Raw genomic sequence first — 72,089 nt, 5'->3', positions numbered from 1 at the left:
TACTTACACAATTAACTAATCAGTACAGCAGCTGTGGGAAGCGACCTCAAGGTGTTGCCTAGCAACTTGTGCGCTGTGGTCTGGCTTCACGCTTGATGTGTGCGACTTACTGCAGCAGTAAAACTGTCTTCCCAACATCTCTGATTTGTGCCTCTCCAGGCCTTATGAGTGTTTGAGGTCCATAACAGCACACAAACAGCAAACAGTTAGACAGCACACTCTTAAATCCAATAACAGTGCGCACACACATACACACGCACCCAACCTCTGCATTGTCACAATTTTCCGGATTCAGCTCTGACCTTTGCATTAATAATACGAAACAAAGAGACAGCTCGAGCCGAGATGATGTCCTCATATACCGGCGAATGATTTCAGTAAGCAGCACATAATTCTGTGCTATGGAGCATAAAAAATAAAGAGCTATTATTGCATTCCCCGCAAGCCGTAATCACATTTACTGGGCTTTGCTCGCAGTTGGACTTGCTTACAATGCGATACGCTCAAATTAATGAGCAACTGCAGAATCAAATGATCTGTAGATAGATGAGGTTTCAGCGCTTGGCTAAACGACTCGTAATAAATAACCCTAGCCCATAGGTTAACTGAGAATTAAAGGGCTATTTTATTGCATTTGGATGTTATAGCTGGCTCTGTCAATAGAAAATGCTTAAGTGATGCACTGTTGACCTTAACGCTTCTACCGAGATGTTGCCCATGTACGTTTGGATCCAGTAAGGTCACTTCCCCTAATTGAATTCCCTGGAAACCCTTCTGAGAACATTTGCGGTTGCCATTTCACTCAATTTACTGCAGAACGAGAACGAAAGCCCCTCAAGCGGTCCAGAAACCCAAGGAGATTCATTTTGAAGTTTGCATTAAGTAAGAGAGAGAGAAGAAGAACCATGCGGATCCATGCAGTTCAAACCCTCTGTTTCCTGTCTAGAAGCTTCTCCTTCGATGGGCGTCCCTGCTGTGACTGGCACTGTGCGCTGACTGACAAATGGGAGTCGTTCGAGAAATTCCTTCTGGCTTTATCCCCAGTCAGCCTCGGCTGTTTTATTTGGAGATTACAGCGCTTGTTGATGTGATACTCTGTTCCGACATCAAAGTTTGACTGATCTCGCAGGCAGTGTTGAAATCATCCTGTTAAAAACCTTTCTGAGCTCCGGCTGTAAGGTCCCAGGCGGTTTTGCGGCTTCTTTTTTTTTGAGGTGTTCCCACGTAATCAAACATCTTATCTTTGATGAGAACAATTACGAATGGACCGCAGAGCTCACAAACAACAACAAAATGATGAGTGAGAAGACAAGAATTTGAATAGTCTTATTCACACTCCCATGAGCCAGTGATGTTGTATAGTCAGGAATGCTGTAGATCCTCCCTCAATGCCAACGAACAGAAGAAGAATGCAATGCCAACAGCACCTCCTGTCAGCAGTGAATTCCACCAGTGACGTCCAAAACTGTCAAAATAGAAAGAGAGAAAATCACAAATTAAAAGTCTTGAATATCTCAGTTGGTTCTCCCAGACAGCAATTAGAGCAAATCGAGTTTTGTTTCCTCTAGAGTTTCAGAAGATATCTCAATAATGTCACACACTGTACTCAAATTCACCAACACACCAAAGTCTAAACGCATATAAAATTCTCTCCTCCAAAAATTCTCATCCTGTTTCTCCAAGAACAAATTATCTGAGCTATATACCATTATATTCTCAATATGTCGATAATTGTTACATTTGTGTCTATTTTTATTTCTCCTGTAAGAAATATCTTCAATTTCTTATGTGAAACACACAAAAAAACAATGCAATTACAATGGATGCCAAAACAACATTGGACCCAATTGACATTCATTGCATGGCCAAAACATTTATTTTCCCAATTTTTGGGAGAATTATCCCATTAAACGAAACATGACTAGAAATGAAAACATAACTCCTGAGCCATTAAAGAGCAACCTTTAAGCAATAGAATTAAAATATATTTAAAATTTGCTGACACTCATATGATTCTAATTGTGTCTTTAACCCAACATCCCTGTATTTATTGCCATTGAATTACAATACAGAGAAGATTACATGTTTGTTGATCCTCTTCAATACTGCTAATCCCAACAAACGTGCTGATACAATCACCTTGCTGTGATCACTACAGAAATCAAAGCTGACTTATCTTTCTGTGGCCTAATGCATGAAGGATCAGGGGTCTGTATTTAGAAATAATCAAATGAATTGTTGTGTAAAACATTCATTTGAAGCATACTGACGGTATGACGGATGAAACAAATCCCGTTACTGTCGCTCTGTCAGCGCAGTCGGTACATCTCCAGATTTGACATGTGTCATGCCGGTGCACTTTTCTCTTGTGTCCATAGCAACCAAGCACATCGTAGGATCTACTGCAGTGACAGCTGATTGGTGATAGCGCTCTGATGTTGCGTTGACTCCTCTCATGATTTGAACCTGAGAATTGATTATCATCAGTGAAGTGGAAGGAAAGCATCAGCTATCAGTTTTCACTGTACTGGAAAAATTGTGATTTCACATGTAAGTCCTCCTCACAGGTTATGGAAATATATTTACTTCATTCACTTGAACATGGCATGAGGTCAAGACTGTTTGCAGAATCATTTTAAACGCTACATTAAATGTTAATGTAATTAGTGGTGTTTGCTAAAGCTCATAATTTGAGTTAACAAACCATACTTATGAAATCTTGATGTTTAAATCCCAACCATCTAAAACCCTCCTAAGAACACCTTAGCAACCTCATACCAATTTGCTAAAAACCATTTAGAACACCTTTGCGACCACAAAGCAATTCCCTGCCAACTGCCCACAACACTAGCACTGCGGCAGTGAGATTTGTGCAGGCAAGCGCCACTCATATTTTGGGCAGAAAATATAAAAGTCTAGTTAATTATACAGAAATTCCAACGAGAGGCCAAATGCCAACCCTTCCCTCTGAGACATGACCTGTGTCTGCTGCAGACCACTATTTTTACATCATTTTCAATTATCATCTAAAACAGGCCAGAGCCCCTGAGGAAAGGAGCCCGATGATTTCCATGCCAAGTCCTTTTTATGGAGACACACTGCAGTTTTCCACTTTCCCCTTTTTTAGTGGCTGATGCAAGGGAACAGCATGGCATTCATGAATGTGAAAGGTAAGCAGAGTAATATTAAGTCTAGCATCACTATTATTATTACGCAGAACATTGCAAGGCAACGGCAAGGCCATGGGTTTGATTCCCATGGAATGCATGGACTGATAAATTGTATACCATGAAAGCAATGTAATCACTTTGGATAAAAACATCTTGCAAATGCACGAATGTTATTATTTAAAATTCATAATTTTACACCGTGTCTACACAAGATGTGAGTGGCGCGATATAAGCAAATAGAACCCATTATAATCAGTGATTCTGTCTACACTAGATGTGGTGCGGCGTGACATGACAAAATCCAGATAGTATATGAATGAGGTATTTATATAGTGTTATACTACTGTATGTACTACTGTACACCCAAAGCGATTTACAATCATATCTCCCCTCAACCACCACCGATGTGCGGCATCCACTTGGATGATCCGACGGCAGCCACAGAACAACGGCGCCAGTGCGCTCACCACATGCCAGCTATAGGTGGAGAGAGGAGAGAGCCAACTCAAGGGATGGGGATTATTATTGATTGATAAAGGCCAATGGAGGGAATTTGGCCAGGACACCAGGGTTACACCCCTACTCTTTACGAGAAGTGCTAGGGGAACAAATGGATTTGCAACGGTCCAGTGTACACAGCCTCAAGCTGTTGCGGCACGGTCCAACGCACGGTGTCCAACACAACATCTAGAGACTGTCTACACTGGACGTGACAATGCGACCATTGCAAATTAATTTGTCCTTCCTATGAGAAGTATCACTAGTGGTTGAAGTGCTTCATATTAAATTGAAGCCATCTGACTTATGGTTTAAAAATTATTTAAAACAATTCAAATGTAGCATGTAACTAGCCATATAAGGACCAGAATACCATATCATCTCTTTGACTTTGTTCAGTAAGCAACCACCTAAAAACACCCAGAATATCCTAGTAACCACATGTTAGTAATCACATAGCAAAGATCCTGCCAAGCGCCCACAACACATAAACCACTTTTTTTAGACAATGTAATAATTACTTCTGCATTTCTAGTACTCACATATTTGCCATATTTCTAACATCAATGAAAAGTGAATATGGAGGGGACGAGCCCTCAGATTCCTTCTGCTAAATGTTTTTGAATGCTTGAATGCATAAAGGCATGATAAAGTGCCATTGTCCAGGATAATTACTTTAGAAAAGTGCTCTTGTTATGCACTAAATGCTGCAAAGTTTAGTGTGACACTGCCTTAATGATTTGAGACTCAGGGGGTTCATCAAAGTGGCCTGGGCTCACGGAATGACTGACAGATAAATTAATGTTGTCAAGTATAGGAGATGAATGATACAATCCCCTTTGAGCCATTGCTGCAGGGCTGAAGGATGAGACAGCCCTCTTCTGAGGTTTTGGCCTTTCATCCCATCAACTCGACATCCGTGGAACTCACTCAAAGACAGCAACAATGCTTAAAAACAAACACAAGGGAAAAGGGACTTAAGAGGTTTTAGAAGGTTTTGCCGAAGTACCTCTGAAGTGGAGCAGCAGCTATTAAGACACGACGTACTGACTTTTGAAAAACCCCATCGATACATAAAAAAAGAGATTTGGGTAGTAGGCTCGAATAGGTCTATTGCACCTTTATTAAAATTCCACGGCTTTCTCAGTTGGAATACTAAGCAGTTACTCATGGGAAATCAGATTGTGAGAACTTCCTTTTAAGAGAATAGCTGTGAAGATAATCCCAGTAGCTTCTAACACGGCTGGAAAAGTTCACCAGCTACGTGCTACATGCTAGTTGTCCTAATCAAAGTGCTTGCTGAAACCTCTCTCTTCTTAGTTTTAGTGTTCATTTTTGCCACTGCACGGTGTAATAGCGCTTCTCGTTTATTTTGAATTCTATTTGGACTTCCTTCCTTAAAAATTTAATAAGGAGCTTGCTAGTAAGGCTGCATGGTGTGCATGTTATTCTAATCTTAAAGAAACAGTTACCCAAAAGTACAAATAATTTTTATCCACCCTCATGTAGTTATATTCTTTCTTCTGTGGCACACAATGGGACAAATTCAGAAGAATGCAATACAACAAACGGGAAGCAAAGCTTTTAAACTTCATAAAAAGACAAAGGTGGCCCAAATGACTCAGGCCTGATTTGTGAATGAATCATTCTTTTGTGACAGATCTTTTCAATGAATCATTTGATCCAGTTCACAAAACAATTCTGAATGATTAATTCATGAATCGAGGAAAAACAAAACAAACAAAAAACCTAGCATTAGCTCAACCGATGGTGTTAGGAATGAGACTTCCTGTTTGTTTTAACAATGGCAGAAGTGGGAAGTATTTTGGAAGACTGAAAATAATAATAATACACAGTACAGCTTTAAACAGCTGAATTCTATTGAGTTTAGGTTGCGCTGAGTGTTTCCATTCCTCCAAGTTGAGAGTTAGTATTCTCCAGCACCAAGGTGGATAAGCAACAGTGCATTACTAATGCAATCTTGTAAAGATTGAAAAATACACATTTCTCCAGACAATTTCCTCATGCCTGGTGCTTCCCTCCAAAAACAAACCATTCTCATCCACTGAAAAAACCCAAAGGGGACCATTTCAGACTTAGCACAAACCCTACGGTCAGTCCCCGAATGCTCCATTCGTCCCAGATGGCTGGAGACTTCCTTGGCGCTCCCTGTGAGCCATGTGTTATCTTTTTCTAATTGCTAGTTTATGTTTTAACACTTGAGTCGGTCACAGCTCATTCCAAACGGCTTCGCTTCTAATGACTTTACACCCCTCGATGACGACGGAGTTGCACTGCGTCGTAAATCACAGTAATTAAACTTACTCGTCATCACAGATGAGATGGAGATGGAGGTTGAGGAGATGGGGAAATGGCCATCATTTGTCGACATTTGGTTTCTGATTTACAGCGTGTCAAATGTAATATTGGGCGTTGATGATGCCGTGTCAAATCCAATTGAGTGTCCATTACCTCACCATAAACATAATAAAGGGGGCAACACAAGGAAATGGCTCTTGACACAGAAACATAACAATCAATCATGATAAAATGGGCTTGTACATTCATGTTCTCTATGTGTATTAAATTACGGAATATTTATCTGCCAGTATATAGTGAGATTTCATCAGGATTAGTGTTCGGGGGCTCTCAAAGGCAGTTCTGCTCTCTGCAGCTGTGCTGTAGCCCAATATTGAAGTCCCACTGGCTCTTGGCAGGCTGGAGAGAGAGCTTGTGGCTAAATCCCTCCCTGGGCGACCGCTGTGCCCTCACCCTGACCCAGGACGCCATGGTCATAATACCCCTTATATGTCTACTGCAAAGGGAAATCGTTCCTTCCATTCCCAAAAGAATGTCTAGTAAATTCACACTTGGTTGCTTGGTCCAATCTACTCCATCCCTACCGGTCTTGTTTCACATTGTACCTACTACAGTACATTCTTAAAAATAAAGTTTTCAAAGGGGATTTGGGAGCAATGCAATTGAAAGACAGTTTTTGCCTCCCCAAAGAGCCTTTCAGAGAGCAGGTCGAACCGTTATTTTCTTACTTTATAGAACATTTTATTCTAAAGAACCTTTTGTGCAATGTAAAGGTTACATGGAGGTTCTTTATTACACCATAGCTGATAGTAAAACAACTTTATTTTCAAAAGTGAAAAACAGACGTTATTGTGTGTGTTTGTCTAGTAAATGAACACTTGGTTGCCTGATCCAAACCAGTTCCAAACCAGACAATTCTATCTACTTCTCCCTACCGGCATTGTTTCATATTATACCTACATTCTTAAGAATAAAGCTTCCAAAAGGGATTTTGCAGTGAGAATAATAACCTATCAGTGAACAGTTCTTAAAAGAACCATTATTTTCCGATCTACAGAACCCTTTTTTCACTATAAAGAACCTTTTGTACAATGTAAAGGTTCCATGGATATTAAAGGTTCCTCATGGAAACATTAATGCTAATAAAAACCCTTTTCTTCCAAGAGGGACTTCATTGAGGTGTTTGACAACAAATTTACCATGACAACATGACATGCACGGAAGAGCACTTGTGTTTGTCTGCCGCAGATGCTCTGCGAGAGAAGCTAAGCTGATTATGCTATTCGCTAATTATAGTCATCAAAAGCTTCACCTTTTCAACTGGACTTGAGTTCAGAAAACTGCTTTCATTGAACCAAATACATTAAGCAAAATCTTTGTTCGCAGACTGTATAACGTTTTACAATCTCCAATGCATTTTTGACTTTAATACACAAAGTAGAACTCAAGATGTTGAATGTCAACTGAAGTAAATGTAAATTATTAGCACAATAATTACATGTGAGAAGAGTCTCACAGCTGCAGTAAAATCACATACTGGAGACGCAAGAATTAGAACTAGTTACTTTTGTCCAAATTAAATGAGCACAATGACGCCAGGGGCGATTTAATCAAAGCGAAATAAAAGACAACTCATTTCTTGCATTGCAAATTATCCTGCCCACCCACAATGCTAAACTTCATATCAGCGAGGCAAGCCAAGCCAAGCAGAACAGACAGCTGAGATGAAAGTGACATAAGATGAAATCGAGTTAATAGCCTTCCAGTTACCCAAGTTTCTGGATCTCATTACCTCCTCCTAGTCAGTGAGTGTAAAAGTTAGCTTGAGTCTTGTAAAGTTAACTGCTCTTATTGGTGTTTCTCAGTGGCTGCTGGGGATTAATGGCCAATTCCTGCTGCGGGATACTGACCCGTGTTTCACTTCCTCTGAGCAATGTCACTTCTATTGAGGGTAAAGTGAGGACGACTGTGCTAATAAGATTTTATCTGAGCTTCCCTCATCAAATACTAGATCACATCTTACAGTCTTCACCGAGGCAGAAGTACATGCAATGCACCTACAGTATATATAAAGTACAAAGGGAGAAAGGAAAAGAAAGATCAAGAAATGAGCATCATAAACTGAGAATTACGCTTTGAGATGTCCTTCCAATGTCCTCAGCGTTTCTGATGATGGAGCGCGCTTGTAAAATAAAAATAAACTACCAAAATAAAAAATTAAAAATCATAATTTGACATACCTACCATTTCATATAATTTGGTTATATTGGTACTTTTAATAAAAAGTGTTACAATAGTTACTTTCACGTCACTTTCTGACTATCACATTCTCTCTCCTTCAGAACAGCAGTGCAATGCTTTACTAGCAAAGTATTTTCATTTAAAGTGTTTTTTGACAAGTGTTTGTTCCTAAACAAAAATTGCATGTAATGACTTTACCTCTAAAGATGTCACGTCGCTTGCAGTACAGCTTAGTTACGTCTGTTGGAGGACCATCAGAAGTTAGCAGATATTAAGCAGAGAGTCTGCTAAGATTCTAATGAGAGTTGACATGCAGTTACTTATACTTAGTAGATTGGATTATCGAAAAAAAATGTTACCTCTGAATAAACTACCAATCTAAAACAGTTTATTTATACAAACACATTAGATAAAAGGTGCTTGGAGGAACTTATGGCCGTGACACACCAAACCGACATAAAAGAAATGAAGCCTACCGCAAGTTCTGCCAGGAAGACTCAATCGTTCACGTCACTTATTACCTTCTCATCTATCCAATCATATCCTAATAGCCAGCATAAAAGGGTGGTTCTTACACTTGTCTGAGTTTGCAGATGCTGTCGCTTCTGTCGCATAACTTATTCTCGTGCACTGACACATTGGCCAAGCTGAACAGCCAATCGGAGTCTCCTCTCTCACCGAGCTCAACATGCTAAATCGCCCAAAATACCCCAGATGATGTGCTAATGGTGCAGAACAAACTGCAAAAACTGGTTCGTTCGACACTCAACAATGGCCGACCGTCGGCTTGGTGTGTCATGGCCTTTAGAAGCTCTCTATTGAAACCAACATCTAGACAAGAGCTGATATCACAGCCAGCCTGTGTTTGACCTATTGAAGCATCATTATCATCATTCTGATTATGTTTCGGCCTCCCAAATGATCAGTCCTCGCATCTCCAGATGCTCTCGGTACACTGAACAAAAGAGCTTGACCAAGGGCAAACCAGCTTCCTCCACTTCAACTCACAGAGAAATCTATAGTACTGTAACTCTGTGTAAACCTTCAAAGATGATCACATTACTTTTGAAACCCTGATCTAACATCACTCACAGTCTTGTCAGGCGGTTGATTCGATGACAAAATCTAGCGCTGGCTTTTAATTGTCGCCATCTGCCTTTTCAGGCCTCATTAGAATGGCGTTCGATCGGACTGTGATACGCCGCATCCTGCCTCTCTCGCAGGAAAATTCACAAGCATTCAACTTTTGGCCTGCTTTCAGGGTTGTAGATATCATATCAAATTAAATTCCTTAATTAACATCCTTCGGGGGTGAACAATTAAACATCATTTCAGAATCGACCTCAGTTGACTTAGCAGGAAAAACTCGACGCCAAGAGCTCAAACGCGGCCTGCTGTGTTGTACCCATATATTTCAACATGCTAGGACTCAAACAGCGGTGGGGGGTGCGGTTTTGGCTGGCTGTGGAGGTTTGTCTGGTGTGACACGCTGCTCTATTATCCCAGAATAGAACACTTGAAGCTAATTATCGCTGTGTGAGCACAGTGGGCCCTAAGGGGGCCGGTTCCTCAACTTTAGATGTGTGAGTAATGTAGAGGAAGGCTTCAGCTAATCTCTAAAGAACTGACACTCCGATACAGAGCAGCAGTATTTTGTGATGCTCAGCACAGCCAAACTGGGCCACAGGCGGGCAGGGCACTGAAATGAGAGGAGTAAATATTTGTTCGCTCGTACTTACTGTAACCAATTATTCAAACCACAAGATAAAGCAGGTTATAAAAACAGAGAAATTAGTAATGCATAAACGTTATTGGAGCTCAACAAATGCAAAACAATGTAATGTAAAACTACAATTTAAATGTGCAAATTTATATATTCACCAGTTATATAGTGGTTTTGGTGAAAACATGGAATAAATTCCATGCGTTATTGTGCGGGTGTTGCCCATTTCACATACAATTGGGGATAGCCAATCATAAAAGAAGTAAACTACATATAAAAGTGTTAAGGCCTGAAACACTATTATGCCAGCTCAATTTTGTACTACACTGCATTATAAATGTGCCTGATTGCAATTCATAATTCAATGCATTCTCTGCATGGCCACAAGGGGTGCTAGTTTGTATGTTTCTGGCCTAAAGCTAAGTGGGACCAATCTGATATCTGCGGGAAATGCTCATGTAACTAACTTACAGCTGTTTTTGTGAACCAAACCATATATGCATGGACTTTAGGAGGAAAAACTGAAATATGAAAAGTGTCGATTACCATTAAACTTAAAGGGCCCTATCATACACCTGGCGCAATGCGAGTGTGTTTTGCTAGTTTCAGCCCAACGCAGTTATCATTTTTTTTACGTCCTGCCCCACGTTGTTTAAATAGCAAACGCATTTGCGCCTATTTGTGCGCCCATGGGCATGCTGGTCTGACTTACACTTACGCCCTGCACTTTAGACCATTCGCGTAATCGTTAAAATGGGGCCCTAAGTGTGTCATTTTGTCTGTCTTAAAATATTTTTGATTCCCCTGAAAAGTTTTAATATGAGGTGGGAACAACAATTGAAACAAACATACCTTTTTTAGTACAATTGCTCTAAAAAAAGACAAGTGAAAGAGAAAGTGTATTTGAACTCTCTTTCTCATCCAAGATACAGAAGACCTCTGACTGGTAAACATTTTCAAGAGCTCTTTGTCCAACACAGGCCTTCCTAACTGTCCACCTCGCTTCTATTAAAGAGCAGGGATGATATGCTTTTAAGCCTCATTACTCCAAGGGTGAAGAGCGTTCTTGGAGTAGTGCTGCGCTGACCCTCAACTCCACTCCCATTAGCATAATTGCATTTCAAACGATCGGGATGTCCAAGAGACAAAACTATCAAAATGCGCGTCGGAAAGCGTTCAGCTCATCTTCATAAAGATATCTGAACACGAGAAGGAGAAAAGAAGAGAGAATCCGGCAGACCGCAGATCACCTCTACGGCCCAAAATAACGGAGAATCCTCCATCTCTCCAGGGAGTGACGTCGCAGCCTTCCAGCCCTTCTGATGCTCTTCGGCTGCTAGTTTTCCTCTCCATCCATCTGTCCATCCGTGTTCCCTGTCCAAACTGTCTTTCCGATGGAGTGTATTCTCCCACCAACTGTCCAATTATCTCCCAGCCTCCCTCTGTGATGCACGCCTGCTGACCGGTCGCAGTTTTGTCCGTAGAGCACCATCTCTCTCTTTTTTTTTTGCCGGTGCCTCCATCTTTCTTTCTCTCGGAGAGTGATTATGATAAATGGATCCAGAGGCGTGTCTGTGGGTAGGGCGGCTTTTTCCCTAGAGCTCTCAGCCATCAATCAGGCTTGTCTCCCGAGTCCAGGTGTCCATAAACATGCGCATAAAATAAGATTTTTTTTTCACCAGGTGGTAGTCTGTCCTTGGAAGGAGAAGAAAGTCAAATTGGCATACAGTATATTAGAAACATGTCCCTCATGTCCCACAGGACGCACTGTTTACAGTTATCTGACAGTCGTTTAAAGACCAGCACAGTCCATCATTTTGTAAATTGCTTTGAAGGCAAACAGGAGGCCGTTCACATTATGGCCATTGTGCCTCGTTTTGTGCAGAAATGCATGCGTGATTTGTTGAAAATCTTGTCCAAAAGGAGCAAGTCATGAGTAAAAGCCCAACGACGTTGTTGCAATACAGTTGTGTACTGTTGACTTTGACATTTCTGTATCTCTGATCAAAACCGAATCCCTAAACCTTACGGCTTTGTTCCAGGGAAAGGGCAGCTGGTTTTGAAGCTGCTCATAAACAACATATGCTGTGAACAATCCCGGAAACCCTAGAGGCAAATCTAACCTTGAGGCTCTGGAGCAGATGTTGGAATGGAAAATACTGGAGAAAACCTGATCATAGCCGCTTCACGACATCTACTGTACCAGCAAACTTTTTTTTTTTTCTGTGATAAGAATAAAGCGTACGTACAGGTCCATATCCACCTTATTTTGCATAGCGGAAGTAAGCAATTTTATGTGAATGTGTGAAATATCTGATCCATTAGCCGATAGGTAAATAACTAGAAGTAAAACTATCAGTGCTACAAACTACATCTTTCTGAACTATGAAAATATATTAAAATGATATGCTAAGAAATACCAGTTTGCAATGTCAAGCATAATCAGTTGTTTTGTACAACTTTAAAAATCATTCTAATATGCTGATCTGGCTCTCAAAAACATATCTTATTATTATCAATCTTGAAACAGTGGTGCTTAATGTTGATGAATAGAAAGTTCAAAATAATAGAATTTTCTATTGAGGTCAGCAAGATTATATATAGAGAGAAATTCATATTTTTATTCAGCATTAAATTGATCAAAAGGTGATGGTAAATACATGTTAAAAAACTTTTGTTACAGTTTAAATTATTATTATTTTTTTCAATTTGAAATGTCTTTACCATCTCTTTTGATCAATTTAATGCTAAATAAAGGTATTTTTTATAAAAGTATCTCACTGACCCCAATAGAAAGTACTGGAGAAAACCGGATCATAGCCGCTTTGGAAATATGATGTACATGGAGCATGGCATCTACCAGCAAATATGATTCTTTGGTGGTAAGAGTGATGTGCACAGGTCTATACGTTGTGAATTTTTAATAAACCTTTTCCTGAGGGTTCTTTTTATTGTTGGATGTTAAAATTTCATGTCACGTTATTACGGCTTTCAACTGACAATTTCAGCTGAAAACAATGCATTTTTAATGGATATTCTCGAACTGAAAAGGCATTCAGGTGTAAACATAATCTTGTGCAAAGAGTAGAAATTATGATATATATGAGCCTTTAATTTCATGCACATTATGTTGGTCACATGAAACACTGAAAAAAAAAAAAGATGATTGAAGGTCGGCAGTAAGAGTAAATCTGTGGTTTATATCTCAGTTGGTGTGTGCAATATCAAACTAAAATAGACTCCATGAGTATATTCACTGTGAAGGTGAAACCTCCCCTCAATGCCAGATATGTGATAGATGGATAATGACAGATCCAATGAAAAAAAAATGAAAAAAACATTCAAAACAACAGCACAGCTGACTATTATAGAATGGCACTGGGCCAAGTGTCCATACTCACATTTCCATTCAGACCCCATCTCTATATTTCAGCATACCGGTATACTATGGGTGAAAAATAACCATAAAGTTCACTACCCACAGTTCCGTATGCATTTTCTATTCATATCCAATTTATCACTTTTTAAATAAATAGATAAATACACACATATAGTATCGGTCAAAATTTGCATTCGGTAATATTTTTTTATTTTTTTATACTTTTGCGCACCAAGGCTGCATTTACATATTGAAATATTAGTACCATTCCAAATAATTTGAATCTATTTTGAAATATAATTTATTCCTGTGATTTTCATCATTACTCCAGTCTTCAGTGTCACACGATCCTTCAGAGATCATTTTAACATGCTAATTTGCTGCTCCTGATTATCATCAATGTTGAAAATAGTTGTGCTGCTCAATGCTTTGTGGAAACGGCGATACATATTGTTTCAGGATTCTTTGATGTATTATACATTTAAAAAGAACATGTATTCATTTAGATTAATTTATTTGAAGAATTGAGTAACATTTTAAATGTCTTCACCATCACTATTGATATAAATACTTGATATAAATCTGTGACAATCAAATTATTCATGTATGTATCCTATATATTCCAATTAAAGTTTACATAGCAAAAATTATTATCTTTGTAATTTTACAATGCATAACCCTTTCCAGCTATTGAAAGTACATTAAGCCATTTACTGCTAAAATAACTTTTCTGATTGGCTGTGGTTTCCATTTTCACATATGACGTTGATAGAACAATGGCTTGTTGCTGCTTAGTACACGGTAAAACAGTTCCAAGGATGTCATTGTGTCTCATTCAGCACTAACACTCTCGAAATGGCACTTCGGTCATTTGTGTAATTAGGTTGCTTTCTCACACAGGCTCATAAAAGCCAGTGAATCTACCAGTGAATCATTAGACATCACCTAGCACCCCGTATGCAAATGTAATCTTGAAAAACAGTGTATTTATATTTCTCTGTAGAGTTTTTGTTCATCTCAGCAGGTGTTTGGAGGAGCTGTTTAGAAAGGTACAAAAACATCAAAAGATGTTTTGCGCACTATTATAGAGCCTCTAACTGGTTTTACTTTACATTTATCAAAAACTCTACTTTCAGTGTTCAAGTCCAAGTCTCTGTAATCTACCGTGTTCTGCCTTGTCATGATCAAAAACGGCTTGGTTTGTTGTGTGAGTAAACAGTGTTGCACTAACCGGTCGCAGAGTTGTTTGCTTCTCCTCAGACATGGTCATTTATCCATTGCATGATAGATGCGAGACAGCTCTGAACCCTGATTTGCCGCGTTGCAGAATCCACCCATGTAGCTGAGGAATAACATCCTCCATCTCGCGCTGTCGGCACGCCAGACTGTTTGGCCTGCGGGCGATGTATTAAATGGTATATTGATAATTGAAATCTTTTCGGCTGACTCTGTTTTGCTGACGGAGCTCTTTGGAAGCAGATGGCCTTCATTACTCAAGGGTGTAGGTTGCTGAGCGGGGACACGGATCCAGCCTGTTCCCCAGCTCCGATACTCACTCAAACATGGACCCTGATAGGAAAGAGGAACAAACAAGTAAAATGTCCAGTCAAGTGTAAAAGAAAAGAAAAGATACGCTCTCGTATCTTACGGTGCTGCGTTCTCTGCTTTACAACATCAGGAAAATCAGACCCTTCCTGTCCGAGTATGTGGCGCAACTTCTCGTCATTTCAAGACTGGATTACTGCAGTGCTCTACTGGCAGGCCTTCCAGCATGTGACACTAAGCCTCTGCAGATGGTCTAGAATGCGGCAGCACATCTGGGTCTTCAATCAGCTAAAGAGAAACCCATTTCACACCCCTCCTGATCTCACTCCACCGGCCCATTGCGGCCAGAATCAAATTTAAAATTGTGACGTTGGCTTTCAGAATTGCCACTGGAACTGTACCTTCCTACATCAATTCACTCCTACAAGTGTACGCTCCCTACCTCAAGCTGAGGTCACTGGATAAGCACCGCAATGAATTCATTCATAAAATGAATATATTTATGAAACATGACTCACAAAGGTGTATTCAGATTTTAAAAAATATGATTCACAAATGCAAAAAACAATTTATGGATTTTTCCCCCAACTTTTTTCCAATTATTTGTATAATTATTAACAATAACATTTAAAACAATTTGCATAGTGAATCACATTTTTTTATGTGAAATTGGTTACACATTTGTGAATATATTTTTAAATATATGCATTTTATTTTGTAAATGTTAATTCAATAACAAATCATGTTAAACAAAAAAATTATATATGAACAAAAACTGTGCTAAATTGCACATGCAAAACGTGATACTCACCATGTTGACAAACGTCTTGGGATCGGACATAAATGTAAAAGATGAAAAGAGACCAGCAATAAAGTTTGTGTTCAGACCAAAGAGCCTTAGATTCCCCTCAAACCCAGCTTCACCCAAAGTAAACTATTTAAAAGGCACTGCACTTTAAAATAACTGTTACTTGTCATTTTTATTTATTTACAGAGTCTCTCCTTTAGCATGGCACTGGATGCAGTAAAAACAGCGATAAAGAAAATGTCAAGCAAACTGCTTCTGAAGGACAAACATCAACAACCTATTTACCAACCTGAATGTCCTCAATTCACCTGCCATACACAATCCCAGTGGCCATTTCACCTCTGCCCTGAATCACAATGCTGAGTGAACAGATCACAAGAAAATAGGACAAGTGTGACTATCATAAGACTCAAATCTGGAAATGAACACAAGCCTGCAGCAACGTCTGGCCCCAATTACCTCCTCGAAACAAATTTGCTGTTCACATTGTTTGAAGCACTGGTATGATGAGCAGTAATAAAGCGTTCTTCTAGTTATATTGAGAACTCACTTACTCACCATCAAGTGACACTCATTCAAAGGCAGGAAATGAAGTCACAACGCAGCTTATCATTACAGCGCAGAACAGTACACTAATTGGTCAGCTTTCCCGCCTTGTATCTCAGCGACATCCACTTTAAAGTCTCTTCTCCAGGAAGATATAAACATGCCATATTTGGTGCTTCATAATTGCAGTGCCCACCAGGGTGAAGTAAACGCTCATTTCCAAGCCGCCTGAACAAAGATCAATGTTAACGTCCCGTCCTAGACCGCTGAAAATGGTAGACTGGAGATACGCATGCGATTAACATCTCTCAAGTGCACAGTCACTTTGAAATGCTAAAATGAGGCAAGTAGCAAACACTCATTGAAAATGCTAGGTCAGGTATGATGGAGTGGTAGGATTCGGTAATTATCTGTTTCCGTTGGAAAGGCTGGAATCGATGAGCCTTCGCTAAAGTCAAGTGACTTTGCTAGCGTGCATAATGAACAGCTCATCTCAAGGAACTTAAAGGGACACGCACAAATGAAAATGTAACTTTCTTTCTTCTGATTATCATTTGTCCACGCAAAGAAAGTCATTGGCGTCCAGTATTGTTTTGGACCCCATTAACCCCCATTCATTATGGGCAAAAACTTATTTTATATTCCATTGAATAAAAGAAATCATACAGGCCTGGAACAACAAGAGGCTGAGTAAATAATGGCATCATTTTCATTTTTATGGTGAACTATCCCAAAAAGATTGCTTGCTCACAAAGTGCAAACATTTTAATAATCATAGATTTGCAATTCCAGCCACCAAGGGCGTAGGAATGATCTGAAAAGTGTGTGGGAACATTATCACATTGGTCATGAATATTAATGTCATTCAATAGAACAGCTTCTTCTTGGTTTCTAAAGCTGTCTTTTTACATGCCTGGCTACAATTTCTTATTGCACCGTTATCAAGCAAAATGTTATGATTACCTACCGAAAGTAGGAGAAACATTCTGCCAGAATTTGGATTTGTACGTTCCGGGAGTCTGGAAAATAGCCTTTCCAACAGTCATTTAAAACAAAGTTGTCGGTTCGTAATTCACGCTGCAGTTATCATTTGTGGGATCACATCACTTTAACTTCTGAAAGCGTGAGTAAACATTGGGATAGCAATGTTATTAGCCCATTTATTTTAGCAAGGAGGCACAATTCCAATTCCCGTCATCTACCCTTGAGATATCATGGCGCCCGGTTGTTTATGAGCCCACCCAATCTCCAGCAAAGTGGCAATGTGAGAGATTCGTGCAGATGGCAATGAACTGTGTGCTTTGCCACGATGAGAAGAGAGAAGGATGCAATCTCTGGAATGATGGCTGACTACGCCGTTGCCCAATATGCTTCACTTCGGTTAAATTTACAGCCTCTGTGTCTTCCACGTACGGCTTGGGAAGAGAGGCTGTCCACAATTTCTCTCCTCACTGCTCAATTCTTCCCCTCCCTCCCTCCCTCTTACTCGCTCCGAGACGTCCTTGGGAGCAAGCGTACTTTTATATTTCTCTAGAGATGTTTTTAAATATACCGCTGTCATTGTTGGTCTGCCAATAATACCATTTTTACCTGTTCATCTATCATCGGTGACATTGCAAGTGGAGGATCTGCATTTTGTTGTAATAGCAGACAGGTCTGCCGACGCAGAGCATGTCAGGATTTATCAAGATGAATCAAAGGCTTTTCGACTCTTAAGTGCTCTACTGGGGAGTCAAATGGGGCGTCTGTGCTAGGACAGGACCCCTGGATACTTAGATTTGTCTACAAGCTGAACCTAAATAGGCAGAAACAGGTTTATAAGTTTTAGCATCAGGACTGGCTATTGAAAACTTTCGCAGGATATGATACACTTTACAATAACGTGTCACACAATCATAATTTGATCGTGTTTTAAACTGCAGCAAATGTGTGAAAGAGAGACTCAGCATTAGTAAGTAAGCAAGTAAATAAATGAATAAAAGCACCCTTAATGCTGAGTACAATTCACATACTATCCATCATAAATAGTAATTAGAATTTTACTCTACTATTTACTATTTAGAATTAGAATTCAAAATTAGAATTAGTGTCCCAAATCGTATTGAAATGAGTATTCCAAAGATACCCGGATAGTCTACTTTATCCGGTTAGAATCCAAATAGCAGATCCACGCACACTATAACACAAAACATTGCACATTGGACAAGAATTCGATTAGAACTACAAACACGAATAAAAAATGTGTTAAAAAACTACAAACATGGTGGACGTGTGAGGCCAACGGTTAAGAAGATAAAGGATGTTGAGTGATTAATGATCAGTATCTAACCTGACGAAAATATATTTATTCAATGTTATCCACATTATATTTAATCTGCAACAGCATTGTGAACCTTTATAAAGATACGAACATCATCATGCAAACACATGAGGAGAGTCTCCGCATGAAAGACTCGCAGATCAACGTGCTAATACATTTATCTCCAAAACGATAGGAAATTTAATTAAATTGAATGTAGAGGATGACAAGATGATTGACAGGTCAGTTTAAACGGTGACAGGATGCAAATAACTAAGCGACAGAGCGGTCTGTTATGACGAAGTAGTATGTCCCAAAACTTGCCTCTTCTGATACACACAAAAGTATGTACTTTTTCTTCACAAAAACTGTACATACTTTAAATCTTTAAATTATAAATATAATTCCGACACTATATTATTCTACAAGTGTCTTCCAAGCAAAAAAAGTATTATACATAAAGTAAAATATACAAATAAACATTTAATACATTTTTTTTTCTGTATTGTATATAATAAATACATTTAGTAATTCATTATTTTAATATTTTATGTACATACGAACAAAGCAAAAACAACATCTTACCTGTATCACTAGGACGGAATTTCCGGTAAGGTGTGTGTTCTCTCTAATCCTTTGGGAAATAAAGACGGTATCCTGCTAACTCCCAGCATCCCAAGGCTCACCTAAATTGGTGTAAATGGTGACACATTTTAGAATGACTATGATAAAATAATTTACCATCATAGTTTAATGGCAAAAGGAACAGAGAAAGGCAATTACTTGCATTGTGAAAATAACTTTATTCACCCTGTTTATTCAGAGAATGTTAGCAGGCCTCATTTATCAAAACAGGAGACACGTTTCAGTGTGCTGTTCCAGTGCAGATATGTGTGTCACTGAAGCACTGCAGTAACAGTCATTCCCCCGGGACGACATCTCATGGGAGGGCATATGTACGGAGCAGCACGCTTTCTCTGCCCAATGAGCAATGTCGACCTTTCATGAAATGCACAATAAAACGTCTAAATGGCATTTAAGGCTGTTGAACCCAGAATGAATGGCCGGAAATCTTTCTCACAGCCACATTTTGTCCTTTAACACTTAACAATGTTTTGTAAGGAGATTAAGAAAGTGGCCCCTGGAGGGCCCCGGTTAGAGTGAATCATGACTGCATAGACAAGAGAAGCCTTTTCAGAGAGCCCCGCTTTCAAAGTCATCACATCTATGTTTCATAAACCTGTTTTACATGACAGCACCGCTGCATTTGTCCTGCTCGATTGTTCACCGCAGTCAATGGAGAACGCCTACGAGCTCTTTTGATGAAAGCCGTGCACTGAACTGAGAAACTCAAGGCTAAACGCACATTTTAGTTCAAAGGGACATGCCGTTCAATTAGGATCTTGGCAGAATACTCAAGAAAACCATTTCATTTTCACTTGAGGTTTTCATGGTTCCTTGTTTTTGCATTTCATATATAGCCTGATTTATATTGCATATGTATTACAACAGTTTATATATTTATCCTGAACGATTGTTAATCTATATCCACATATCAGTATTTCTATTTAACCTTAAATAAAAGAAGATGTTCTGGGTCTTTTTTAGCGCATTGCTATAGCATGTGGTCAAACAAGTCTAGTTACAAGAAAATAAAGTTATATACAGAACATTAAAGGCACTTCATACAGCCTTTTATAGGTTTTCATCACTTTGGATTTAGGTTTAATCAATTAATTTAGTTCTACTTCAAATTGAATACAATTTTATGAATAAAACTGCTTGTAAAAATACTTTAATCACAAGGAAAACATTTTAATAACTGCTAAATATGAAACTATTATGCAATCAATTTAAGGGTGCTTCCACACTTGGTTCGACTGCTGAAAACGGGACGTGATGGCACAAAATGTGACCCTAAAAAGGACAGAATGCTGAAGTATATGCTTTTTTTTTTTTACCACTGAACCTACAACTTGCTTTATTCAGTATGACTATAAAGTGGGCAAAAAAATAAATAAAAAAAATCTTAAGGACAACCAATTTTGACATGGGCCAAATGGAAAACACCTAGCAACCACCCAGAACACCCTAGTAACCACATGGTGAAAACACCCTGGCAACCACTCACAGCACCCTAGAATCGTAGCAGTGACTTTAGCACGACACGCAGCACTAACATTTTTTAGTTACCATAATCATAGCCTCCATAACCATCACTTCTTTATACATTAACCAACATTTCAAGACATTTGCATATAAAAATGCATCTTTTCATACTTAAAATTCACTGTAGCTTCAGTGCATTAATAGCTTCATTATCATCTTATATAACTGCATTTCGAATACATTCATATTAAAGCATGTATGAAATGCATTTAGTCACTTCACATTTTCGTTGCCTTCATATCTTGCATGATTAATCACTGTATGTTTGCTGGTTATTTTGTAAACACTCTTTTATGATGACATTCTGACTGCATTTCCTCTCGTACACAACTGAGATAAATCATGTTTTAATCAAAAGTAGCACATTATGTTTTAATTACCTGCACAATGTAAATCTCGACAAACACCACAGCTTGCCTTGTTCCGTCCTGAGTGCGGAGAAAAGAGACAACTGTCACTTCCTTCACAATCTGAATAATGCATTTAGTGTGGAGTGTTTGTGATCTCTCTTTCTCGAGCAGATCACTCAAAGTCAATCAATCATAAAAAAGTGGCACTGCAGCATATGAATATTATAAAATCTTTCTACACCCTCTGTCACTTAAGGCAGTAAAGCATTAAACGCTTTTGCATATACAGTATGGACATTTGTGACTGTTGTGTAACCACTTGTGACAAATTGGAAAATAAAATTGCAACAGTTGGATTGGCCGCGTCCAGGATCGCTCTTGAGTAGGTACATATTTTGAATGAGTAATTACTTCAATCGTATACTTCAGAATCTCACCGGAAGAAGAAGGTACTTCTTGCCACAATTGTCACATACTGTTATAAATATGCGATTTTGGTTGCAGCCATTGCCACTATGCAGAGAGAATTTTACACTTCATCATCGATGACATCATTTCCTGTTCACCAGCAGTTACCATAGACACAAGAGTCTTCCCTGTGACTCAGAGGTGAGCGTCTGGGGTAAACCGTTCTAATGGAAAAGCATCTTTGCAACTGATTGGGATGATTCTGTGCTTCCCAGAACAGTGTGATACTGATATCCGGAGCCCACATCATTTTCTAAAAGCCCTCCTGAGTGTACTAGACTTAATTAAGTTAGTTAGGCTAGATTAAAACAATGCAATAACATTTAACTGTGGTATCTCTTGCAACAAAGTTAGACACTTTTCAAGTCGTTTAGTTCAGTTCGCATAGAAAACAAGGCGAACACAAACATGATATGTAATTGACTGTACGCGATGAATAAAACATATGGAGTAGGAAAAAACTTTAAGTAACAGAAGATGGAAAGGAAGTAATTTTCTCCGATTAGCATGATGGAAACCACACACTGTCAGATTAATGCAGCAGCAAAAACAGTAATGTTATTACTTGGCAGTGAGCTCCACGCCACAAATCCCAATCAAATACACACCCATAGCAGCGGCTGCACATTGACTTGCCTTTATATTCAGGTGGGAAAATGTACCAGCAGATTTATAAAGAGAAGAAACATTGCATTAGTAGGGTATTGAATTATGGCACGTAATATAGCTGAATGGCTTTCAATTCGGCGAGGTGACAGAACAGGATCGACGCACCACTAGGTCGGACTCGTTTTCATTTTTCATTACACACAAAGAGAATCTACTTTCCCAGGTTCAATAGTTGTGCACATCACACTAGCACGGATGAAGGACAATAAAGTTTTGGCTTACAGTCTGTGTTATTTTAGTATCGTTGAAATACTATTAGTTTTTATACACTTAGTAAACCCTGTAGCGGTAAAAAAAAAAAAGGAGTATTTTGTGGAAGAACATTGTTTTGGTTGTGCTTCGGCTCTGCATGACTGCAGATGAATGGTTATCCTACTGCTCATAAAATGTTCACTACTCAGCTAAAGAGATAACCAGTTTAGATGGAAAGGATCTCAAGCTGAAGATGTTACTGAAGCTGTACCCATTAATACACACTATACTTCCTTGAAAATAAATCCCAGCAAAGCGCTACAACAACCATAATGAAATGACCCTTAAAGGGACACTAAGTATCTTTTTAGGTATTTTATTATCTAAAATCAATATTTTTATTCATAAATATGTCCTCAATGGTGTACAAATACCTCGGCCAATTATCTGACTTATCCTTATAAATGAAGAATTTATTATCTTTACATACATGGGACGGGTAGGTCCACGGAGGCTTCCATGTAGTTCCGCCATCTTGCAAAACTATAATAGCGGAGAGGGACAAAAAGTACTAAGCCAACGCGTTTCCACAACGCGTTTTCGTCCAGAGCCAGCCGAAACCAGCAGAAACGCAGGTGCAGAGCAATGAGAAGCATTGAAACTGCACCGGCAAGTTTAAAAGTCTGGATTGCATTGTTATTATGGACCATACATATGCCGCGCCACAGGAGAAGAAAACATCGTCGCCAAAAAGTCAAAAATAGAACGTAAAATGCGTGGGATTTCCCCCTTTCTGGTCAATGTATACCTGCCTCTGCTTAATTATTTTTATCCCTAGTGGGGATAAATTTATCCTCCCCTCAAAGTGATCATCCTACTACATAGTGGCGAGAGGGATCACAAAACTTATCACGGATCCGTGGTGATGATTACTCACTCTCTCTTGAGCGTCTGGCGCAAGTGATTTCAATGTAAAGACGCGTTTATGCGCATCTAGAGGTCCCGCGGCGCGGTGTTTAGCGCGGTAGACGCGAGCCTCATTCTACTCGTTTGCGCGAATGAGGCGAATTGCTATCACAGATAATGTCTTTTCTATCATTTCACTGTAGCTCAGCATCGCGATGTAAAGTTAACGTTATTGCATGATCACAGTTCATATGTGTGGGGAAAGAAGCTATTAGAGTAAAAATATTGCGTTAGGCTACTTCAGTTAATAAGAAAAAAGATTGTACAATTCCTGCAAATGCAGTGATGAAGTTCATGTTCTCATGATTTATTTTTATGAATAACAATGTTTCAAAACACGGTTCGAGGTTTAGCAGCTCCATGTCAACTTTTCTCGCTCGCTGTGACAACTAACCACTCTCACACCAGACACACGTCAAAGTAGCCGGAGAAACTTTTCTCTATTTACGGATATGACGAGAGACACAGGCGATTGACGTATTTATGCAATTTCCTGCGCAAACGGTCACGACAGGTTTAACATATAAACACAGTGAATCAGGGTAAGACAAAAACATAGAAGAAGGATTGATTATGTATTTTAAATTAGGTTAATTTTGAGTATCATAGTGTACATTTAATACTTTGAATCAGTTTTTATTGATATATTTCCAGTAGTTTTAATAAATATTTTTAAAAAAATGTCTATATAGCTTTTTTTTTGTTAGTTATAGTTATTTGAGTACAGTAGTAAGTTAAAATAAATTAAGAGAAATGGTGCCTTGGCTACTAGCCAAAATAAAACAATATACATTTTTTTCATATTATATTTTATATCAGTTAGCCTAACGTTAATTTTTTTCAAGTATTTTTTTTTTAAATCATTTTATTTTCAGTTTTCAGTTCATTTAAATATGATAACCCTGCTTACAGTTTAGTTCCACAGGAAAAATTAGTGCATGGAAGAAATAAAAAAATGTGTGTGCTTCCCCATTGCAATATCTCCAAAAAGAAAGCAAACTAAAGCTGTCCAAAGCTGACACATGATTAATTTCAGTTCAGTGCTGTCCCAGGGGGCTTCACACACTGATTAGCTGTTGAAAATGTATGTCTTGTGATCAGCCATCTTCCTCCTCGCACTTTGATTTTCCCTATCTTGTGCAGTGGCACGCTCAACAAAGCCTGTTGAGAAACTGCGGTGTGAGGTGGAGATGAGCAATGCTACGGCAATTATACAACAACCACATTTTTAAATGGTTAACAAATGCATAAAAAAATATACAAAAAAACCTCAGACATACTAAATCAACTACAATAAGCTATTGGCTACATAAAACGCATTAAAATTCAGACACATCGACTTTTAGACAATTCGCTCTTCTGCTATCTTCTTAATCAGTTTCTGGTTCAAACATATCTGGTTGAATTACACCAATATTTCCAGTTGGCCTTGTGTAGTGTTTACTACAGGTGACCGAGTGCATCAGGTAGTCAGAGCTGCTGTGATTGAGTGGAGGCAGGGACTCATTTGTTTCTGTTATATTATTTCGATTATGTTTTTTTTCATCTGATTAATTATTTCAGGTTTGGCAGTCTCTCCAAAAACACTTCACTGGAGGAGCCAATTAAAAAACACACACACAACAACATCAACATGCACATTGCCCACATCCTTATTGACATTCTGTCATGAAAATGCTTCATAAACTGCCCACTCAGTCAACAATTAGCCTTTGCTGAATCCCCAGCGCCTCAGACGCAGAAAGACTAGAATCATAGTCAAAGACTGACCTTGGCGCAGACGCAGGATCTTTGAGCAATACTAATGTAAAGACGCACTCAGAAATGAATGAGCCAAACAAACCTAGTGTTTTATTCCCAGGCATGAAAAATAAACCTTTGAACACAACACTAACTGAATATATTTACACTCTATAAAGCATTTGAATAATAAATATTACTCCTATATTTGCCAAGATGACAGATTATTCACTATGTGATTATAAAGTGGTTTTAAAATAGGGTGAATGGGAACACAATCTCAATGATTGGCATGTGATGGACAGAGTTACAATGGGGAAGACGGATCCTGCGGCATACAGAATGATTCTGACACAGTTTGCACAGTGGTGTGTAGATGAAACATTACTTACTGATTTTTTTTGTAAAGTGCTTGTTATTTTGTAAATCTGTGGTAATGGCCAGCTAGATATGAACAATTAAATAAAAAAAGACAAACTGGTGAGGGGAAGAATGAAATGAGATTCAAAAGCTTGATGTCAGTATTTTAAGCATCATACTAGAATGATTTCTGAAGGATCATGTGACAGTGAAGACTGCAGAAATGATGCTGGAAATTCACTGTGCCGTCACAGAAATAAATTATATTTAAAAATATATTAAAATAGAAAACAGTTATTTTAAACTGTACTAATATTTCACAATATTACTGTTTTTACTGTATTTTTTGATTGAATAAATGAAGCCTTGGTGGGTGTAAGATACTTGCTTTCAAAAACATTTAAAAAAAAATATCACACTAAACTCAAAATTTTGAAAATTAATGTAAATGCGTAACTTACTGCAAATGCGCTGTAAGTAATTTGGATAAAACCATCTGCTGAATGTGTACAAACTGGCCACTAAACATCTTGATAAACCACTTTTATGAATATGAATATTGTTTCAATGTTGGTTATGGCCCTGTCATATTTATCACCACAGAACCAGAGCAAACCTTCTGGTTACAAGCCTAGAACCGTAACCGCTACAACACATATTTAAATTTACATAGTAGTCTAAAATTAAACTGTTTTACTCAGTCATTAGACAACCTTGGTAAATAGATTTAGTCACCGGCATCAATTACACTGAACCCTTTAATAGGTTTATCCTGGGCCAGCAGTGCGGACTAACACCTGGGTTGCTGTGTCTCGTGTATCTGCGGGCGCAAAAAGGGTCTCAGAAGAGCTTCCTTCAGGCTGTTCTTTTCTCAGATTCCCTTCTGTCACAGTAAACACCCAAAACTCGCCTCGTCGGCTGCTTAATCTCCCCGACAGCCCAGGCATGACATCCTTTCCCTCGGCTCTCGTTCCTGACATTCCTGTCAAGCCGTCCGCTCGCTGTTCGCACAGCTCAGGAGTTTCAGGCATTAGAAAATAACTCTCGTATACCGTCCTGCCTGGCCCTGTGTCTGGAAAAAAGAGGACGTCCCTACCATGACCTTATTTGGCAGATGCCGTCGTCCAATGTACCCCCATGTATCCACGACAGGCTTTGAAAAGGGGTTGTTTTGCCAGCAAATGGCCTGCTGTTCCACTCAGCGATGTGAAGGCCCTGATCCCAGGCTGTGGCTCTTGGCAGACGGTCTGGCAACTTCCTCACCCATTTCCAGTGGCTTTCGGATCAACATCGCTCCTTTGGCTGGGATACAGAGCCGCTGAGACCCCCTGCTTTCACGCACCGTTAGGCCGATCCCTGAGAATGTCCAAATCTCTTATTCCCCTACTGTCCACAGAGAGTCTTCTGGACTCATTCAGCCTTGAAAAGGTACTGAGAACAGTCCAGTGGGACCAGGGCTATATTGTTCTAACCAGCCGGTTTATTTATTTTCTCCTTCATTACTGATTCGGCTGACGTTTTTTGAAAACAGTGCCGCACAACAAACTGGCAATGCTGAAGATCTGGTGCTATTATGAATAATTTCTGAGTTAATTTAGAGTGGTGGAAAAAAACAACAACAACATAAAAAGGAAAAGTAGTTTTTGAGAAAAAAAAACTTTCCTATTATAGACAGCTGCTTATAGATCAATCAATCCATCCATCCATCCATCCATCCATCCATCCATCCATCCATCCATCCATCCATAAAATGGTAGCCTATAATTATAGTGAATATATATTTTCAAGACGTTAGTACAAATCTCTATATTTGTACTATATCTATACAGACCACAAGGATTTCCATTAAAGCAAATACTGAACCTTAGAGAGTGAAATTTGACTTTTAAAGAAGCACCCTTAGACGTCCCTCCATTATGAGCATGTGTGTTGTTTCCAGAGATATCATTCATATATCATAGGTATATGTATCATTGGATCATGTATCATTGGTATGTGTCTCTGGTCACCCTGACTGGCAATATGAGACAATACCTTTGATCCTCCAGCCATCAGGACTCTTACACACGGACAAAGACACGGGACTTATAAGATGCCTGGCTGGAGGACTAGCATTTCAAAGGAACACAAGCTCATGAAAATGCAATCGTATTAAATTGAATGCAGCAGTTGTAAGTCTGTTTGTGGCATAGTAGCCAGGTAACACTTTTCTCTCCAGAATAGATTTATTTCCCAATGTTACACAGCTATCTTGGATCTGAAATTATTGTATGTAATGTCCTACTTCTTTTTTTTTTCCACTTCAAGAACACTTTTAATCAAGCAGACAACCAGCAGAGTGTCAAAATTACTGCCAAGAGAAAGGACATTAAAAGGCTTTCTTCGGAAGAGGAAGGAAGAAAAGAAAATCAATATTCAAACACAAAATTAATCTGACTGTGAACTTCTCTTCAAATGGCGAAGGAAATGGGATATGAAAGATGACCTGCCATAAAAACCGATATCCCACAATGCCATCTGTCAGAGGAGAGGAAATAATGACAGCGACTAATGAAAGTTGAAGCTGGATTCAGCAGAGGTTTATATCAACAGAGAAAAACTTGATGGCGGTGGCTCTGCTGACTCAGAGGAAGAGCGCAGTCCTGATTAGCTCTGTGTTACTTAAGCACCGCTGGCCGTGTGAGAAACAATTGATTCCACCAGAGCTAATGGGGAACATGAACATTCTGAGGGCTGCAGGTAATCAGACAAACTGGAAATCTATTTTTATGTAGCGCCGACCCGTTTGCATTATGACATAAGAGTCTACATTTCTCCAGTCTGACACTGCGCTTGCATTACTCAACCCTTGCGAGTAGAGGACAACTCTTTAGACCACAAAGAAGAGAATGAATTCAATGCAATGAGCAAATGCCAAATTCCAAGGACAAACCTATTGTCAAAGTGTAGAAAATTGCTGATTTAAATCAATAATTCAGACATTGGTATTGCGCAACCCCTGCGAGGAGAGGACACCTCTTTTGACCATTTAGAAGAGAAAGAACAAAATTCTACATTTCGAAGTCAAGCCTAGTATAAAAATGTAGACAACTGTTGATTTATACGGAATATAAAGTGAGGTTTAAAAGTCAAGTTTGTCTTAGGATGAGATACTAAAAACTAAACTAAAGATCTGAATTTTGTAAGACTACCAGGGCTTGGTTTCAAAGACCAGGCTTAGATTATTTTTTAGATATGTCAGTGCAAGTTGCTTTCAGTTAAAACAGCTCAAACATGCATTTCATTCTGGGACTAGCCATCAGTCTTGTCTGTGAAATCGGGGGCAGACGTTTTCCACTTTGCTCAGACTAACTTAAAGGCCCCAATATACTTTGGACGAAATCTAAGAACGAACTGGTGTTATGTCATTTCGAACAAAATCAGGACAAAACTAAGTTTGCTTGGAAAGTTCAAAAGCAATCACCAAAGCAAACTTTCCTGGAAAGTGTTTTGTTATATGTTTATTTTGTTATTGAGAAGAAAGCATGCTGCACACATTTGCATATTCATCTACGGATGTCAGGAAGTTGGCTAACAGTATAGGCTATAGTTCAAACTTGTTTTTACCCCTAAGTGAAGAACAAAAATAACATTTGCAGTGAGTATGTTGGGGCCTTAAAGGGATAGTTCACCTAAAAATGTCCCCGTTTGCATTCAAACTACAGTATGTAAACTCATCCATCCACCCCGTCACAACAGTAAAGTTAATCACCACGCTTTGAGAAAAATACCCGAGTCTCCTGTCTGACATTATACAGGCTGAGATAAGGTGATTCTGAGCAACGGCCCTCCAGGGTCTTCACTAAAAGCTCTATATTTCATTTTCCAGCTGTATGTAAAGTCAATGGCCTCTAAAATAAACTGTCAATCCACACAAATCTCCTATGTCACACTGCAGCGAACAAATCCTTTCTCTTTCTTTTTTGTTTTATGCTTTTCCTCAGATAAAAAGCACCTCGCGTGACCCTTCTTCCTCCTCACCTTCCTCCTTCCTCTCTGCCACCATCAGAACAGCAGATTTCAAAATTGATCCATGTCATCCAGACGATTTCCATTTCAATCTATTTTTACACCTCATGGAAGGAAGGCCATTTGCACCAGGGAATCACTCATGTGCTTTGCTCCGAATGATGATAAATTGAAGGGCCGCAGTGAATAACGATAAAAAAGGATTTTATAAGTTACCATTCTATTCACATTGGCTTTCTTGTAATTCTGTCAGGCTGAATCATGGCTCGGTGTTTTCCACCGAGTCACATGTGGCATAAGTTTGATTTAATCTGCGCATTAGATATTAAATATTTGTGATTCCAAATCGGCTTTTACAACATGGAGAGGAAAACGCAGATGCTTAGTTGCATGCAAAGTTTAAATCCCTTTTCCTGATGCATTTTCCAAGGAATAATCTCATCTGTGCACCAAGGTCAAGGTTATAACAGATTTTCAAATACACAATCACATCTATGAATATTAATATTAATAAAAAGTATGATGGATGAGTGTTTGTACAAAACCAGTGTGTGCTCACACACCTGTTCAAAAGATTGAAAGATTTCCATTACACAGATTACATTTGGACTGCATATGAAATAAATATTCAAACCATCCCAGAATCATTTACCCAGAATCTTAAAAGCAAGAAAATGCCAAATACATTAATATTGTAAAGGTAGTGAATAATTAATGTAACTGTAACACAGTGGCGCCTTAAAGTGAGACTTGTTAAAAAAAATGGTAAATATGATAAAGAATGTATGAGAAGATTTTTTTTGTATCTAGGTCATTGTAGAAGGTCTAGTTAGTTTTCAGTTATTTAAGTAATCTCAGTCTAGATGAATGTCTCGATTGGAATGCAGTTACATTGAGAAACATATTGTTCAATCAAGAAACTACCATGCAAAAGAAAAATGCAATAACTTCACAGAACAAAAAAAGTTGCAAATTTCAAAACGGAGAGTGAAAAAGCCACTCAGTTTCAATGCCAAAAGTTTCAATGTTTGCTTTGTTCAGAATTTCATTTGTAGGGCAGTGTAGTCACAACATACCATGTTCTATTAGCTTAACTTGTAGAGCATACTAGTAGCAAGACCAAAAATATGACTTTGATTTTCAGTGAAAACATATACTAAATGTCCACCTTGAATGCACTGTGTGTTGGGGTTACCAAAATAAATCAATTCTTTGAGAATAACCTTCTTGCAAGTGCCACGCTTCCTCAAGAGTCACTAAAAGACATGGTCCAGTTGAGTATCACTGCTGATCAATGTCATAACTAAACTGTCTGAAAGTCACATGGCTCAAAACATCCTGGCAGCAAGACTGAGCATCCATGAGCAAAAATATAGTACTGCACGTTTCAAAGTATGTACTTTTGTGGAATCCTGTGCAAGTCAAGAATCTGCCATAGAGATGAATGGGAATGCTAACAGATAGCTTTCTCCACGTATTATAGACCTCCTTGTGCTATATTAAATCATGTCTCAATTACGGGAGGATGAACAAACCTGAGCAGTGTATAGTCTCCCCAAGGACTGAATTCAAAATCCACTGCAGCAGTTCCTCAAATAGATAAAGTAGATGATAATTGGATCCATAGTTAGCCGTGAGGGGGGAAATAGTCTTAACCTGTTCAGTCTTTAAAGTCTTTCTGACCAAAAGAACAAAATTAAAGTGAGAAGAAGATGGAACTTAAGACAAAGACAATAATACGAAACTTTTGCTTGCTCCACTAAAAAACTAAAAAACAAACAAATGAGAACTTGTCCTATCAAGATTACCCCTTCGAAAGTGACTGCCCTCTAAATGTTTTACACAATGGCCTGCCAAAAACTGGCAAAACCCCTCAAGCGCAAATCAGCCTTTATGCGGAGATGCTTACAGAAAGCGTGCCAGGTTTAACTGCAGAGCAATGAAAGGAAGAGTTGCCAACATCGTTGATGGTACACAAACATTGATGCTCTCTGTTTGCATGCTGAACGAACCGTACGTTGTTTGGTTAAATTAATGAATCCACATTGGTGCATTTATTGGAGGAAATAACTTTGAGTGCTCCTTGCAATGACCCTGCAATTTTGTTGTTTTGTTGTGAGTTGATGTAAAGTTCAAATGAATAATGAACACATCAAACCATGAATAAAGTACATCTGGATTATTGATTAACCAAACAAGTTCAGAGTTTTCAGAGATTCATACAGACTTGTTTTGTAGGCCGATTATAACACATTGTTGAGGAAGAAGGAATATAAATACACGAAACAATACCGCCAAAGCACTGAACAGAACGGGGAGTATAAAAGTTAACTAAACAGGAACAGCTGGATGAAGATGAACTAATCTGTAGCCATGGAAACTAACGACAACTCATATACCAGACATGACAGGAACAAAACAACATAATCTGATGCCAATTGTAACAAACAAGAGTGATTACAATTATTCACCACATGCTCAGAGTCTTCTAAATGTACATAATAATATTAATATTTTTAAACATAATAATTTTTAAAACATACTTTTTTTTAAATTATAAAACATTGTACAAAAGTAATTATAAATGATTTAACAAATTAAACAAAAATACATTAAAATTAAAAATCATTAACAAAAATACTAACATTTATTTATTTAAAAATCAATTTTTGAAATAAATGATATCATTATTCAGTTTCTACCAAAAGAGGGCAGAAGATTTTGTAGTAGTGTGTGTAAGATGATTTATGAGATGATGAAAAATGTAAAACATGTTACAATTGCCCCGGTCTCAGGTCCATGGTAAACAGCTGTGACAAACGAATTCACACTCTGCCAGACAGTTCTGCTGAAGTAGACTTACTTCTTATCTTATTTGAGATTATGCTCAAAAACTGTCACTATTTTTCATTCTGTATGCGAGAATGGGCTAGTTAATGCATTTCTCATTAGTAGTTGTTAAATTGGTTTAGCAAGTCAGTTTCTTTACAGGCATTTGAAGTTAACATACATGCAAGTATTGTTATATTGAGCAATATTGAATATTAAAGTGCCTCTATTATGCTATTTCAAAGGTTCCTAATTTAGTTTAAGGGGTCTCCTACAATAGCTTTACATGCATCAAAGGTCAAAAAACACTTTCATTTCTGATAATATACATTGCACATCACCTCATTTCTCAAAGATTCTGAAAATGGTTAGTTCACAGATTAATTTGCTCAAAACCCCTCCTCTAAGGAGCTTACCCTACTCTGATTGGTTTAATGGCCAAGTCTGTTGTGATTGGTCTACCGCTTACAGCGTGTATCAGAAACAAAACACACATTACCATATCTGGATTTCAGTTTCAGAGGCCTCCTCAGAGCTTGAAACGCAGTGGGATGAATAATGCCTTTCTATTTTTCCATATCAATTCCAGAGTGAGTCATCATCCTTTGGAAGTGCATCAAAGTGGATTTACAGTGTCTTCTTGACATGTTGACATCACAAACCAAACACTTTAGGCCTCAGCAACAAATACAGTGTTTGAGGGAGGATCAAAGTAGATGTTGTTCATGGCAGCCAATTGACCGTTCACAAAGACCCACCCCCTTTAGCTATTGTTGCTATGTCCGACAAGCTACGCCGCTCTCACGCCACACCATGTTCTTGCGCAGTGAAAAATACATTGCAGAGCAGAGAGGACTCTGACAACACGCTGACAGACCAGGTTACTTTTCGGTTACTTTTGATATTAAACAAAATCTCACCTTTCAAATTTGGTCATTTTTGTAAAGAAATGTAAACAATAAATACCGTTTTGTGGGTCTTTCATGTGTCTGCCAGATCGCTGTAGAGCATCAGTTAAAGCTGCTCGTGAACCGATCATCTCTTCCTTCTAGTTCATTTATAGCATCAAATAAACATGAATGAACATAAGAAGGAATGTTGTTTTAACCGCGAAAAGGCGTCAGTACACTCCGCTTTTCAAGTTCATATCCTCCAACGTTAATCTACTAACTCTCCTGACTGCTTTGTCGGACAAAATGGCGGATGGCGAAGTATGATTAGTCAGATCACCTGTCAATCAAACTCCCTGCGAAGGGTCAATTAAGACCACTGGCGGGCATTATGCAAATGTGTTACATTGTTACATAGGTATGTAACAGGAAGTGAGACTGGAGTTGCTGATGACTCGTTTCAGCAGTCCAGAATCAATTCTTTTTATTTTGGAGACAATAACTTTATTTGTCCTGCACTTTGATCATTACATCTTTTCAGACTTTTTACCTTCGCAAACAGCTATATACACACTGCATGAAAGGTAATATTTGAAAAAGCATAATAGGGACAACCTATTGTGTTAAATACATTGTTCATTCTTTAAAAACCTAATTTGGTGCGGTCTTGCATAGCAGATAGCACATTACTCCAATGTGATAAAGTACATTACCAGATGTTTGCAGTGTGTGAAAATTTTCAAATGAGGACACAGGCCTTTAAATAAACTGTCCAATGGAAGTCTAGGGAATGCGTGACTATTTATTCTGCCGGTGTGGGAAAGTTTGCCACTAATGAAGCTGGGACTAAAGCCTCTCTGGACTGTGAACACCTTCTCCTTTAATCTTTATTTATTTAATGAGCGCCTATACCCTGCAGTGTTAGTAATTAGCCCTCTTTCTCCTTCTAACTCCTTGAACATGAAATCACAGAGCAGAGGCCACACTCAGTGCTGAGGGCAGGGAATACACAACAGCAAAGGAGAGGAAGAGAAGAGCGAGCGTTCTCTGGAAGGCAAAAACAACGTGCCGAGATTCTGGCGAGCAGCTTGTCTGATTAGTGCTGATTAGGGTCTAATTGTAGTTCTCCAAAACAAGATGACCTCTGCTTTGTTTACTGATAGGATTAATCGTGGCCTGGCAGAATTAAAAATCCCAGCTGAATTAATTCCTTCCTCATTAGATTGAAGCTTTTTAAAATGCAGACTGCATAAAATGTGTTCCATGTCCCCAAGGAGGCCGATTAAAGTTCAAAGGTGTTTTTGAGTTGTTCTGATACTTTTATGCCATTGACAAGTAAACAGTTTACAAATTCACGGGGGAGAACTATGCCTAGACCTTACATGGCACAAACAACATCAGAGCAACCGCAAAATATATAATTCTAATGAGAACTCATCAGATATTTTGGGATTATTTGTATCTCTTGGCTATACAGTGAGTGCCAGTACCACATTTCCCATAGTTACGCTGGACAGTGTGCCGTCCACGGCCTGCGATTATGAATATGACTAAAATAGGAAGTTTGAATCTGATTGGCTGGATGCAATGCAACAGAATGCAATTATTGTGACCACGCACTTTTTCACAAATTTGCATAGTTTGGTTTGTGTTGCCGATATGTCGATAATATGCTGTTTTCTTTGCATGCACTTCCAAAGGATGAGGACTCGGGCTCAAATTGATACAGTAAAACCGACACCATCTTTACCGTTCGTATAATTGTGTATCAAGCGCTGAGGAAGCCTCCGGAGCTGAAATTCAAATATGGTAATTGCCATTCTGACACGCGCTGTAAGCCATAGACCATGGTCACTGTGATTTTGCCAAGTAAGACATGTTCCTGGATCAATCCATTTGTTGATCCTGGTACAACATTCCAGTCTAAAAATGTACTCCATATCCCTATCCCTGGTTGATTGGAATGTTGTTCCAGGATCAACAAAGATGTTGATCCAGGAACATGTTGTACTTGCTGAAATCATGTTCACTGTAGACCAATGACAACAGATGGGGCCATCTGACCAATCAGAGTAGGTTCTCAGAAAGGAGAGGTTTAGAAAGACCAGATCATTTATCTAACTGTTTCAGACATTGTGGGAAAAGAGGTGATGCTGCAATCTATATTATGAAAAAATGTAAGTGTAAACCAGTTGTAGCAGACCTCCAAAACAAAATTAGGAGCTTTTAAAATCGCATAACAGGGGGACTTTAAGCACACAAATCCTTCCTCAGCAACTATAGAGCAAACATACCAGCAGTCCCTTTAAGCTACGGGCATGGCAGTCTTCTCCTTCACGGTGCATAAAAGATCCCCGTAAATGCCAGCAAAGGGACCTTAATACTCTTACTATATCTTTAAGTCCAGCTGTTCCTGGTGAGCAGTGGGGATTGTTTGGATCAGGACAAGTGCTTATTGTCAAGGTTTAAACCGCAGACAGGTTTGCTGATTGCCATTGATGTGTTCCACCACGGGGACCCAGTAAGTGAGCTGTCCTCAGCCCGAAGAAATGTAGGTCTAAGTTGTCTAAAAGATTCTCTGTAGGGATATGCTGTCCCTCAGCATGAGGCATGGATTTAATCACTTAACCTGTCAGAGCACGAGTAGTAAATAAAAAAACTCTGCTCCCACAAGCCCTTTCTCTGAAACACACAGAAACACACACACAGGAACATATTCCCATTAGCACTGACAGCCTTTCTTAAATGTTTAATTTCACTTCCCTCAACTAGCATGAACACTCTGACCTAAGAGCTTGAGAGAGTTTATTACTGTACGGCTAATGGTCTAGCACAAGCACAGCATCTTTATCTGGGCACATCAGCATTAAGGGGATAATAAACAAACTCCAAATGTGACGAGACAGTTAATAATGATGTTGCAGCAGCCACACAGATGCACATTAATATTACAGTTGGCATCAAAGACACGGTACCAGAGCAGACGCCAATGACACACTTGCACATTCCTCCCTGTAGCCTACACAGATACCCATTACATATGACAATGTCCTCTTAAGCTCACCTTTAAGATCATTAAAACCACAAAACCAGTGATTACTTTGGAAACATGTTCGATTTATATTACGATTGTGTGCATTTAATTACTCCAGTCCAAATCACATTATCTGTAGCTTAACAAGATGGGAAAATTCTTCTAGCTGTCAGCACCTGGGACTCCTGCGATTGTTGCTGGATGAAAAGGTGGAGACAGAGTTTGCTGACGGGTCATCCAAATAGCCGTATTTGCTGGAAATCACAGGGGAACTATTATTATTCCAGCAACAACAAATCTAAGTGACAGCCTTCAAATGCACTGCGGCTCACTGAAGTACATTTCATCTTGCATTTAATTCAGACTTTTACCAAAGAATTTGCATTGTGGTCACAAAGACTTTGGGGATTTAAGTTGTCATTCTGAAAAAATACCAACCCAAAGTAATGTAGTGTATAATGTATAGGCTATATATATTTATTTATTTTTAAATCACTTCTTTGTTCACTTAATTTTGTGACAAAATACAACTTGTTAACACAAATTGTTTGAACATTTCAATATGTATATTAACATATTAAGATATTCTGAATCGACATGAAGGAACACAAATATTTTTGATTAACATTACGGCATTACAAATTATGCATTAACAGTTATGGTGTTGGGGAAAGTTACTTTTAAAAGTAATGCGTTACAGTATTGCGTTACTCCCTAAAAAGTAACTAATTGCGTTACTCGTTTACTTTTTATGGAAAGTAATGCATTGCGTTACTTTTTCTTTCCAGGGCTGGGCTTGCTTGTTTGTTTGTTTTTTAATACTTTTTTGGGGTGAAATGTAAAAGCCCTTTCACACCAAAAGTGAAATGAACAAGCCTCAGGCTGAAGGAAATGCAAATTCATGCCTGTATAGTGAAGGTCAATAAATGGTAAAACAAAGTAACTTGTAAATTATTTGAAAAAGTAACTTAGATATTTTGTTGCAAATTTAAAAGTAATGTGTTACTTTACTCATTACTTTAAAAATAATATGATTACGTTACTTGTAATGTGCAACCCCCAACACTGAACAGTTAACTATGTCTTGAAAGTGTTACCCTGAAAACAAATCTAATTGCAGTCTTTGAATTTTTTTTTTACCTCATTGAATAGTTTCAGACACATATGATGGGAAGATGAAAATGTACATATAGTGTAACCCATCTCCAAGAATAATATTTAGCAACAAAGTCACCCAAAATCAAACTGTTTGCCAACCATTGGCACTTGCTACCAGATCTGCAATTTGGCACAAAACCCAGACCAATGCAAAACACGTACTTCAGATGTTCCCTTCATTTCAAACTTGGAAACTTCACTTTATATTTAGAAGTGCATTTTGAGAATCTGTGCTTTGTGAGACTGAGCCCTAAATGTCCCCAAGACATTATGTAAGAATTTTACATTTTGGATCAAATGTATAAATGTAAGTGCCTGTTTAAGTCAAGGAATGAAAAGTGACGTTTACTTTAAAGTGCAATGGTTAATCTTCATAAAATGTTAATATCCTAAGGAAGCAATGTAAAACAAGGCAAAACTCAAGCTTGACATCTTCAATCTTTCACATAGTCTGTGTTCTCACAAACACATATATTAATGTTGATTATGGCAAGCTCCATCCCTTTATAATTACTAATTTATCAGTTTAAATGTTAAGTCCAGGACTTAATTGCTGAAATCGAAGCCAATAATTGTGCTTTTTAACGTTTCGTCGCTGCAGCGGTATGGGGACTGCGTTATGGTGCTCATTAGATGCCCAGCGTGACATTAATCTTCATTTAGAGGGCCAGCGAGACAAATGAACTGAATATTTCAGGCTTCAGTAAAACAATGCACACAAACAACACAGAAGAAAGCAATATTGCAGAAATGAAAGTGTAAACTCTCCCGAGTGGATTTCTATTAGTGGAACTGGTTGTTCTGTTTATGCATACGTACGTTTTCATTGACTGTTAATAGTCAGTGTATTCGGGATGTGAGCAATCCAGAAATTTAATTCATGTTCAGTACTAACATACAGCTATACTTCCTGTGTGTATCCGGGGTATATTCTTTCTCTATACAGTGCTGTATCTATAAAAGATACCTGTGATGTAAAGCCATAAACAAAACAAAACCATTAGCTATTGGAATGCAACACATTTTGTGAAAATATCCATTAGTAGGAGTAGCACTAACATGTTATTTAGCTGTTAAAAAGCAATGACATTTTGAAGAAAACATGTTTTTGTGGGCCGTACTGTGCCTCTGGGATGACAAAGACTTTGTGTGGCACAGATTGGACAACAGCTCGATTCGCGGATGCCTGCGATTGGGAACGAAGGAAAAGAGAAACAGATTGAATTATCATCACATCTGAAAACAATGATTTTCTTTCCCCATTCCTGTCAGGATAAGTATCCCAGCGTGAATCTGGGCCAGATGCCCACTGTACTCGAGTTCATTTGAAAATTTGCACGCCATATTAGTGGCGCAGCTGCGGTACACATCAGAGGTGATGTCTTGTGCCACACTCTCAAAATGAGAATAGCTTGAGTAATTGCCCTTTAATGCGAAATGATTACTTCTCTTGGTAATCATGTCCTTTGGCGAAGGCTTTTTAAATTTTAGATCAATGTAAGTGCATTTTTATCATATTTCATTCTTTATCAGAATCTCAATTTTTGGAGGTAATTTATCAATAAATAATATAATTTAAGCACATTCTTCACATTATTCCAACTTAATTCAAAATAACTCTCCAATACATGCTTAACCACCTCAAATGATCTCACATTGGGTCAATCTGGGTGTCTCTGCCGACCTCTTGTAGAAAAAATAATAATATAACATGATCTTTCATGACTCTTGCCTCTAGATGGCCTCTACTTTATATGAAGCAAATGAGCTCTTCCGCTGGGTCCTCAAGTCAGTTCTTGAGTTTCTCTCTTCAGTATGCATTCAGACACACATGTAAACATTATAAAATTTGGTAAATTTTTTTGTTTTAATTTAGATTTTTATTTATTTATTTTTTACGTTTACTGAAGCATTCCTTGCATTCCATTAATTCCTAAGGGGTCGAATTGACCCGCAAGGGAAGGATTTGTTACCATTTTTATTACAACCACACAAACTCCTCAAATCCAGTCCATTTTTTTATTCATGGTTCAAGTGCGACAAAAGTCCTAAGGTCTTGGACCACTCCAATAAACACACATAAAAAACATTTCAGGTCAAAATGACCCGAGGACGCAGAACTGCAATTACTGGAACTACAAATTCAAATTCCAGCTCATGAATTAAATTGTTAAATTCAGAATTTTGCCCAAGCATGGCAATCACACATCCCCAGCTATGCACATCACCAAGAGAACGCGGGTAAGTGCGAAGGCCCTGCTGGCTGCTGTCGACCTCAAATCCACAAGCAACCCAACGGCGTCTCATCAGCATGATACTTAATGCTCTACGCTCTGTATGTCACTGCATGCTGGGCTAGCCCTCTTTTCTTTTCTCCTTCCAATGCAACACTCAATCTCCATCTCCAACCTCACGGCTGTCTGTTCTGACTCACCCATGCCAAACTTGCCAGGAAAAAGTCTTATTTATCTGTAAAAGGAGGTAAAGCCTCACGGGATTCCACTGCATCATCATCGGCTTATTAAAAAATAAACTCACGCTGTCCCATCCACACAGATGACGGCACATGTGCATCTCTTCAACAACGCACACTCTTGTTCTCTATCACAGCTGAAACATATCATGTGACTTTCTTGGGTCGTGGTAAATGAGGCAGTACTTCATGCTGTCTCTCTGAAGAGCATCTTACTCTGCTGTTGCTGAACTATGTAACCATAATGTGTTTCTTCTCCATAGGAAGGAAACAAGCTATGTGAACATATTTATCACTTATCTTTCTACCATGCTGATACAAGACAGCTCTGCCATGGTGAGATAATGCTGGACACAGATAGCAATGATTTATATATATTTGAGTGGTCTGGCACATACAAAATTTAAATGCAGAAGTGGAAAGATTTGTTTTCTGTATTTAATTTTTTTTATTTTTTTTATTTTTTTTTTAAAATCTCTATAGTATACTGTGCACATTATGCACATTTTGCTGATATATTCATTATACTCGAGCACACTGTATCCCACAATAAACTTAACTTGACTTTACATTATCTGTTATTTTAAACGTCTTTCTTGACTCAAATCATTTGATCAGACTTCCACAAAATTGGATTAAAAAAAAATAGTATAAAATAATATTTTTTCCAATTATAACTGAATTCCACTCTAAGTGTGGTGAGGTAATGTGGCAAAACTGATTGAAAAGTTGGGCTATGTCCGATATCACACCCTATACCCTTTAATAGAGTAGTATTTGAGGGGACAGACATTTTTAGAGGCGTCCGAAACCAAAGTGGACGTTATCAAGTGCACTCCTTCAATCCCATAATGCATAAGTGCACTCATTCACTTCTTCAAGCAGACTATATTATTTATAATAGTGAATGAGGGTTGGGGCCGATTTCTAACACAGCTTGTATCATTAAATACGGCATGATACGCATACTATTTAGAAATATAAATTAAATAAAATTAAATGAAATTAAATATGTATGAAATATTTGGGCATTCTGATCAATTAATCAGTCAAAAAAAAATGTTGACTTTTTGCAGATTTTGGCTGATTTTACTTCCTGGTTCATCTGTCACACAGGAAACGAAGGGTCAGGTCAGACACAGTGCATTGTGGGATACGGTTTTAATGGCAGTATGCTCTGTCTTATACTCAGTGGATAAACTGGGATTTTGGAGGTGGGGGAACCCTAAAAATAATATTTTACCAACTCTTTGATAACAGCACAATGAGCATGTGCAGGTGGCACATTTTCTCCAGCATGCCTAGCAACAGCTTAGCAGGAACGCAGCAAGGAGGTGGATTCAGCTCATGTGCGGTTTTAGCCATCTCGCTCTAAAGAGCTGATAGAGAAGCTCCTTTATCCAGCCTCTTTAGGGATCCACAAAGGACGTCTTCTCCTACCATGTTTGAGCTTTACTAGGAACCATGATAATGACTTCATTTTAGGGGCCGGCTCTGTACAGAAGATAAAGGAGGAAATTACACACTCAAAAGGCAGCGCTCATCGGGATGAGTTTTTAGTTTTTTTTTTTCTGACTGAGGATCGAGTCGGTATGAGATGAAGGCAGATGGGTGGTGAGCGAGAAGAGGATCTCTAGAGGGATTATGCTGTATTTCTGATTCTCGTCCCTGGTCTCCCCATGGTTTAATATGCGCCAGAACTCAATCTCACACCCTGAGTGCTGTTGATAGGCCTGAGCATGGTGGCATCAGACCCCAGAGAGGAGTTTATGTAGAGCTGGCGCATGGCAGAAAATCGAATTTCTCCATAGACAATGAGGTCCATTTGTACAGTCAGGCCGGATGAAAAGAGTGCGTTCCGCAGTCACTGTTTCCCACAGATTCACACATTGTTCTCCCCAGACTGAAAAACATATTTAATGGAAGTTAAGGAACTTGTTAAGAGCCGATTTAATTAAATGGCACAACTTGCCGCATGTTTTGTGACTATCTTTAGTTGGAGAGCAGACTCTTTTCCCCCCCTTTTTCCCTGGATGTTCAAAGACAACATGTTATTAAAATAGACCCTATAAAGATTCCTGGTCATTCTGTGAATAATGCATTGGTGCACATTTTTTAATTGAGATTTTTTTATTTTATTAACTTGCACAATAATCAAGTCCCAAGTTTTTCTCCTCATTATCATTATTATTTTTCAGTATCATTTATTATTAGCCTACCTAGAGTAGTTGACGTCATGTTAACGTCAATATCAGCTGTGAGAATTAGATGCTTTCTATGGGTTTCCGTTTATGACTGCTGTTTTCTCGACGCATGGGTGGCTGTAATGAAGTCGGTGCCTGTGACGATCATCTCCAACCAGTCACTGATACTTTTCCATTACCGTGGACATCTGCTTATGGAGGCGGCAGACAGTGATTCAGCTCACTTGAGTCTACATTGATGATTGGAAATTGATTCTATATTATTCTGTAGGTTATTTACAAATGATTTACTGTAGGACCATAAATTATGCCAATCAGTCATAAACGTAGAACTGAAAACAATTTACTCCCTCAATTTACTCCCAACACTTCTCAAAATATAGCATAGGTTTCATTTGAATAAAAATAAGTTAAATAACAGTTTATATGTGCTGTCATTAAATTTAGTAGCAAATATAAACTGAATGGCAACATCTATGCATTTATTGTATGAGGGAGACTGGGGCACACTTTTCACTATACGTTTATTATTGAAAGTCAATTCACCCTTCGCAGGGACTTTGATTGACAGGCGATCTGACCAATCATAATCCGCCATCCCCCGAATCAGCCATTTTGTCTGACAAAGCAGTCAGGAGAGTTAGTAGATTAACGACGGTGGACTTGAACTTGAAAAACAGTGTACTGACGTCTTTCCGTGGTTGAAACAACATTCCTTCTGATGTTCATTCATGTTTATTTGATTCTATAATTTAACTAGAAGAAATAGATGATCGGTTCACGAGCAGCTTTAACTCAGGCGGTACAGCGATCTGTCACAACACATTAAAGAGACAAAAAACTGTATTTATTGTTTGATTTCTTTAAAAATGACCAAATTTCGTATTGTCAGTGTCAGATGTATTTTTCACTGCGTGAGAAGAGAACATGATTTGGCATGAGAGGGGCATGGCTTGTTGGACATAGCATCTGTAACTAAAAATAAACTTTTATTTTTTTCCCATTGAAATTGTCCATTAAAAAAAAACAGTTCACTCAACACACTTTGACTTTTGTATACTATATACTAAAAATGTATACCATAAAGAGAAGGTTGTAGCAACAATGAGTGATCAGCTAAATTTAAATAGCAAAACAATTACGTAGTACAAAACGATGAAAAAATGGAAAAGGAAAGCCATAGCCCTTGTGAAACCTTGCCCTAGTCTCCCCTACTGCGTAAAAACTGCACTGAGAAAAGCAGCTGTATAACCCTCTGCAACATTCTTTTTAAACACATTTGTTATTCAGTGTGAATTTTATCTCACACATCCTCCCCCTCTTTGCACAATAAAAAGTGAAAATGTGTACAAAACAATAGAAAAATTATGAATAAATGCAAAATTCACACATTAAAAAAATGGCCTGTGCAGCCAAAAGAAAGTCGATTCCCAACACTATGGCTTGTGCAAATATGCCTATCCAGTCGGGCTCCATCTCTGAGCTGATGGAATAATGATAACTAAACCCGCTGTTTGAGAATCACTGCGGTATAATTGCGTGGCAACACAATCTGCTTTCATGGATGACGTTAATGGGCAAAGAGCCTCGGCCAGCCTTTTATTTGGCTGTCAGCATGTAAAAGGTTCCCTACGGCGCAGACCCCTCACTGAAAACCAGTCACCACCGTGTCACATGGACAGACACCAGAGCTTCACAGTTTTAACAGCCCTGTGAGTCGCCAATGATTCAGATCAATCTCTCGAATGTGTTTTACCCGCGCCTGTGTGAAGCGTGGGTGTCACACACATGGCATTATGCAAGCATGGGTGTCTCTGTCGTAATCCAACATCTGAGATCGCAAGACTCGCAAAAAGAAACAGCCTAATTTTATTATCATTGATTTGAACATTATGCTGTGGATCTTAGGGAGATTATTGCATTAAGAGGAGCATGTAATTCAATTAAAAATGCAGGGCTGAGGAACGCACAATGTCATAATCCCATTTGATATGCGATCAGTCGCAAGAGCTGCAGCACAAGACTCTGGCCGCCTGCCCGTGAGCTATGAACTCTGCTGACTGCCCCGACAAATGCACTTTTATTTTCCTGAGGGAGCTGCTTTTCAGGACATGATTTATGTGAGCATGTTCTCCACAGAGACCCGCACGTGTGCTTTTCGGAAGGCCTGCACCGTCGTCTCTTGTCACTCGGCGCAAATCTGTAGCTATTGTTTTCCACGAACAATGGGGGATATTTTTAAATCAAACTTTACTCTGCAGAAAAACTGTTCAATTTCCGGCAGCCGAGGTTCGCTTAGGTGTGCAGCACAAGCACTGCAGCACAAGAGTCAAGGCTAAATACAGAGGGCAGAAGCCAATTTCAAGAGGTTACAGTTTAGCTTTAGCTACTCTTCTTATTGACCTTCATTACAGTAGTTTGGACACAGTAGGACCAGGTCCAGGAGACTCTGGTTTCACCAGAGACACTAAACTTGCTTTGTAAAATAGATTAGCATGTGTTGATACCTGCCATCTTTCCCATCCCTGAAAGTGAGTCAGTTCAAGTTTCAATGGGTTCTCAGTTTTATGACACAAAAAAAATTCCAGAATGTCTTTCGAAGAGACCCCGCAATAATGCTTTGTTTACCTCTTATATGTCAAAAGATCAAGGCAAATTTGATTTCTCATGCCATGGCCCCTTTAAATGATTGAATGGATTTTTATTGAATAGATAGGATATGGATGGAAATCCATCAATACAGTACATAAGGAGACCACATACAGCTTTCCAGTAGCTCTAAAGCCGTTACTGTTGCAAACCCGTGAGTATTTTTTTTCTTACAGTGTCTCTATGGCAGAGGGATTTTTTTCCCCCCAAAGCCTATCCACAACTGTGATAATTACCCATGCTTCTTTCCTCTGGCTCATTTGCATAATCAGCACCAGTCATTCACTGTGGTGGCACAAAGGAATATAATGAAACAAAAGAGTAACAAGGGAGATTTCAGATGCCGGCACAATGCTGCCACATCTCCGTATCCGTTTGTTCTTATAGTCCCAAAGTCATAAAGATTTTCATTTCACAATAGTATTAATGCAAAAACTTTGGGATGTTCCCACACATGTTCTACAGTTTTATTGTTATCCTTCTTACTTTTTTGAGCTTGAATGGTTTTTGTCATAAATGGACTGTGAGTGGCATTTTTCCAGCACAATCAGTGCAGAAGTGTAATAAACAAATCTGAAGGTCATTGCCATGTCTGTGCACTCCAGACATGGTCTTTACAGCCATTTTACTACCATTGAAAACAAATTGTTGCTTATTTCAACACATCAAAGGGAATGGAGAGAGCATTGATCTGCAGGGTTTCAACATCTGGCCTGAGTGTCATACACAATGCATGCCCATTTCCATGTATCTATTGAGCAAACTGACACACGTGCTGAAGCTGGAGAGGGTAAAACATATAATAGTTTCTATTGTTCAAACTGCCATTGAATCATGTACAACAAACATGTATGTGTATAGTCAAATTTACGAGATAAAGATCAGCATGTTTAAAACAACAAAATCAAAAGATTTTTTTTTTTAATATTTAGCATTTCTTTATGAGTGAGTCACTGAATCAATCACTTATCCGATTTGTTCAAAAACACTCAGGAACGAAACGCTAACCACTTATGAATGAATGTGTAACATAACATTTCTTTTTATTTCTCAATGTATTTTGTCAGACGTATTGGAGTAAAAAAAAAAATTTGAAATCGTATGATAAAATAACTATTTAGCTTAATAAAGCTTATGGTACAGGATCATGGTTATAGTTACCTTAGCTAAGAAACATACTGTACAAAATGAGATGAAATATAAGAGAACAGAGGACATAGTTAACAGTAAAGAGCAGAAAAAATTTAACTAATCAAAGAGCAGATATGGGAAAAACATCTAGAGATAAAGAAACGGACAAAAGAGAACTGCGATAAGAGAACTACTGAGTAATATTCAATATCGTAAAATTGAATATTAGATTTGAACTCGGGTCGTCCATGCATAAGCTGCACAGGGCAATTTATCAAAGCACAATTCAAGATGGACCATTCCATCAGGCTGTATCTTTTCCTTACAAATGCCTGAAAAAGAGGTAAAGGGCCCAGATTTTCAAGCTATGGGCCTGGGTGGAAATCCCAGGATTCAATTTAAAAATCATTCTGCATCTATTGCACACAAGCATAAAAAAAGGTTTTCAACAATGGACAGCCAAAGCCTGTCATGAATCTGTTATTGAGCTTTTGTAGTCTATGCATGCAATAAAATGTGGGACTCGATCAGTCGTCACACTTTTCAGTTTCTTATGTATGTATCACCCTATTCTCAACATTGAAGTCATATTTCACTGGAACGGAAGCTCCGGTATATGCGGCCACCCTCTCCTGGAGCCCGGCTTCACGATCGGCTGAGACGAGAGAGGTTAACCTCTACGCTTCAGAACTCAGAACAACTCCGAACAAACAGGGGAGACAACAGCACTCCTCAGAGAGGCCCTTGAACATCTTGCGGCTAAAACTGCAGTCTCACTCTGCTTTTTTGTATAACAAAAAAAGAAATCTATTCTTTTATCCAGTCAACTTTTGTAGCATTCAGAGCAAAGCTTGAAAAGATGGTGTTACACAGGTGCTGGAAAGAATACTAATAATATTGACTTTAAACTGAGGAAAACTGGATGTGTATAATGACTGCCTCTCAGGACGTTTGCGCTTTTAACAAGGACTTTTAAAGAGCATTGAACATTCGTTTGGAGATACATAAACTAAACTGCAAGCATAGCTAGTGTGCTGACACAAGCTTCTAATCACCGGCTAATAAATCTCCCCTTTCTCACTCTTTAACTTACAAATTATGCAGCCTTTAATAGCTGAAATAAATTTTGCAGTCCACCTGGCTTGTGAAAAAGAAAGAAAGAAAGAAAGAAAGAAAGAGCCAGCAAACAAACAAAAGACCCCTTAAATACACAAATGAAAGAAAGTATGAAAGAATGCAGAATGCAGAATGCGAAAGAATCCGGAATGCAGAATCCCGGACAACATTCAAAAGACAACTGAAAACTCATCTCTTCCGTGAGCACTTAACATAAAAAAATAAAAAATCATAAAAAATTAATAAATAAAAAATCCCTTTTCTGGCTTCTGCTACTCTGAGCAAACTTAGTATTTTGAGCACTTCTTGCGTAGTTTTTGCCTCTTCACGATGAGTCGCTTGCTTTAGTCTTCATTTGTAAGTCGCTTTGGATAAAAGCGTCTGCTATGACTAAATGTAAATGTAAAGAACAAACAAACAAACAAAAAAACAAATGAAAGAAAGAACAATCAAACTAACAAATGAAAGAAAACAAACAAACAATGGATAAACTAATGAACAAATGAATGAAAGAAAGATCAAGCATGCAAATGAATTAAAGAAAGAACAAAATAAATAAATATGAAAGTAACAGAAAGAAAGAACAAACAAACAAACAAACAAACAAATGACTGAAAGAGCTAACAAATGAAAGAAAACAATCAAACTAACAAACGAAAGAAAGAAAGAAAGAAAGAAAGAAAGAAAGAAAGAAAGAAAGAAAGAAAGAAAGAAAGAAAGAAAGAAAGAAAGAAAGAAAGAAAGAAGTTGTGGCAAAATAAAAAAAAAGCATGATCTTTTATGATTTCCATAGATTATTACTTGGCAGAAGAGTAGTTTAGTTAATTAGCCTGGTGGCAGGTAGTTTATTGCTATAATAAACTGCTGAATAAATGTAACATTAATATATTAACAAATGAAAATTTGAACCGTTTAATACTTACAACTGTGCAAACACATCTAGTAATGGTGTTTTCAGAATCAATATGCACATAGCTTTAAAATGACTTTTGTTAAAGGCTCTTTGGAAAACTTGACAGATTCTATGTCTATGTAGTTTCTTGAGAAGAAATGTATATATTTATAACTTTTTTTTTTACCTTGGTAAAGTAACTTGGACATCATGTGTGGAGAGTGAGGAGAGTGAGATGTTGTGTGTGGTTGGCTGGTGGCCATCAGTCTTAACTAAACAAACCCCCACCTGGGCGGCCTGTAAACTGCACTGCAGGCACCGACAGCCCCATACTGCAGAAACTACCGTTTGAGAGATGTGTTCCCAGGAAACTTGCACATCTCTGCAGGTATGCACTGTCACGTTATGTTACGGGGAGTCACTTGTCCAGCAACTCCACCAAACTGAAAAACAATGTGCTCATGCAGTGACTATTGAGAAATGGGATTGTTATGTCAGTGGCTTATGTCATAACTATGATCTATCAACGGAACATTGCTTTTACCCATGTTTTATTGAATAAAACAGCATTTTTTTAATGAGACAAAAAACGTCTCATCATTCGCTTACCGCATAAGTTGTTTGGCAATGAAACTGACCAAATTGTTCAGAGTCAGTGTAGTGTCTGTGAAAGTCGTAGGCCGCTTCGGACACTGATTTATAACAGTCTATCACTGACGGACATAGAGCAATTTCAGCTTGGGTGAGTGATCAAAGTAAAAATTTATTCGCTCACCCGTGATGCAGGACTAGATATGTGCCTTTGTCATTTCTTGACCAAGCAAAAAAAAAAAAAAAAAAAAAAAAAAAAAAAAAAAACAACAACAAGCGAAAACAACTTGAGATCTCTAGAATTGAGTTTCAAGAAATAAGTAGTAAACAAAAAAATAGTATGTGTTCTTTTAGGACTTCCGTAGATTATTACTTGGCAGAGGAGTAGTTTAGTTTATTAGCCTGGCAGGGGGCAGTTTGTTTCTGACAAACGTTGAATACATTTGACATTAATATAACAATCAGAAATTAAAATCAGAACCATTTAATAATAGTTAAAACTGCAAGCACATCTATATTGACCTTGAATAATGGTGGTTTCAGAATGTAGCTTTAAAATGACTTTTGTTAAAGACTTCAGAAAACTTTACAGATTCTATGTCTTTGTAAGAGGCTGCAAGAGCATGTTCTCTAAGTTCCTTGTAAAAAATATTTATAACTGTGAAACTCCAGTCAATAAACTGCACTGCCTCCAAGTCCTTGTCAGAAAACAGATGCTGTAAAATGCCACGAAGAAACCACCTCACAACTTCCGAATATTCCTCTAAATTTTTCATAAACAGGGGCATGGACTGATGAAAAACACGGTACTTGCTGACATCAACCAAAACCCAGATTTATGCTTCCGTAGAACATGCACATTTTTCTTTGGCAGAGCAGTCTCTTGATGCCAGATGTGGAAAAATGGACCAGTGTCCGACCCTATCGGGACTCTTTTATGAGTTATATCCCTGTTTCTCAAGGTGTGTGCAGTCCCGAGGGTGAGCTGTGAACGACCTGGGCATATAGGCTTCAGGAAAGCACCTTCACAGTGAATTCATCCCTGAAAACAGGGTCAGCTCACAGCAAAGAGGACGTACTTCTGTCAAAGTCCCTGAAGCAATGAAAGGATTGGATGCATGGAAAGTGTACCTGCTTCTTGATTATTTTCTTCCCGAAACACTGGTTGTTGGGCAGTTCTGGTCCTTAAAATCAAGTTACTACACCTCACCTGCAATGATATAAAATATATATTTAAAAAAACATACACAATTTAAGCAATATCATACAAGTAAAGAGTGTATAACATTGTGGCATTTGGCGAGTTGTCACGTCTTTTAAATGTTTTAAATTTATACCATTATAAAAACATGGTCTGATATTTTTTAATGTTTTTCATTTTTATGAATGATTTAAACTATATGCATTTTAGCATGTTCTGAATATGTGTGCCAATACAGAAATGAACTTTATAAAAGTACACCAACACTCAGAAATATCGCGTTGGAGTAATTTACCTTTTTCACATTTCCAGGTTTCTCAGAAGCGGAAGTCATTGGGTAAAAACTTCTGTCCACTGTATTTTTCAATGCGGAAGTGTTCTCTGTGAATGTATGAGGCTTACGATTTATTATCCGTTATGGATATAACAAGAAGAATCAAAGTGCAGTTTGTAGTGCACTGGTTTGCACTACAAACCAGTGTGTATGTGTTTATTAAGACAATATATTAAACAAATATGGTAAGAAATAACAGTTTGCAATATAAAGCAGCATAACCAGCTGTTTTGTAGGCTACAGCTAAAAATAGCCGAACTGGAAGCAAATGACACCGGAAGCCAGACACATTCAAATTACAAATGGCCACACCCGCTCTTACCTGAAAAATAAGGTGGATAGTGGTGAATGAGAGACTACATTAAATATATTTTTCAGGTTCCCATTTGCTCAAATAGCAAAAGAAAAACTCCACAATAGTTATTTGACAACTTTCGAAAGAGGAAAAAAAATAGAGAGCGATTGATAACAGTCGGAAGAGAGATATAAATTTTACTGACACCACAGACACTATTTTTTTTCTTCTTTTTTTGTAAAGGTAATATAATACAATGTAGGCCTATAGTGTTATAAATGTACATGGCCTACTTAAAAAAAAAATATTAAAAACTTTACGACGCTGATTACCGTTAACAAGCATAATCAATTCAGTTGTTATTGTAACGTTAATTGTGTGTGACTAAAAACTTACCTTATATTTTGTTGTAGCCTAACTAAACTTGAGTTAATTAGGCCTACTGTACAAACTTTCTCATAGACTACTCCCTGTTACTTTTAAACAATGTCCCCAAAAGATTAACCCAACACACTACGCAATCAGAAATTAATACCAGCATATCCATTTTCTTCTGTCTCTCTTTATTTCTCCAACGGTTCCTGTCTGACAGACGTTGCTGTTTATCCAATCAGGTGCAAGAGTTTCTCTCCGCCCCGCCGCTATTGGTTGTTCTCTGGAGACTCGGGGGCTGTTCCGATATTAATGACCGCTGGGCAGAGAGACAGCGGCATGTCAATGTGACAACCGAACGAGCGGCTGCAGATGCGCCTATGAACGCGGAGGAAGGAGGAGGTTGTCAGCGCGAGGGACTCTAAAAAGCTTCCAGACGGCTCTCACCTGCTGGATTTTGCCTCATTTGCACGGCAAAATCTCAACGTTAGGACCGCTGTTTTTCTCTCCATCTGCGTTAAAAGAAGAACACGCGCGCGTATATTTTCATTTGCGTGGCGCGCGCTTCCCGCTCTCTGGAGCACTGCGCTATAGATTAACGGAATACATGTCGCTTTATCAACCGGAATGATTTACGTTGAAACGGTAAGTTGTAATATTTGTCAAATCAACATCGTCTATTTTGTTCATAAATATACCTTTCAGTCGTTTTACTGCATACCTATCCACATTCAAGTTGAGAGAATATGCGCCAGAGTGAGATAATATGCATCAGAAGGAGCAGAAATGGAGGGGAAATGGATAACAAGCACGTAGGTAGTAGAATAAATAGTCATGTCAACCTGGACCACTGCACAGAATTCCTGTTGCTGATGTCGTGGTCGGAGAACCAACGCATGTGTGCATCAGCAACAGGAAATCTGTGCTCCAGCTTGGCATGCGTATTTTTTGGACACAAGGCACGTCCTGGACGGATAGCCACAGGCAGTCTTGCATCTGGCTGTTCTCAATCTCCCTTAAATCACCCTGTTGCCGTCCAAGATGTTCTACAGCACCCCTATAGCACATGCATTTCAAATGCAGTCGCCTTGAGCATCCACTGTACAGTAGGGATCGTTAAATGAATGAATGCCTTGAATGGAGGCATTGTGATTCGGGTCCATTCCGTCTGATCTGCATTCATTGCTTCAGTCTACTTTATACCATGCACAGCACAACATCTCCAATGCAGATGATGACATTTTTTAACCCAGCTGTTAATCACACAACCAGGGAGTTTGTCCTCCCACATCTTTTTGTAGACGGAGGCGGTGGGGAATCGTTGCACACGGGCATCGTACTTTCGGATACACAAGTCAGAGATTGCGAATAGCATTTTATGTGGGGTGAATTGCCCTAATGTGGGACATTTTCTGCACTTCAGACTTCTGTGACATATTGCGATGTGTAACCAAAACATTAAATCCACAGCCAATACTTTTTTAAAAACCCCAGTATGTTTCCTAATCAAATCAAAAGAGAAAATTCAGATAACCCATTCATAAGAGAAATTATAGACATATTAGTGCTCTTATTGCAAGTCGTCTGAGACAATCTGCAGCTTTCCTAATGTGGGACAGTTGTGTCCCCAATATGGGACACTTAAAAATCTATGATAAAAGACCAAAAATCACATTGATATATGTAGAATAGTAAAATCTTATTTTATTTTAGATTCTCTCTTAAATCTTAGTTAATAATTTTCTTGGTTATGGATGGATGAAACATGGATAACTGAACATCATCAGACCGATAATACATCTTATTATCTAGTTCGGTTTACTTAACAACTTATCCTTTTCCTGCTTCTGCCTTTCTTTCTGCATCTGACAATCTGTCCCTGTCTTTCTCACCTTTGCCATTGTGATCTGAAATACATTTCATTGAATTAATCAGATGCATAAAATAAAGTGGAATGGCTTTATTGGTTTTCTACTGCGTTTTTAAATTAAATTCAGCGCTATTTTTCCTTTTAAGTCAACTACCTACCTTTTACTCACACACACACACACACACACACACACACACACACACACACACACACACACACACACACACACACACACACACACACACACACACACACACACACACACACACACACACACACACACACACACACAGAGAGAGAGAGAGATAGAGAGACACACACACAAAAAAAGGAAAAAATAATAAAAAAATAAACATGACTGTACAAATCTGCATTAACAGTATTCAAATATTGCATTACAAGACTAAAACCATGTAATTAACCATGTTTGTCACACAAATCATGCCCCACCACACATTTTTGACTCATTGAAGTACTGTCCCACATTAGGCGGATCATGCTGTCCCGGATTTGGAAACCACATTTCCTAATGTGGGACACTAGGAAATTTTATAAAAATATAAAATATATAGATTATGCACACAAAGTTCCACTATTTTTTGATGAACAAACATTTCATAAGCATATTAGGCTAAAAAGTAGCAGGATTGCTTTGTTTAAAATGTATTTAACTCCTTAACATCAAATTTGTTAAAACTCTATGTCATTAACCTTCGGATGGTCTTCACACAAGGTGTCTCCTGTTTGATGATTGCTCCACCCTCAAATATGATTGGACATTTGATAGGTCATGTGATTTTGATAACATGACACCACAGCTTTTTCTAACCCATAGTTTCACTGTCATTCATGTATTTGTGTGGGACCTACAAACACTAGAGCTTAGGTGTCCCACATTAGGCAGTGTCCCACATTAGGGCAATTCACCCTGCTTGCATCATTCTAACAAATGTTTAGGATAGTGCATTAAATTAAAATAAAATCCAAAGCAGATTAATGTAAAGTGCATGCATCCATATGTAAATGTCCATATGTGACCCTTAGCTAGTAAATGGATACCAATTAGATCAACTTGTTTCAGGGGCAAAAGTAACGGTGGCCTGGAATAAAAATATGGAAGGTTTTGGCTAATGAGTAGGTTTTACCACAGAGGATCTTGTCCTGCGGGACAACCATTACCGGGCCTGGGGGTTCACTGACGCTTTACAAAGCAAAAATATTGTGTGTATATATATATCTATATATATATATAATTGTGTATATTTGTGTCCTTGGAGTCTCTTTCATGACAAACTCTAAACTTAAGCCTGAGCGGGCAATTTTAATCAAAGATGTAATCACATGGGCCATTTGATGGCTGCTCTAATTAACAGACAATAAGTAAAACCCTTGATATTAAGGATCTATTAGACATGGCTTTTGTGAGCACACTGAAGTCTAACTGATTTTAGTCCGTCTTTATATGACGAGGTGCTGGAAAATTGCTTTCTCTGATCGTTACATCATACCAAGCAGTTTGAGACACAAAGCAATGGTCGATGTGCGGTTTGAAATGTAATATGCTTCCATGTTTTGGCAGATCATAATGCTCGCACACTTATCATAAAATTGAGCATACATTGAGCTATATAAACTATCAGATTCAACACTTCCTTTCGATTACCAAAACTAACTTATAAGCACAACTTATTCTGACATGTAAGGTCAGCTTATTTTTCTAGTTAACATTTAACCAGCTGCTAAGACATACAAGTTTGCTAAGATAACAGGTGCCATAAGCCCTCTTCTTGTGCACTATGTGTGAGTGAAAATAGTCTCTCACATGGCACAGTTGAAGCAGGAGTTGCTAGATATTTCTGTGCTAGAGATAAAACGGTATGTAGTTCATATCACGATTATAGTAAACAAAAAGTTCACCGTTATCAATATTATAATACTGTGTTGTTAATGTGCTGGAAATGTTCAAAAAGTACTGATATACATTCTCAAACTGAAATTATTTCCCCAACTTTTAAATCGAAAACCAACAAACAGCAAAAAAAAATGTAAGAGCTCTATGCACTTTTTGTTTGCATAAACATGAAAATTAACATTAACAACAACGGCCGGATTTTAAATGAACAATCAATTTTGCTTGGGTGCCTTTGTGATATTTTTGCTGACTTTGCTTAATGGTGGACAGTATTTACCGTGAGTTTTTCACATTGCAGTAATCAAATCATTTCGGCCTATCGGGGTTACAGGTGCTTGAGCCATTGTAGATGCTCAGTGTGATAAATTCCCAAATCCCAAGGTCGTCTAACTGTGTTCAGTCATTTACTTGCATTATTTATATTAAATTATATTAACGCATTAAAGATTTCGAATCAAACACACATGCACGCACGCACGCACACACACACACACACACACACACACACACACACACACACACACACATATATATATAGCAAAAAAGATAACTACCTATAATGACTTCTCCTAAATCTCTGTCTATTGAAAAGGTCACCACACTCCACATTCCTTTCTTTTTTCAAAAGCCTCGACTAGTTCTTTTTCAAAATATAGATATTGATAAGAGAATATGATAGCAGCATATGCTATCTGTGCTTTCTGGAGTAAACAGAGCAGAGCCATTTGAGGAGCACTGCTGTGCTCCCCATCTGTTCTTAGATAAGAATGATACCTGTAGTAGAGGTATCCGGTGCGGTATAAAGCACATACTGGGAGAACTGGGATCTCATTATGCAAAAACAGTCAAGCTAGAGATGTTAAGAAAACACTACATAAGCCATGCACAGCTAAACCAATAGATCGACTGACACTTGCTATTGGGAACAAGCTTTCAATCAATCAGGCCCAATTAGAGTGAAATGCTGTATTTGTACCCTGGGGAATTGTATTGGTTTTCATAATTAGGTGCTTCATATAGAGTGTAGCTTAGTGATGCAGTTATCCTGTGCGTTGTGCACGGTATCCTTCCCTTAGGATAGGTTATGTACAGTATGTTAGAGAAAACAGCAACGTTTCATGTCTGTGTATGAGCAATATGGAATAACACCGTGGATCAACTGTTAGGGACAGATGAGTCCGAATGTTCTTACAGGATATTTAGAACTCAGTGGAAAATCCTGGAAAACTAGAAGAGAATGCACAATTAGAGCTGTACAATTATGATAAAAATGTCTATCTGATTAAAAATGATTATAGCGGCATATAAACATTTTGCATTCTAATTAATGTCAATGTGTTCTGTGTTTAACTACAAACTACATTTGCACCCAGAGAATCAGTTGATCCCGACTCAATACAAGCAGTAATGCCTTCTATTGAAGACTAGCTTGGAAATGGGTCAATAATAGGAATGAGAGATAAAGAAACACTGTTGATCCTTGATGGGTAATGTAGTAACTAGGCAAACTGGTTTATAAGTTTAGCAAGAATAGGCATTTAAACCTTTTAAGCATGCCTTTGCTGGCACTTAATGGCATTCCTCTAATTCACTCTTCTTCTTCATAATTTTTAAGAAATATAATATTTTAAATGGGGTAAATATTATGTTTTTCCAAATTATGATTTGACAACAACAAAGCAGTTCTGATGTGGCATTTTCACACAGAACTGAAGCCTTATCTACAACTTCACTACTGGTATTTTTCTTGCAAGCACATAATTTCATTCAAAAAAACAAAAACAAACAAAAAAAAACCCAATACAGCTCTTGTTAATTTATGCAAGTAGGGGTGGGCGATATAGAAAAAAAAAGTCATATAATTGTTTTCTAGGAAAAATCACGATTCATGCTTTTATCATCATTTTTTGATGTTGGTTTTTACTATTTTGCAAGTGACTGAGCAGTACAGCCAAACTAATTTCCCTATTTTAAAAATGTAGCCATTCAAGGTAACAGAAAATACAAGAAAAAATAATGGCATTACAAATACAATAAAATATAAAAAGGAAATGAACTGCTTTGTTGTTTTTCACAGGTGTATTTAACAGTAGTAAGAAATAGAATAAACAAGTGTACAAAAAACCCACTATAGACTTCACTGTATAAATTCTATATACTGTACACCGATTCTTATTAAAGCTACAGAAGTTATTCACCGAAGAGCAGTAAGGGATTTTCTCTTTGCCTTTGTTGTTTGATTAACATTAATGACAAGCAACAGCAGGTTTATTAGGCTGCTGTCACTTTAAGATCTCATGCACGGATCTAATATAGGCCTACCGTAGACTGTAATATACAGACACTCGTCCGGGTTTCTTCCAACTGTTTATGTTCACTTAAGACATAGCTGGCTGTGTAAAGATAACTTAGTTTAGTAATTAAGGGCTATTTGACACTCTTTTAGGGTGTACACGCTCAGAAAAGCATGTGAATAAAATGATTAAACGACAAGGCTTTAAAACGCATGTAAAGAATACACTTTCATGATTGTGAATAACTGCAATGTCACATGAGCGTAACTACCTCTAAATTAACATGTGATGTGAATGTACGTCGCGTTGTACAGTATGTGGGACGGAGGCGCCAGAACTGCAACTGTTAGAATGCATTGTAGCTTTATAGTAGCATATTTCTTCAAAAGCAGATTGTGGAGACATTTCATGATCAAAAGTCATGATATCGCACACCCCTATATGTAAGGATTAATTTGATTTTCTTAAAAGAGAAAATCAGCATCAAACAGTCAGTTACAAATTTTAGAACAATTGTCTATGTACACTTGTATTCTTTGAGGGAAAGAAAAGACGGCGGTGGAAAAGCTGAAACCTGTGGGGTCCATCGGTTAATTTGAACATTGATTCTGCATTAACTGTCGACTCCGCGCTGATTTTGTGAGCACATAGGAGCAGGTGCAAAGGGAAATGTTCCTTGTGCATTGCACTGGAAACATTATGCACACACATTGCATAGCAAAGCCTGTTTAATGGACTCGTCCCTTACCTTGTAATCGCAAATCAATGAAGTAAAGGGCAGGGGGAGGAACAGCGAAACAGACTATGCCACCCACTGAGAGGTCTATGCAAACTAGCTGGCAACTAGGCCCTTTGCGTCTTCTCCAGGCCTGATTGAACACCTTACACTACACGTACGAAGAGAGGTGGAAACAAAAATGAAAGCTGCAGTGAAATACAAAGAGGAGATAGAGCACGGGTGTAAGAGTAAGAGGAGAGGCGTCTTTCTGTAGACATTTGTGTGAACTTTTGCCTTATTTCTGTACATATATGATTTGTATGACACAAGTTTAACTAGAAATTAAATTCTATAGCAACAACATTGTATTAAAATAACCCATGTAAGTTTGCTGGTCATTTATGTTACTTTTATGTTCATGGCAGATTTATAATCCAAAAAAGTATTTTGTGCTTATGACAAATACAAAATATGTTCTATGGGTGAAGCTGTATAATGGCTAGGAAGTGGAAAACTGGTTGTTTGAGACCTGTAAAAAATAAAACATCATAAAATCAAAATACATAAATGCACTTTCTAGAAAAGTGTGGTTAATGTGTATAAAACTCTATGTTTAGTGTATATATTATATTTTTAATGCCAATATAACTTCTTTACAGTGAAAAAAAGGGTTCTATGGGTAGATATCACAAGGACAGGTCAATACTGCTTATTTCAGGATTACTACAAATGAAAGTTAAACACACACACACACACACACACACAATAAATAAACAAAAAAAACAAAAAACATTATAATCCCAAGAGCAGTTTGCACTGAGTTGCTACAGCTATTTTCCAATACCCAGAGGGTATAGCTTGAGCTTTAAGCAGGGCCGTTTGAAGGAATTTGGGGGCCCCAAGCAAAATGGACATGGAGGCCCCCCCCCCCCCCATCCCATTATTATATAATGTTTAATAATTATTAATAGTGCTGTAAATTAACAGTTTATTGTAACACACATTATGTCTATCATAAAATATATTGGGTACTGGGTAATGATTAAAAAATGTTTGTAAACCTTTAAGGAACCATTTTTTTAAACATCTATAAACATTACATAGATAGACGGACCAGATATTCCTAACACTTTGTTAAGGGTTACTAGTTGGTTTGTAAACTGTCTATAAACATTATCTGGAAGGTTATTATAAAGTTGCGACAGATGACTATAATACCTTGTTAAATAGTTAATAAACAGTACCAGTAAAACACGTGGGTTGTCCTGATACTGTACTTCAAAATGTAACAGTGTAAAAATTGCCACACAGAATAAAGTAACTGTTCCAGGTCCATTGGTAACTTATAAAAATAATGTCATATTTGTGTAAACTGTTACTACCGTATATCACACGACACTAGCACATTAAGAAATGAAAAAATAATGTTCCTCTGCCTCTTTCTGGTTAAATACTGTTTATAGATGGGTAAAAAGACTGTTTGCTAACTGTTAAATGACAATTAACTAAATATTAAATAACTAACCATTTACCATCTATTAATGATGGTTATTATAAAGTGTTACCGAAAAGATATGTTAGCATTTCCATATTTTGATATTAGAAGGGAAGGGATGCAGCTGCTTTCACAACTAGCCTACCAATGCTTAAAATCATCCCAAGCTAATGTTTGATGCACAGAATGTATTGTGTGGTTTTCCTAACCCCCATAAATAGATTATCACGGTGGAATAGTTAGTAGGCTATAGCATGCTATGCCACTTTCATCAAAACATATTACAAGCTATAGCAATGTCATGTCATTAAATACGATAAACAGTGATTCTGGAACAGATCTGCGTCTTCCTTATCCCGTTAAAAAAACATATTACAGCAAAAGAAAAGTTGCACTAACTGTTCGTTACCAGCAGCGTTTCCCGTCAGGCAGGTAGCTAACATAAACATATTTTTGCTAGCCTACCTGCTGCAAAATTACACCATTTGTACAAGACAAGTAGAGCTATTTTATCCAGTGTAATTTATCACTTACCACTATCTTGTTTTTCTTTTTCTTTTCTGGCTTCCTGAAGCATAATTCCGCTTCATTATGACTACCAAGGAGGTTTTGTATTTTGCCGGCCGCAGAGATTGCGTGGTTGGCTGGCTGCTGTCAGCGAGAGGGGCCCTCTTGAGGGGTATCCCGATAACAGTGTCATTGCACTTTACTGCATTGACTATCAAAGGGGTGCTCACGCAGTTTGTCGTTGCATTTTATTCTTAACCAGTCGTTGTCTTGGGGCCCCAGGCCAGCTCGGGGCCCCAAGCAATTGCTTGGTTTGCCTGCCTTGTCGCGACGGGCCTGGCTTTAAGAGGACCTCAAGCTTAGTAATCAGTCCCCAGCCCAAGATTTACAGCCCATCTCAAATAGCACGGCCCAAAGCAAACATTGGAGCTGGGCTGCCACCGTTCAGCCTGAGTTACTTCCCAGGGTCAGCAGGCCTTCTGCCCACCGGACACATTTATTCAAACATGCCCCTATATTTCACAGGCCCAATCAAGATGATGCTAGCTCTATGATATCAGGTCTGGCAAATAAAGACGGGCAACAATTCTCCGGCTCCTCTCCCTCCAATTTCGTTGACTTACTCTGCAGTACATCAGGACGGTGATTAGAGGCATCCATCTTGAAATTCCATTTTCTCTGGTATTAGTTGCATTTCTCTCTGTCTCTGAAAGTGTGCCGCACAATGCAAGGTATTGCCACTTACGCTCTATGAGCCACGGTGTTGTTCCAAGTCCTTAAGTGTGTACGTTCTCACCTACACTTAACTGGGTTAGGCCTAATTTCCTTCATTTGTCTTTGACTGGAGTTTTTAATGGGTGTGCCATACCTTTATTGCTGTTACACAGTCATTGGAGGTTAATACAGGTTTAGTTGTATTAGTGTCCCCTCTCCTGGGAGTGTTTTTTTTGTGTGGATACTTTAACAGAAACAGCCTCCAGAACACAATCATGAGCCAACCATTACATGGCAAAACAAGACATTATTTACCATTGCAGAATCTAGAGCTTTAACATGGTTATTTCTGGAAGATAGTGTAATGATTTTGTAGTCTTAAAATGACTAAAATGTTATTTGGTTTCTTTCTCACTTCACAACATACAGTCAATGCAATTTGCCAAATAGTTTTAGCCACCTTTTTAAGCTGTAGTTAAATAATCTAAATAATTGTGTACTGAAATATTGCGGACATACCAAACAGTTGCGGATCATTTTGTGGAACTATGGAAACCTTGATGTAACACACTCAAAACAGTGCCAAATTATTCAAGCCCCATTGAACTACGCCTTTTTTGTGCATTGGTAAATGGTCCTATTCAGTGAAATCACTGAACGCTGAAACTCTGGCCCTGCATCAAAAACATAACCTTGTCTAAAAGGGCAAGATAATAAAAACAATCCTGCATAACAAAAAAATGCAAAGTAGTACAAAAACATTAAATGTGAATGTCATATTCACGTCTCTAATAAGAGAAACACTTAATTTATTATGCACCCTTACATTGTTCTACACTTAAAGTATATTAAATACTAAGGACTAATTTAAATCACTATTAATATCTTGGAAAATATCTGGAAAAATCACGGATCCAGAACTATCACAATTTAGAAGAAGAGACTATAAGGATCAGAAGAAAAACGAACTGCATTTTCGCTTTTTGCACATTAACACTATGCTGTTAACAGACAAGCATGCTTACGCACTGCACTAGTAGTGAACCAGCACTACCAGAGAGAACATGCAGGTACTGCAGGAGCAGTGCTCCATTTAACACCTCAGGAAAATAGGCCATTCGTGTCAGTCAGGAAAACTAGATGCATTTGGCTGACACAGGTATTGTCAAGCATCCATTTTCCAACCACTGTGAGAGCAGCCGCACACCTATGAGGTGTAATAAACACCCAAATTTAATAGCACTCATTACCCGCTAGACTTTACAACTTGCAATTAACAATTTGGACTGTGTCTATGGAAAGAGAGTGTAGTTCCTAGTGTCGCTGTCTACAACACAAGTATAGTTCAGTGATGGCGAGACATTAACAGATCAGATACTCTTTTGTAATCATGATTGCCAGACAAAACAACTGAAACAGAGCAAGGCCCTGTATACCATGCATTTCAAACAGATTCTGTTGCCACAAATATTAGTCACCAGAAGGTCCCTTTATTGAGGCTTTTTCTGAATGTTCTTGGCTTTATGAAGAATCTTGTTGCCTTGGAAAATCACACATTTCGCCCCCTCAAATACTCAACAGACTCTCCCCTCCACAGAGCATTGAGGGATAAACTCCCATTTCTCCATGTCTGTGAAGCTTACTGCAGACTTTTTTGTGGAATCCTTACTTCCTCACCACCTTCCTTAGCCACTGAAGTTGAAAAGAGGGATGATGATGTGATGGAAAATTCTCTCTCCTTTTGTCTCGCTCACTTTCTTTCTGGCTATAGCTTCCATGGTAACCCTGGTGATGCGGAGAGCTCTCACAGAATTGCTGTTGGATTTTTTATAGGCTCTTCTGCATAGCAAAGCAAAGATAGTTGCTTTTAACAGTGCAAAAATAACAAACAATTGGTATAATACAGTTGAGACAGACCCAACATGGCATGTGCAGATACAATATCTAATATTCAAGGCCATGGTATATGTTGCTTATAGCCCAGTTGCATTATTTTCACTAAACAGGAGTGTAATGAGAATGTTTTGTGTACACAGCTATAACATTTCATTATGGTGCATTGCATCTGGGGAATGTACCCTTTTGAAAAATAAGCAGCAATATTAATGCCTACAACAAGTCAAACACACTAAGCTTTGTAATTCCGACATTTTAGGACAACTTCGGCTTCAGAATCCCAAAATAATATCTTGGGTGAAGGACACCCATATCCATATGTCAAAGGCTTAGCGTGCAAGGTACTGCTGAATAAAATGTCAGCAGACATCAGAGTGCTTTAATGTGGCTTTTGTAAATGTCAGCATGCCTCTGTCTTGCCTTAGTGATGCCCTTGCATTTTTCGATAATTATATGCTAATATTTTTCATCTCTTTCTTCTTATTTTCCTCAGGTAGAAGTGGATTAGGATGATGATGGCACCATCCATAGTATTAAATGAAATGAACAGCCTTGCGTCTGCCTAGCTGAAACCATCGCTACCTGAGGTTTAATGGTGACCTTTTCACCTTTATCTGCCCAGCCAGTAAAATTGCATACACCAACTTCAACCTGAACAACGGGAGACTAAGCAACGGGACATTGCATCTGTTGATAGCACATCGGTCAGGGCCTAGGGAAGGCCCTCTGTTGGATTCAATAGTGATCACCACAAATGGTTGATTCTTTTTGAAGTGAAGTGCTTTTGCTGCAAAATCTTTAAAGGACCAACTCCTTACTGGTGGGAACTGTGCCAATATGAAGGACATATCATTTGCGGATTATTTGCTAGTGGGCCTTGCAGTGACTACTTTTGTTCTTGCTGCAGAAGAGAGAGTCAGTTGTCCCAAACTTTGTGTATGTGAAATTAGACCCTGGTTTTCCCCTAGCTCCGTCTATATGGAGGCTCCTACTGTTGACTGTAATGACCTGGGACTTTTTAACCTGCCCATGAGATTGCCATCTGATACACAAGTTGTTTTACTTCAGACCAACAACATTGCTAAGATTGAGCACTCTTTGGATTACCTGCCAAACATCACTGAGATTGATCTCTCACAAAACAATCTGTCATCAATAAGTGACTTCAACATTGGCCACCTCCCTCAACTCTTATCTCTACACATGGAGGAAAACTGGATATGTGCCCTACCAGACAACAGCCTTTCTCAACTGACCAACCTTCAGGAGCTCTACCTGAACCATAACCTCATCTCCTTTATTTCTCCAGAGGCTTTTCGTGGCCTTCAGAGCTTGCTGAGACTGCACCTCAACTCCAACCGGCTTCAGAGTATAAGAAGCGAATGGTTTGAGCCATTACCGAATTTGGAAATTCTAATGATTGGGGAAAATCCTATCCTTTATATTCAGGATATGAGCTTCAAGCCTCTAAGAAACCTGCGCAGTCTGGTTCTAACTAGAATGAACCTGTCACAGATACCAGATGATTCACTTCTGGGCCTTGACAATCTGGAAAGTATCTCATTCTATGATAATACATTTCCAAAGGTACCCCATGGTGCTCTCAAACATCTTAAGAGCCTGAAGTTTTTAGATCTCAATAAGAACCCCATTGGGCGAATTCAAAGGGGTGACTTTGTGGACATGCTCCATCTTAAGGAACTGGGCATTAACAGCATGCCTGAGTTGGTATCCATTGATAGTTTTGCCCTCAACAACCTCCCAGAACTGACCAAAATCGAAGCCACCAACAACCCTAAACTTTCGTATATACATCCAAATGCTTTCTATAGGCTACCAAGGCTGGAAACTCTAATGCTAAATGGTAATGCATTAAGCGCCCTGCACCGGATCACAGTAGAGTCCCTCCCAAATCTTCGGGAGGTAAGCATGCACTCTAACCCTATCCGCTGTGACTGCGTTGTACGGTGGATGAACATGAACAAGACAAACATCCGTTTCATGGAGCCTGACTCCCTGTTCTGTGTGGAACCTCCAGAGTATGAAGGTCAGCATGTGCGGCAGGTTCACTTCAGAGAGATGATGGAGATCTGTCTGCCTCTCATCTCTTCAGAGAGCCTCCCCACACAAATCAGTGTGGATAGTGGGAGATCTGTGTCCCTGCACTGCCGTGCCTTTGCTGAACCTGAGCCAGACATATACTGGGTGACTCCGGCTGGGAGAAAGATCATCCCAAATGCAGTTTTTGAGAGATTCTACATGCACCCTGAAGGCACCCTTGATATTTATGATATCACTGAGAATGAGGCTGGATTGTACACGTGTGTGGCACACAATCTTGTTGGGGCAGACCTAAAATCTGTCTCGGTGGAGGTAAATGGATACTTCCCACAGCCTGTCAATGACTCACTGAATGTCAACATCCAATCTGTACAGACCAACTCTGTGTTGATATCCTGGAAGGCTTCTCATGGTAGCCTGGCACCAAACATTAAGTGGTATACAATGCCCAGTGCAAACCATCCAACTATGGCATTCACAGCTAGGGTACCATCTGACATGACTGTATACAATCTTACACATCTCAACCCTGCTACACAGTACAAAGTGTGTGTGGATATTCACAGCATCCATCATAAACACGACACCAAGTGTGTCAATGTCCTAACTAAAGGATTAGAAAAAGCCGTAAAGAACTCCGAGAGGTGGGACGTGGCACTGATTGCTGCATTTGGTCTACTTTTCATTGTGATCTTAGTGGCTTGCTTTCTGATGTATGTCTTTATGAGGAACCACTGCATTTATGGAGAACTGAAGCGATACCCTTCCAAAATGGCTCTGATGTCTGAGACCAGCCAGCAGTCTCCTTTTACAAGGCTCTGGATTTCTGGGAAAGGGATGCCAGCTGCTGTTGAGGTTAAAGCTACAGTCATAAATGTGTTGGACAATGCCTTTTAAGCTGCACATGCAGAGGACCACAACTACTACAAGCAAACTGACAAGGCAAGAGTGGAGAACATACTGTTCCAACTTGCCATTTATCTTTTTGCCTTGACACAGACATCAAATTCAAATGGAAGGGATGTCTGAAAATCTATAACTAGCTCTATATCCCCTCATCATGAGCTGTCAGATGTGGCAAATGGCAATGGAACAGTGGTAACTAGCGAGAAGTAGAGGGAGAGACTTGCTGCCAAATATGCAGTGTGCTATTTGTAGGCCATTCACTGACAACAGATGATATTAAGACCTCAAGAAGGTGTTGTTTCTCATACCTGACTGTTACATGTGTAAAGAGTAGTGGAGCAGTCTTTGTGGTCCCAAGCAATACCGTCTGTGCTGTACGACAACCATAGGCGCGTTAGAGACCTGACTGTTTGTTGAGAAGGAAATCTAGTAGAATAGAAGATCACGGTGATTATGATGTGAACTTTTGATGAAATATGTTGTTTTTCTATTTAAAAGCAGATCTGTCTTTTCATGGCTAAAATTGTTATATATTCTATCCAGAAATGTAACAGGTATCTTCTTTGCAGTAGACAGACAGTAAACAAGTGTGAATTACTTGCAGTATGAAAGATACAACATAAGCAACGAGACCACAAATTTGCTGAATAAAACACAAATGTACATTTTAAGGAACCTATATACATGCATATATTATATTTGATTATATTACTATCAGGACTGGATGTTGTTGAATGCAGACGCTTTAAAAGCATCTCTCATATAAATTGCCGTAGGTTGATCATGACAGGGTAAGTGCCTACTCCTGAATCTTACACCAGAAAAAAAAAAAAAAAATCACTTTTGAATGTTACTTCTAATGGTTTCCTGAGAGATCCCTGGAGAACAGAGCCATGATTCCAGCCTCACGCAAATTTGTGCTAATACTATATCAGTATTTTTAGCATAAACATGGTTTAAAAGCATTGCGTCCTTGCTTTGAGTGTGAAAAAGCCATTTTTATATTGACTGTCTGTTCTACCCTAAGCACATTAGTCAATCAGACCATTGTGATTAAGGTAATGTAAAAACTAAATAAATGTCAGCATTTTTTTTTCTCATGTTGGAATAAGGATGTTTACTGATCTAGTTTCTGGGGAATTAAAAAAGAATAATTTACCATTATTAACATGTGTCTTGAGAGAATAGTTCATCCAGGAAAAATCATTTACTCACCCCTCATATTATTCCAAACCCATATAACTTTTTCTTCTGCCAAACACAGAATTTCCAGGCTGCTCCTATCTATACAATGAAAGTGAATAGGGATGAATGCGGTCAAGCTTAAAAGATAATCAAACAGGTGAACATGGTACATGTTGCAGTGCAAATGAACAAATGTTGTATGGAAAAGAGCAGTTCAGACGATCTGCTAAATTGTGTTTGCTAAAAAGTCAAATGTGATTGAAACAACATGACCAACACTATTTTTCAAGTGGTATAAGGAGGGGACTGCCAGATTCAAATCTAAGACAGCCAACCCAGCAGCAAAGAATCACATTGTATTTGCTCCATTTAAGATCCAGGACAGACTCACAACCCAAAAAATTACAAACATGATGAATGCTCGTCAGTCACTGACTGACACGGAAGATTTGTCAGACAGGTGTGCTCGTACATCAGCAAGGCTTTCAGCAGTGCAGACAGGCCTTTTAGAGGCCGGCTATCACTCAAACAAGGAGAGCTAAATTATAACTCAAACTCTATACCGGCACTGTTCAGGCAGGCTGGAGTCCACCAGCCTTTGCCCCTGCTTTTCAGTCACATTTCAGGTTGAGGTGTTTCTGTAGCTATAGACAAGGTCACTATGTACCTGGTACCGTATCAAAAGATAAATTACATACTAGCAGAAGTACAGGACTATTCATCTGAAGTGGATTGTGGAATCCAGATAAGACTGCAATTATAGAGAACATTGCCACAATTCAAAATTATTGAGTATTTATACATGATTATGATTGTCCAGATTCCTGTGTCTTTAGCCAAATTGCATTGTTCAGTGGCAGCCACATAAAAAAAACCATCTGTATTAAACTGTATTAAAATAAAAAAAAGTCAATGAGATGTCACGATTTAAATCTTAAAGAGGACAAAACAAAATGAAATCCTCAAACTTATTTCACTGCATCTTACACGGATGAAATGACTCCAAGGCCATCTAATATGGTATAAGAATGCATTTGTCTGCATATTAAACAATTTCTAGGCGAATAACGTTAAGGAAGGAGTACGAAAGATTGTGCTATTGCAATTCATAGACCCCGCAAAAGCTTAAGGGGCCTGACAATGATATCCTAACAATTTCACTAAACAAGTTTTTGTTGAACATACTTCCTAAACTGTCTAAGATAAATTCAATTCCACAATGCCTGAAAACATGTAATATCACAGGAATATTCCTAACAACCGTCATTTTCGCTTAGTCTCACTAAGGAGAGATTAAATTTCCCATAGTCATGTTTGTTTATTAGCCAAACCCAGCTGGACACCTGAGTTATTGCCCTATTAAAAACTACACAGTTGCTCTTGGGCCTTTTCTGCTACAGGCCACCATTGCAATAAAAAGCAAAATGACAACAATCATTTATAAAAAAAAATTCATAGGCACCCAGAGATTTGGATAATTACAGCACTTAAAATCTCTGTGAGCTCACCCTGATGTGATCTGGCCTGCAAAATGAGGCTGTGCCACAACCCTCAGTAAAATAAATATAAAATAATGTGTGATTTAGTGCTAACTCGTTCCCTGTAATGCAGGGGCAAAATGAAAAGGTCAACACAATTATACTACTGTAATTACTGAAAAACCAACATAAGATCAAATTAAATTAAATATATTTGACAGTATATTTTACACAAAATGCAGTTAGGGTCTATGCAATTGCTTTTCACTTGAAAGACAATCTTGCATTTAACCAGACAGTATTCAGTTCTGAGTTGTGAACACACTGAATACATATCCTGAAGAGACAAAATGTCAGGACAAATGTTTCTCGCCCATCAGAGCACTACAGCCTCCAGATGCATGAGGTTAACAAAATGTTTTACTCACAGAAAAGCAATCATGAAAAACAATAGTTATTTGAATGCACCTGTAAAATGCTAACAAACACAACCACATTTTACAACATTTACGAATGCTATTTATCCGTTCATTCATTTTGACAAGCTTTCAAACTTCACCTCAATGGCAAAAACAAATATTGGCAGTCAGACCTGTTATGACTCATTAATACTTCTCTGTTTCTAAGAAAATACCTCTGAGTGAAAATGAGGACAACATCAGATTCCCTAGGGAGCCGTTTGGCCAGTTGGCACTCAGATTCCTGCATAGACCATTGCCTTCCTGATCATTGATCGATTGCTTTGCCTTTTAGCCCATGTGTTTGCAAAAAATAATTTCACCAAGGCAGCAGAGAAACCCAATCAATGGATGGGCTAATGACCGATTCACACCAGTGTCTGCACACAAAGAGATGGGCAATACAAGAGATCCCTCACATTTCTAGCTGGACATTTGAGCAGCATATTGCTTTGCTGTGGATGTGTGTGCTTTAGATCTGATTTTAGCTGGACTGACATAAACAGGGTCACAGGGAATTAAATTCTTCCATGGAATTGACTTTCAGGGACAATTTTTACTTTTATGAGGGCAAATTATAAACCGTCCATTTATGCCAAATACTTGTTTAGAATGAATTAATCTAAATGTCACTATGGTGTCTAAACACAACCAGATAGGGCTGTATAATAATATCACTTGTGTTAATTCCTGGCCCTGGCCATGTCCCTCTTCCAAAGTTATGCAGTGTTCTTTTATAACGTGCCATAAGCAACAAACACAAGTAAATGGAGACAGCCCAATTTAGCTCAATTCTGACTAGGATTACAAAATGGTAACTGCACATTAAGGGAGAATTTAGATGGGGCCGTTGTGATTTAAAAATGTGTATACAGTAAATATTCACAGCGTTCCATTTTTCAGACTGATGATACAGAGGGCAGCTCCGGAGCAGCGGTGTTGCCCGGAGCAGCGTTGCCAAGCAACACCAATGAAAACGGCAAACAGTGTAAAACAATTTTGCCAATACTGAGCATTTTAAGATTATTGCCTGCTGCTGAACTTTTTGCCAGTTTGTTGCATGTGTCCGAGCATCATTTTCAAAGAATTTGACCCGTGAATCAAAGGCTTAAAAAGACACACCAAGGAGGTTAAGAACACCTGGATAAAACTGTTATCTTTGCTCATGGGCAACTTTGTGAGACAATTAATTTGTGCTGAGAATTCCATGTGACTAATCACTTTAAAGGTGGTAAATAACCAGTACAGCGGAATCTCTCTTTCAAACTGAACCAGTTTAAGAAATAATAGTATCTGTTATTCTCCAACTGGTTTGGAGTGTTGTTGTTATTTTTGTTCATTTAAATTAAGCTGAAATCAAATTAAATTAAATATAATAATTGAAAAACTGAAGTAAAAAGACAAAAGCACAAGACAAAAACATTAAAACAAACTAAAATAAGAATAAAAATATGAAAAGGCTATTTCTAAATATTAATAAATGCTATTATAGTAAATTAATAGTACTTAACATGGGTTAGCTACAACATTTGTTGCTTGTTGTGAAAATTAAATATTTAGCTGAAATCTACTTTTCTACAGTTGAATGAGTGTCATTTACACAAACCGCCAACACCTTTTTTGGATCAGCCTTAACGTCTTTATTTTACAGCAGTAATTTTTGTTTTATAGGTTTAAAGCAGCAAAACCAAAACCTTCTTAAGTACCCCCTGAGGAACACGTATCCCTGGTTGGGAATCGCTCAATTACACTATAACCTGGTTATCAAGAGATATGAAGAACAAATCAAGTGTTAAGAGTTTGTGATCCATAAAATTACTATTGTGGTTAAGATGAAATTTCTACAGTCCATAAAAACCACAATGCTGATGGTCATGATAAATTAACATTGAAATGTAGACAGAAGCCACAGCTGATCTGAACAGAAAGTTTGTAACCATTCTGAGTGATATTTTTGTATGTGAAAATGGTGAACATACAATACTTTAATACATTCAGGTGTGACAACATTAGAGCTGCCTTTCATTTCCATCTTTTAAACTTGTGCATTGACACCTTGTGCATTCCATATAGTCCCGCTCCTTTGTGGCACATCAGAAGATTAGAAATGCCATATTCCCTCAGTTCATTACACGCTTCCTTGAGAACTACAATAACAATTGCCTGCGCTGCAGAAAAAAAAGTATTTGATGTTCATTATACTTTCTGTTGATTTCCCCCTTACTCTTCTTTCCTCTCTCTCTGCCGTTCAAGCTGCTTCCATTCATCCCATATAAAATGAATCTCCCAATTTACAGCGACACAGCAAAAAAATGTACTTCATATTGATGATAGTTGCATTCAGCATTAATTATCTATTTAGATTATTTTGCAATTCCGATGAGGCATGCTGGTAGTTAGCAGCTCTAACTGGTGACAGTCTGCGCCACGTGCTAATCTACGATTATGAAACGATCTGTCATTCCAATTGAGTTACTCTATAAGATACTGTACCTCAAAAATAATGCATGGCTGATTCTGGAATTCGATCTTATAAAAAGCTGCCAAACAAATTCTCTTAAAACACCCATTCATAATCATCTGATCTTTCAAAACAGCCCTATTAGATGAAAAAACAATGGCTGCAAGATTCAAGACTCGTTTGCCAGTCTCAATTACACTGAGGGAGAGGCCTGTTGTCTACTAGACGCTTCACCTCTGGAAGAACATTGGTGATAACGAGACCTGTCCCGCTCCCTCTGAAGTCTTTCAGGCCATTAGTGAGATCCGGAGCAAGCCTGGTTCATCACACATGGATCCTGGTGCTTATGCCAGCACCATCATTAATATCAGACCTGAGCTGACTGCCCTCTAGCCTTTGTGGGGGCATGTTAATATATGCCATTTCACAGTTAGCCACAGAGAGTGTCTCCAACACAACCTTCAGCATGGGTTAACTGGATGGAAGTGAGATGTGCAGGGGCAACTGGAATACGTGAGAGCGTATCCATGCAGCTAATGAGAGGAATCAATCAGGAACATGGCCGTCTCTAAAGCCAAAGCCCCTCGCTCTGTGGAGACGCTGTCAGGAGCTGCTGTTCTTGAATCTGCCTCGTTCAAACTGACTGCTACAGTAACGCAAAGATATCGCCACAGGGTAATTTTTTTAAATGAGCACAAACCACATTATATCTCAACATCCGCCAACAGAAATACATCATATCAATGCACTCTCTGAAGCAATCTTTTACAGCTGAAGTTACAGCTCCACATCTCATAAAACACCCCATTTTAAAAGTAGATGGCCTACTTTTTCTACTCAGACATATTCTATGATGCTGATGCAATGACTAGCATCAGATCTATGACTTGCGACCATGAATACCATGATGCAGCAGCAAGCCGCAAGCCACTGGAGCACTGAAGGACTTCAAAACCAATCCCAGCAATCTGGAGTGATGTCACTAGACACTGTGCTTTCACAGCAGAACAAAGCCAGCGCCGTATTTATGTGGCCCTTTATGTGAGCCATGCAGAAAAATGTATGGCCTTGAGTGGAAATTAGCTCTGTCATCAAAACAGAATGCTGCCAACAATTGACAAAGTTCACGAAAGCGTATGAGGCAAACAAAAACATACCAAAATAGACAGTGACAGACTATCAAATTGTTTTAAGTCCGATTTGAAACAAATCAGTTTTGTACACGAGTGCTGACAGAAGTGAGATAAAACACTCCTTCTGAATGCTCTTCCGAAATGCACTGCAGTAGTACTAAGGTGCAGTGATCAGACGGCATTACCATGGCACTTTGATAAATCGCTTTCAATAAAAAAAAGTAGCAGAAATATTCTTGCATTACATGGAACTCCAAAATATTTCCAAGAACGCATGGTATGACTATGGTTTAAAAAACATGGTACTATTGGCTCTTTTCCACAGCATAGTACGGCTCGGTACGGCTAGTACGGTTCGGTGCGGCACGGCTCGTTTTGCTTT

The 72,089-nt window shown here is 38.5% G+C and overlaps 1 protein-coding gene and 1 long non-coding RNA gene across 2 annotated transcripts; one reads left to right on the top strand and one right to left on the bottom strand.

Annotated features, from left to right (window-relative positions):
• Nucleotides 1-19,113: 19,113 nt before the first annotated feature.
• LOC307004404 lies at nucleotides 19,114-50,811 on the bottom strand. The gene is made up of 4 exons (XR_013799027.1): nucleotides 50,644-50,811; nucleotides 49,914-49,999; nucleotides 21,078-21,125; nucleotides 19,114-19,214 (listed from the first exon to the last, which is right to left on the bottom strand). It is a non-coding gene; the product is annotated as an uncharacterized lncRNA (long non-coding RNA).
• Nucleotides 50,812-50,955: 144 nt separating this feature from the next.
• On the top strand, nucleotides 50,956-66,155 carry lrrn3b (leucine rich repeat neuronal 3b). Its single transcript, XM_079624241.1, has 2 exons — nucleotides 50,956-51,264; nucleotides 62,519-66,155. Exon 2 carries the CDS (start codon nucleotides 62,863-62,865, stop codon nucleotides 64,981-64,983), a length of 2,121 nt encoding a protein of 706 aa, XP_079480367.1. The 5' UTR covers nucleotides 50,956-51,264; nucleotides 62,519-62,862; the 3' UTR covers nucleotides 64,984-66,155.
• Nucleotides 66,156-72,089: the final 5,934 nt, after the last annotated feature.

The sequence above is a fragment of the Phoxinus phoxinus genome, assembly GCF_949152265.1.
Source record: "Phoxinus phoxinus genome assembly, chromosome: 9".
NCBI classification, from domain to species: domain Eukaryota; kingdom Metazoa; phylum Chordata; class Actinopteri; order Cypriniformes; family Leuciscidae; genus Phoxinus; species Phoxinus phoxinus.
Note: the sequence above shows the minus strand (reverse complement) of the source record. Positions and strands in the feature narration are given on the sequence as shown.

What these genes read in the sequence shown, in the direction of transcription:
- lrrn3b (XM_079624241.1), top strand. Translation starts at nt 62,863, where the DNA reads ATGAAGGACATATCATTTGCGGATTATTTGCTAGTGGGCCTTGCAGTG.